This window comes from Rutidosis leptorrhynchoides, chromosome 6, assembly GCF_046630445.1.
Source record: "Rutidosis leptorrhynchoides isolate AG116_Rl617_1_P2 chromosome 6, CSIRO_AGI_Rlap_v1, whole genome shotgun sequence".
Classification (NCBI taxonomy): domain Eukaryota; kingdom Viridiplantae; phylum Streptophyta; class Magnoliopsida; order Asterales; family Asteraceae; genus Rutidosis; species Rutidosis leptorrhynchoides.
In genome coordinates, this window is record NC_092338.1 from 326,946,199 (window position 1) to 327,018,287 (window position 72,089).

A 72,089-nucleotide genomic window follows, 5' to 3' on the forward strand; every position below is an offset into this window, starting at 1 on the left:
CACCATTTCAAACCCACTTAAATTTATATATATATATATATATATATATATATATATATATATATATATATATATATATATATATATATATATATATATATATACTTCTATATCATACCATTATTGGATATATTTCAACTTATGCTTTTTCTGTCTTCATTTTCTAATCAAAGATCAACCAAAGACAACCTTTTCTTCATCATTCTCGATCACCAACCTATAAACCATCGAACCATTTTTTTTTGTTTCGTTTACAGTTTTCAGTCAAGCCAAAAACCACTGCCATCCTATCATGTTTTCCTTTTATTATAACCGCTAATACCGAAACTGCTGCTATGAACGATCATAAACCGCCACCATCTCTCCATCTCTCTCATTTTTTTCATCTCTCATCTCTCTCTCTAACTATTGTGACTTACAACTCGTTTTAACAACCCTTCACAACCATCATGTTTTCCTGTTTCAACCATAGTAAACCACCACAATCATCATACTTTGAAAACCGCCATCACAAAGAATCACCAACCTCCACGACCACCCTTGTAAACATCAAACACCACCACAACAACAATCCTTTTCTGTCTAAAACTATCGAAGGAACTACAAACATCATCTTATCGTTGATGCTATGATGATTAATTGTTAGCTGTTTCTTTAAATCCCACCGCTATCACTGCTCGATTTATTTCCATCTCCCAAAACTAAGGCAAAAACTGCAAACAATTATTATCCTTTTCTGGTTCGTGTTTAGCCACCATAACTCACAACCGGCTACTGTACGCCACCAGCTTTTGCTTTTCTTCTGTTCTGTCAAATAAACAAACCACCATCAATTATCTAGTACCTGCTACTCGTTCTTGCTGTATGAGGAGGATGAAACAGAAAAGAAGTGATAAAGAATCGATATGATGATTACGGCTGTAAAGTGTTGATTAGGTTCCTGATTCTAAATCCATACACCGACACCCCTTTAAACAAATAACCCCACTTGTTAATTAATAAAGAAAAAGAAACCCGATATACCTATCATTAATTTATTAAGCTGTTAGACGGGCCATTTTTAAAAAAATTGTTAAACAGGCCATTTAAATTCGTAATAGGGCTTGAATTATTGCTGTTGGGCCAAGATATAAAGTGATGTTGGGCTGTATAAGTAATTGGGCCGAGATATGTTGCTGGCGGACGTACGAGTGTGAGGTTGTGAAAGAAAATGAAAACGAAACAAATACGGTTTAATTAAATTGGTCGTGACATTTAAAACAGAAATGTTGTTATAGCGTGATGGTTAAGGGTTGATTCTGGTGAGCGAGAGGTCACTGGTTCGAGCCTAGGCAAAGGCATTTTTTTTTAATCTTGGTTCTTTAAAGGTAGCTATTTATAAATTTTATTATTATTATCTTTATTATTATTTATTATTATGATATTATGACTACGATTATGATAATGACTTAAATATTGAAGTATTAATAAATTTATTATTGATCATATGAAGTTAAATATAATATAAGTACGATTAAAATTATTGTATGAAATGAATATAGGTATAATAAAAGATAGTTTTATGAAAATAAATATTAAATTAAAAATGATTAAAAATAATAATTAAGTTATAACTGATAAAGATAGAAGTATAAATATATGTATATAACTCATTTTATTATTATTATTATTATTATTATTATTATTATTATTATTATTATTATTATTATTATTATTATTATTATTATTATTATTATTATTATTATTATTATTATTATTATTATTATTATTACTATTACTATTATTATTATTATTATTATTATTATTATTATTATTATTATTATTGTTATTATTATCATTAACATTAAAATAAATATTTTATTTAAAATTATTACTATCATTATTATTATTTTCACTAACATGATTCTTATATATAATGTTATTTACATTATTTTTACTATCATTATCATTATTATTATTACAGTATTAATATACTACAAACATAATAAAATTATTTACATAAATATTTACATATAACAAATTTTGATTTAATAATATAATACTAATTATATAGATATATATCTATTAGAGTAACTATATGTATAAATATTAATATACAAAATAAATAAATAAATAAATATATATATATATATATATATATATATATATATATATATATATATATATATATATATATATATATATATATAACCTTTGAAATAACAAATATATTACTAAATTAAATAAGTAATATATATATATAACCTAGTTTGATTATTATTACATGTGTTAATATATACTTGATATAGGTTCGTAAATCCGAGGTCAACCCTACACTTGTTCAATATAGTCATATGTATTTTTACTACAAAATACAGTATGGTGAGTTCATTTGATTCCCTTTTACTCTTTACATTTTTGGGACTGAGAATACATGCGCTACTTTTACAACTGTTTTATTAAATGCTTTTGAAATACATTTTGAACTGCGAATACATGAAATGCTTTTATAAATGTTTGACGAGATAGACACAAGCAAAACATTCCTCGAATGAATTATGTGGACGTGATAATTACCACCATTGAATTATGTGGACGTGATAATTGCCACAATTGATATGAATATTTTTCCCTGATTATTATTGCTTGGTAACCTAAGAATTAGGGAACATCACTAATTTTGAGAATTAGTGCACGCCTAATTTACGCGAATCCTAAAGGTAGCTACCGGGTTTAACACCCTCACCCAGAATGTTCACTAGACGGAAGGGCTAGTGGGCATGGTGTTTAGTACTTCAAAGTTTATATGATTATTATACAGACGTGATGTTCTGTTTTGGGGATATTATTATGCGCATTATATGTTAAGGTCAGTTACCAAGCCAAGCTATGAAAGAAATGAAAAGTGAATGTTATGTATCGAGAGAATGATTTTATACACAGGTTATGTGTATGTTATTTTTGTGCACGAGATATGTGTGCGGTTACTAAGATTTATGAAAGATGATTTCGTACACGAGAAAGGTGTACTGTATTTAAAAGATATCGAATGTACATTACAGGTGGGTGTAGGATTCGAGCCCATTTGTACCATGCAGTATTTAAATCTTGTGGTCTATCAAAATGATGAATTTTATTGTTTTATGATAAACCTATGAACTCACCAACCTTTTGGTTGATACTTGAAAGCATGTTTATTCTCAGGTATGAAATAAATCATCCGCTATGCATTTGCTCATTTTAAAAGACATCATTTGGAGCCGATCATCGCAATGGGACCAGATGTTGGTGACTTCGTCCAGATGGATTAGGATGGGGTATGAAATAATAGTTTCCCGTTGGCCATTTCAATAGTATAAGTAGTATCTAGGGGGAGTGGTGGAGCGCGAAAAGCATGAGTCAAAGTCTTGGATACAAAACTCTTATTGGCACCCGAATCGAATAAACATGAAACATAAGTGTTGTTGAGAAGAAACGTACCCGTGACTAGTTCATTGTCATCTCGGGCCTCTGCGGCGTTAATGTTGAAAGCTCAGTCGCGTGCATTGGTGTTGGCTTTCTTCTTTGGGCATGCATTTCTAAAATGACCCGCCAGGCCACATTCAAAACAAACACCCGTCTTTGGTGCATTGGGCCCCTTTTGAGCGACGGGGGCGGCACTTCTACAATCATTGGCCACCTGACCACTTCTTTGATACCGGTGGAAAAATGGCTTGCCACATTCACCATAGTGATGCTTGTGGCATTTTTTGCAAAAAGGTTGAGTTCTGGCATAACTTTTCTTGCCGTCGGAAGTGAAAGGCTTTTTGGTGAAGGTGTTGTTGTTGTAGTTGCTTGATTGAGTGGCTTCCTATTTTCTTTTGTTGCCACCCGACTTATCCTCGGCCTTAGGTGTCGGCACTTCGATTTCATCCACCGTTTCTATCAATTAGCGGTCCATCTTTAAAGCTTCTTGTAGGTTAGCAGGTTTGGATGACATCACCCCGTGTTTAATGCTCTTAGGGAGGCCATCCATGTAAAGTTCAACTCTTAGAGGCTCGAGAGTCATGAGGGCCGGACACATTAGGGCTAGCTCGGTAAACTGTTGATTATAAGTCTTGAGGTCATTTTCGATCGCTTTCAAACTTCTTAGCTCGCTTTCAAGCTTTCGAGTCTCTTCGTGCAGGAAGTATTTGGTGATCATCTTTCCTCTTAAGTCGGCCCATGAGAGTGCGTGTGCTTCATCGGTGCCCACCGATTATACATATGTATTCCACCATGTGAGATCAATACCGGCAAAAGTGTGGGTGGAAAACTTGACCTTATCTTGATCCCGGCAACCGGTTATGCTAAAGACGGCCTCCGTTTGTTCGAACCATCGGGTGAGAGTAACCGGTCCCCCGGTTCCATCGAAAGTATGAGGTTTGCACCCCATGAAAGCTTTATAGGAGCATCCCTCGTTTGAGTTACCGGCTCCATTGTTGTTGTTGTTGTTGTTGTTGTTGTTGTTGTTGTTGTTGTTGTTGTTGTTGTTGTTATTGTTGTTGTTGTTGGATGAGTGACCGGCCATGGCCGCATCTACGGCGGTGGCTATCATTCGTTGAAGAGCTTGTTCGGGAGTTTCATTGCGTGGGACTCGGCAAGGAGGCATTGTTCCTTCAAGACACAAGAATATCGTTGATTAGTATTCTCAATAATACTAATCGTGATATGGAATAAAGATAGATAGAAATTTTTCCTTGACTCGCCCTAAATTCTTCATGTTATAATGTCGGAACATCCATATGAGTCACCGTAATATAATCCCGGCAATTATATTACCCTAATCCATATGTGCATTCGATATTATTTCATAAAGTCAAGATGACGTGTCAATCAAATTAAACAACGTGAGATTAAGATGAAATGCGAGTTAGATATGAATAGAATAGTTTAAGTGTAAATGCACAAGTAGTCAAGAAAGTCCTACTTCAAGTCTATATGCCGGTTGTAGTCTAGACTCACCAATGTACCCTATGAATCGGGGTTGACACCAATGAATTCTAAATCTCTATAATCAATGCTCTGATACCATCTGTAGCGACCCGAAAAAATCGTCATTGACGGCGCCGTCTACTTAGGTCATGTTACGTGGTCATAAGTCTTTAAATAACGTTTGACCAAAAATCATGTCGCATAGGTTTCATATGTACGTTAACAATGTAATGAAACTAGTCGTTGAACTACTTTTGTAAACCTTGAAACATCTTTACTTATGAAATGAATGCGACATACTTTTGGTCAAACGTTATTTAAAGACATATGACCACGTAACGGGACCTAAGTAGACGGCGCCGTCAATGACGATTTTGACGTGTCGCTACAAAAACATAGAATAAAGCTGGTACACGTGAAAACAAACATACTGGGGATGACAGTGCTGAAGAAATTATCATTGAAGATGCTTCTGATGATGAAGAAACTGTTGATAGTGTTGATGAGGAAGACTTACTAGAGTTTGCGGATCTTTTCAGACTAAAAAATGATGAGGTTTTGAATCGTAAAGTTAATGAGAAGCGAACTGCTGAGGAGGACGAGTCTTCCGGTGTGAATAAAGACGGTGAGAATCTTGAGACGGTAAATAAACAGAAGAATCGTGAATGGAGGGAGTATCAGAAATCCAGTACGAAGTCGTGGTTTAAGAAGACACCGTTGGAACCGAAAATGTCGTATCGTATTGATCAAGAAATGGAAGCAGGGTTAGAGTTGTTAAGTACAAGCGTGCGAAGACTATGAGGTATGCACCAGTTCGAAAAATGCCACATGTAGTGACCCGGAAAATTTCAACTAATTTTAAATCAAACTCTTGATATGATTTAATATCTTTGACACAATAAGCAAAGTCTGTTTGGTTGAGTCTCAAAGATTTTGAACTATTTTTATGAATGCAATTACCCTTCGACTGTTCTCGACGATTCACGAACAACTAAATGCAATTAGATATATATATATATATATATATATATATATATATATATATATATATATATATATATATATATATATATATATATATATAATAATTTGAAATATTAATTGAAATAATATATGAGTTAATTGTTGGAAATAAATATGTAAAATAATATGCGATATAATGAAAACTATTATTACAAATGTATATATATGTATATATAAATATGTATATAAATACTACTTGTAAATATATAAAATAATATTAAATCTATTTGTTTAAAATATATAATATATATTTATTTGATAAAACTTGTTATTTAAAACTGACTATATTTAGAGAGAGAGTAAATGGAAAATGAATGATTTCGAGCTTAATTAGTAAACGTCAGTAACACTCGGTTGATGTTTTGTTAGTTTTAATATAGATATTGTAAATATTCATGAAGGATTGAAATAAAAGTTTGACTGTAAATTGATTACGAAGATTTTAGATTTGTCAAAAAATATTTTTACCTTTTTAAGATTAAATATTAGTACTTCGTACATATAAATTGGAACATAAAATAAATAATTATCGAACCTTTTTGATCATGTTTCAAACAGTTAATGAGTGAAATAATTAAATATATTTAATCTAAAAATTTGGGATTTTTAGGAACACTTTTGTATTGTAACTGTTTAGCAATGGACACGATATAATACCTGTGAAAAGTGTCGGCACAATCAAACAATTATATCATTGTGTAATTCTTGAAAACCTTGATTATTACTGTGATGTTATTATTATAATATTTAAATTATTGATGTCAATTGGTTGATCAATACCCGTGAATCCAAATTATCAACCAAGAATACTGCTTACTTTAGGAAAAACGTTTTATATTATTTATTATATTATATTATTTATTATTATATTATATAATTTAAATCTAAATATCTAAATTGTACGTATATACATATATCTTCAGGAAGCTAGTAACCTCAATCCACCCGGCCACTTTGAAATCACCAACACCTTCACTACATGCCCACCATCATAAACCCACTCTTTGTTTTTCTGTTTTATAATTCCTTTCGAACATGGCAACTAGAACCATTACATGCTTCTGTTTTTCCTTCTGTTTTGACCGGGAACCAATGTCTTCATCTTCTATCACCAAACCACCTGCACCACCATAACCATTCCATGTTTATTTCTTTTTCTTTCATGTCATGAAAACACTAATCATCACCCTTTTTCTTGCTTGTTCTTCTTCGTGGAACTTAAACGGCTATCACCATCACTCTTGTGAACCACCACCTGCAACCATCGACAAACAACCACCCATCATGACCTACATCTCCAACTCTATCATCATGAATAAACTCCACCATCACCACTCCATTTCACCTCTTTCCGTCACCCACACCCCAACAACAAACATAAACCATCCACCATCTAAATCCATCACCAACATTACATACAACCATCACCTACACCGATTCATCACCATTAAAACTCATATAAACCGCTACCATCTGTGACCTATATGCTACAGTTAAAATTGCCACCTTTAATTCATTATTTTACTATCGTTCTCGTTTTTGATTGAAGCCACACCACACCCACTTACTGTTTTCGGATCCATTCGATCACCATCACCAAAACAAGTTAAAAACTAATGCGTGGCTTTTCTGTTTCTAATCCGTACGAAGACAACCCAAAAACCATCAACCTATTGCTACTATTTAATCATGATGTAAATACTCACTTCTTTTTCTGTTAAGATGACGTATGGAATATTATAATAAATGTGGGGTGGGTGGCAGTCTAATGAAAGTGATGGATCACCAATTAATTCCACGTACAACTTGACAATTTTGTATATTGCATGTCGGACTCTTTTTGTAATGGGCCGTAGGTTGTTAGTGTTTATGTTGGGCCTGTTTTAAATGGATTTATGGACTCCATCTTGAGCCTGTAACATAATTTCATTACATACATTAAGAAGAACGAAGATAATTAAGGTGATGATAATATAAACACGATGATGATGATTAGATGATAGCAATGGGGCACGATGATGATGATGGTTGTTACAATAATGATAATTGATGAATACGGTTACTCGATGATCTGTTGGGCTGAAATAATAATGGAGATGATTGAGATGTCACGATGATGATGGTGAGTCACGATGATAAAAAGAGAATGATGGAGATGATAGTGAAGCGTTGAAGGTGATGAAGATGGTAATCGATAGATGTTGTTTGATGATGACGAAGATAAAGGTGGATGATGATAATTAGTTACGTACATAATGTTATTCGATGATGGTTGAATAACGATGATGATGGTATAATGACGACTAGTATGATGATGATACACTCGATTAAGTATGATGATGATGTTGTTATGGTGATCGTATGATATAGATGATGAGATATTATGATTTCAATTATAGAGATGATGATATTGTCGTTGTTTAACTGCTGCTATACCCTACCTATTTTTTTTACTCGATTAATTAAAATCCCAAATAAAGTTTCGGTGGTGTACAAAGTATTTGTTCGGCTGAATTACCCTTGTGCATAGTGGTCCGAAATCCTTTTATTTGTTGGGCTGAGGACTAAAGATCCTTTTGGGCTGAGATTTTGTTTCAGTTGGGCCGAAATATGGTTAGGAATTGCTGTTGGGCCAAATCAGATAGTATACGGGTTATATCTTTATGAGATGGGTGTATATCAGAAAAGCTGAAGTGGTGGAATGGTTGAGAGGGTTGTTGGGGTTTTGAGAGGTCGCGGGTTCAAGTCTCGTCTGGGGCATTCCTTTTTAGAAAAGCTTGGAGAGGGTATACACTTTTATTTTGATTCTCTCATTATTATTATTAGTTATTATTATGTTTATTATTATTATTATTATTGTTATTATTATGATAATTATTATTGATAGAATTATTATAAGTATTATTATAATTATTATTAATAGTAAAATTATCAAAAGTATCATTCTAATTTTATTATCATTATTATTATTAGTAAAATCATTACTTTTAGAATTATTGTTATTAGTATACATTATTATTAAAATTAACATTTTTATTAAAAGTATTATTTTTATTAAAGTTATCATTTTATCAGTAATATTAAAAGTATCATTTTTAACTCTATTATCATTATTATTATTTTTATCATTTCTAATATTATTTTAGTATTAATACAATTTTAACAAACAAAAGATATATATATATATATATATATATATATATATATATATATATATATATATATATATATATATATATATATATACAAAAAAAGTATTAAATACATATAACATAACAAAATTTATATTTTTATTTATTTTAAATATATAAAATAAATATATGAAATATATATGTTATTAATATAAAAATGATATAACTAATAAATTATTATATATATAAATTTGTTCGATTACAATGTGTTAATATATATATAAATGATATAGGTTCGTGAATCTGAGGCCAACCCTGCATTGTTAAGTATCGTCGTATGAATATTTTTACTACAAAATATTGTATGGTGAGTTTCATTTGCCTTTTTACCCTTTATATTTTTAGGCTGAGAATACATACGCAATTTTTTATAAATGTTTTACGAAATAGACACAAGTAATTGAAACTACATTATATGGGTGAATGATCGAAGCCGAATATGCCCCTTTTGCTTGGTAACCTAAGAATTAGTAAACCGATCTACTAATTGACGCGAATCCTAAAGATATATCTATTGGGCCTAACGAACACCATCCATTGTTGCGGATGCTTTAGTACTTCGATGTTATTTTTATCATATCCGAAGGATTTCCAGGAATGATAGGGGATATTCTTATATGCATCTTGTTAATGTCGGTTACCAGGTGTTCACCATATGAATGATTTTTGTCTCTATGCATGGGACGTATATTTATGAGAACTGGAAATGAAATTCTTGTGGTCTATTAAAATAATGAAAATGATTGTTTATGATAAACTAATGAACTCACCAACCTTTTGGTTGACACTTGAAAGCATATTTATTCTCAGGTATGAAAGAAATCTTCCGCTGTGCATTTGCTCATATTAGAGATATTACTTGGAGTCATTCATGACATATTTCAAAAGACGTTGCATTCGAGTCGTCGAGTTCATCAAGATTATTATTAAGTCAATTATAGTTGGAGGTATTATGAAATAGTATGCTTGCCGTTAACTTTCGATGTAAAGAAAGTTTGTCTTTTAGAAATGAATGCAATGTTTGTAAAATGTATCATATAGAGGTCAATTACCTCGTGATGTAATCAACTATTGTGAATCGTTTATATTGTATATGAATGGGTCATTTCACCACAGAACTTTGGTAAGCGGTTTAGGTGGTGGTATTATAATGGGCGAACTGAGGAAGCTGTTATTTTGCTGGAATCTGGTGATACTCTGGACCAGATTAGGATTATTGATCCTAGGTGGATCAGAAATCCATGCAAGGAAGATATCAAAGTGTTGAGAAGACATCCGATCTTCCATGAGTTGCAAAACATGGAACAAGCCATTTAGTACAACAGGGTTGTTCGCACGTGATATGCATTTGATATTCATGCTTAAAGTCTATCTTGTGATCATAAACTTTTGAACTTCAGACTTGAACGTTTATTTTCTTTTGATTTCGATTTGGTTGTAATAACGTAATGTGAACGTATTAACTTTTTGTTATGTGAATTGTTTGATTGCGTGTTTGTTTGTCTAAAACAGGTGAAAGTGGATTTATTTTTTAAATTTAATGAACTGGGTCCTAGGGGGAGTTTGTTGGTGCATTATAAGTCTCCGAGTTCATTACGACCAAGTTAATGTACTTTAACGTTTAACTTTCACTGCTGGATTGCAACCGCATGAATGCAGGTATGCATCCGTACGGGTACATTGGGCAACCGCACGGTTGCAAGCTGCAACCGCACAGTTGCACGAACTGTAGGTATATAGAGGCCAATTCGGATTCATTGTTAGGGTTACGTATCCTAATCATTCCTAAGAGTCAATACCGAATCCCTGGTCGTCTAGCATTCGTTTGAGTTGATCTTAACCATCCTAAAGTCATATTACATACTAAGATCAAAGGTTAATTGGTGTTTTTGATAGTAAAACCCTATATCGAGTTATTCCGCACTCGATATAGTAGATTAGCTCGTTTAATCCTGTTTACACGATTCTACATAAATATATGTATATTTATATACATTTTTACGAGATTTTATAAAAAATCCGAGAAATGGGTGAGAAAATCCAAGAAATTATGTGATTGTATGAGAAAAATTCCGAGAAATGTGCAAGAAAATCGGAGAAATCGTGGCTTTGACTAAGTTTGACCCTGTTGACCGGGAAATCTCGGGAGATGGACATCTCGTCTCTGTTGCCTTCTAAAAACGAGATCTCGGAGAGATCTCGAGAAGAAATAAAGAGATTTACAACACTGGTGTTATATAAAATTTAATTATTCATTATGAAAAGTAGTTCGTAGTCAGAGATTACTTGGTTGGGTTGAGGGATTAAATCTGCTCCATGTCTTGGGTTGCACCCAAATATTGATTTATTCTAACTAATTCATTTGTTGACTATTACAAAGTGTTTATTTAGGGGTGTTTGTTTTTGCGATTAAAATTGATTTTCTAATTATCACGTTTACCAAATCACAAAAAATCTAATTTTGATGTTTGGTAAAAATATGTTAAAAATTAATTTTTTGCGATTTCAACTCTCCAAAACGCGATTTCTGTGCAGTAGGTAGGGAGGTACTGCATCAAAAACGCGGCTCCCAAAAATATTTCCGGCCAATTTACATTACCATTATACCCCTTTTTCTACTCTTATAAAATCATCTCTTTTTAACCCTACCTTTATTTCTACTTTATTCCTTCAATCTACTGCGGCTAATTGCTTTCTTCTACGGCTAAAGGTAACTTTTCATAGATTTCTTATATTGACATGACATGACCATTCAATATTATTGATTCTTGTGCATTATACTCCAAAAGTTAGTACTCTTGTTTATTGTTTGTGTGATGACCTCGACCTTATCCTCCCGGACGAAGTCTTCAACATTTGGTTCCATTGCGATGATCGACTCCAAGTAATGTCCTTAGTATGAGCTAATGCACAGCGGAAGACTTAATTCGTACCTGAGAATAACATGCTTTAAAATGTCAACATAAAGTTGGTGAGATATATAGGTTTGATGCTAGCAGTGTTATAACTATGGACCACAAGATTTCATATGTAAACATTTTAATAAAAATATTCTAAGTGGTTGAGCACTTGGTAACCATACTTAACATTTAATCACGTCGCATATTCCCTTTATTATGAAATCTTACTACACTGTACCAAGTATAGTCACGAAACGAAGTACTGTGCAACCGTTGAATACTGGTCGTCCAGTCCGGTTGGGGTTGTCAGGCCCGATAGATCTATCAACAGGATTCGCGTTTACAATACCGCTGTAAATAATAGTTACCAAGCTACAGGGAAGTATGCCAGTGGTACAACTCAACGTAGAATATATTTTTCAGTTACTTGTGTCCATAACGTAAATCATTTATAAAAACAGCGCATGTATTCTCAGCCCAAAAATATTTAGAGTTTAAAAGGGGACTATATACTCACCTAATGTATTTTGTAGTAAAAATACATATAACACCATTGGTCAAGTATAAGGTTGGCCTCGGATTCACGAACCTATTATTCAATCATGTATATTAATACATGTAGTGGTAATTGAACAAAAATATATATATTATTAATGATTTTATTTGTTATTTTATATCATGGGTTTTATTAATAACTTAATTAAATATATTTATCTTTATATAGATAATTAACATTTATTACAAAATTTTAATTTATTTTTATATAGAGAATCTTCATTAAATATGTTAATAGTACTAATAATAATATTGATAAAAATAATATTAATTATGATAAAATTTTATGATAATTTTAATAATAATAATAATGATAACTTTAAAATATATGATAAAGATAGTACTAATAATAACAATTGTTTGTAATAATAATACTAATAATTACAAAAATGATATTAATACTAATATTAGTTAAAATAATAATAACTTGTATTATAGTAACAATAATAATATTAACAATAATACTCATGTTTATAAAAATTTCTATATTTATAAAATAATACTAATACTACTATCAACGAAAATATTAATGAATTTTATTATCTTCATAATAATAATCATAATCATGATAATAATACTTTAATGATAATATTGATAATAATAATAATAATATTAATAATTTTTATAACAAGTTAATGATGATAACCATAATAATAATAATAATTAAGGATAACACTAAAAGGATAATAATAACAATTAATAATAATAGTAATAATAAAAATAATACATGTAATAATAATTAAGGAGGCTACCTTAAATGTTTTTCCAAAAAAAATGGCAACAACCGGACTCGAACCCCCGACCTCTCGCCCACCGCCAACACTCCTAACCATGGAACCAATCTGTTTTTCTATTTAATTAATCAACCCAATTTTATTTAACTCATTTTGTACAGAGTTCATCTTCTTCATCCCTTAAGCTAATCGATAAATCTCAAGTTCAAAACCAAAATCAAATTAACAGATTCATTGATTCATTTTAGTCCTGTAAACGCGTGTGATTTCAGAAAAAGAAAAATTAAAATTTAAAAAAAAAAAACAGAAGTATCTTTTCTGCTGCCGTCGCTAGTTCTTAAAAAAAATTTGATTTCACAATCAAGACAGATTCGAACAGATGTTACAATACAAAGTTAGTTTCAAATCACATCTATAATCTATTGAAATCTTCAATCTAACCGAAAACATAACATACAAACTGAATTTGATCGACTATCAGTAGTTAACCTTTTATTCCACAAAACCCTGACTTTGAATTTAAAATTTGTTGGAAAGGATCGAAGGCTGAAATTTTAGAGGAAGTTTACGTAATCCATTCCTAACACATCTACAATAATGGATTTTGATAATTGGTTCAGTTTTTGATCTTGGCCAAAAAAGATGAGTAAAGGAACCGTCGGTTCCCTTTCATTTATATCTATATATTTTTTTTTAAGTGCCAGCATACAGATCAATATATATAGGGTTATTGAATTGAATGGTTTAGGTAAAAAAAAAATATTCGGTTTGAATTGTTTTCTAGTGAAAAAGTAATCACGGGCAATACAGAAAAAAAAGAATTGATGGAGATATATTCGCATAGTATCTGTTTCTTAAATAATATCAGTTATAAATATTTCAATTTTAATAATACTATCAATTGTTATTAATATTAATAAAACACTATATAATAATAATAATAATAATAATAATAATAATAATAATAATAATAATAAACCTAATACTAGAAATTAAAATGTTTAAAGATAACAATAACTAACAATTTATGTAAATTGTAACCAATTTGTAATTCAATATTTCTCATAAAATATAAAAATAATCTTTGTTATAATCACCCTAAAATTTATTATAATTATAACAATAACAACAAAATTATTACTACATATCCACTTTTATTTATTTTTATATTTATATATATTTATATATTTATTTTCAACAATTGTTCGTGAATCGTCGGACATGGTCAGAGGGTAATTGAATATCTGAATATAGATTTCAAACTTTCTAGACTCAACATCACAGATTTTGCTTATCGTGTCGGAGACATATAAAGATTAAAGTTTAAATTTGGTCGGAAATTTCCGGGTCGTTACAGTACCCACCCGTTAAAGAAATTTCGTCCCCGAAATTTGATAGAGGTCGTCATAGATAACAATAGGAATGTTTTCATGACGAATTATGAGGTAATAACGGAGTTTTATCATTTTTGAGAGTCATAGATAAAATAATTCGATCATATGAAGCGCACGAGTGAAGCTAACATAAAAGAGTGAAATGAATAAATATGAAATCGTTTTATTTGATGACGTGGTTATAATTGATTTCCGGATTTTAAGAGATTTTAAGAAAATCTTACGTAATAAGATTTAGTTATTCGGCGATCAGAATCTTCTTTGATTTAATGCGGAAATCTGTTTTGATTTCTCTGTCGGATATTTCACTATAAATCCACCTCCTTCCCGACTTCGAGTCAAGCGAGTATTGGTCCGAAATTCGTAAGTATGAAATTTGGAATAAACATAGCTAATGCTCTTAGAAAGAAATGGTATTGGCACGATTTTTGATTTTTCAAATTACTAGAATACCCTGGAAAAGATAGAACTATCAAGATGATATGTTCCTAAAACGTTTGGGAATTGGATAGAATGTATGAGCCGTGTAACATGGCACATGATGACGGTACTGTGAATCATCACATTCCATTAGAGACTTAACATGACTTACTGTAATATAATGAAGTTGATCAAGTTTCATTATATTATACTAATTCATGCATCAGTTCTCAACACTACTTCAAAACATTCATATTTTAAACTTGATGGTTTTAGAATTTAGAAACTAACACAGTTTCGTTTATGTTGTAACGCAGATGTTACGAAGAGTTACGCGATCTTAGATAAGAATAGTTGTGAAAATATCTCCAGAGATATGGAGAATATGTATGACGGAAGGCATGAAGATATCTTATAATATCTTATATATGATGATGATGAAGAATATCATCTAGGAAGGTTTAGGGTAAGGTGTAGGGTTCTTACTAACGGTTTCAGCAGGCACTGAATCGTTTGGATTTTTTGAAGTCAAACTTATTCTTTGTGATTTGTCCACAGCCTCCTTCATACTTTGCTCAATTCGTCTTCCAGTTCCCATCCTTCTCTTTTTCTGAGCTTTACCAACATACTGTATTTTATCGTCCAACTTTTGACTGTTAAAGTCATTTACAGTTTTTGCTGCTTCATTAGCATTTCAAGAACTACTTCATAGTTCAGGGTGTTTTTAAGAAATTTCACATTCGAAATATGTAATTTTTAGGGATAGACGTTTTCGGTATATCTGGGAGAATTTCTACGAGATTTTCAAAATACTGATTGCGAATTTTGCCAAAAAGATAACGAGTTGCTGCTGGTGATGTTGTGAAATATAAAAGGTTCTCCGGTAATGAAGGCGAAAGGACAAGGTATAAATATCGAGGTTATAATAGGAGTAGTCTTACTGAGAAGTCGAAGTGGAGCTGTAACAAAATTGACTACTTTGAAAAGGAATCGTATGGTTGTTTTTGCTAATGAATGATAAGGAATTTGACGCGAATATGCTTTAACTATAACTTCGGTTTCGAAAGTTTTCCAGGTACATAACTGTATGTATAAATCTTTCTTCCGTAGACGAGGTGCGACTGGTTCAATTTCTCGATTGAGGTGTTTTCAAGAATCATGAAAAGTTGTGAATGCGAATTGTAATCGTCAAGATACGAATGAGGTTTAAAATAGAATCAAGTGGCAAACTTGAAGAATTGTTTAGTTTCATATATATATAATCAGCATTTTAACTCATTTTAATTGTCCAAAATTAACAGTCCAACAGTCCAATAGTTCAACATATTCATATATAATTTATTATATAATATTAATACGTATCGTGACCCGTGTACCGGTCTCGGTGTCGATCACAACTCAAAGTATATATATATTTTGGAATCAACTCCGACCCTGTATAGCCAACTCCCACCTTCACATATAGAGTGTCTGCGGTTGTTCCGAAATATATATATAGATGGGTCGATATGATAAGTCGAAACCTTGCATACGTGTCCCGACAGTATGTACAGTGCAGAAATTAAAATTGCGAGAATGTAAATTGCGATAAATTAAATGTTAGTCAGTTAGCTGGGAACAGTTAGCCGGAACAGTTAGCGTGTAATCCTAACAATATTTCAATTTAGTTAATTCGTCTGTTTCTAACAAATTTTATTTTGTCCAATGTTTTCTTCATTATGCCACTCGTTGGATTCTGATAGGTCAAAATCCAAATATGAAATTTGAATAGAAATGGTTATTCTGTGGTGAACGGGTACCTATATCGGTAGTTGTAAGTAGGATAGTAAATGATCGTTGAATCAGATTCGAAGAATGTACAGTGTAACTTATTAATGTGAATTCTAAATATTCCTCGGGTACTACCCACCTGTTAAAATATTTTCATCATTAACAGTTTGTACAAAAGAATTTTTAATTACAATCTTTATGAAAATATACATGCATATATATTTTCATCGGATGTAATCATGGATTTAATGAGTCAAAAACTCATCTGATTTATCGTTAATACTAGATTACATAATCTCTAAAACTTTAGAAATTACAAAATCACCATGTCGAACGAGGAAAAATGAGGTAGAATGATACGTAAAGCGAAGATAGTCGATGTAGATCGATATGTAGAACGAAGTTCATACTCGAAGTACAGATGGTGCTATTGAGGCGTGTAATGTTGATATTCGAGGTACAGATTGTGATGTTGAGAGTTACGGCGCGGTTATGGTTTAGGGATGATAAGGGTACTGTCGACGTTGATGATGGTGGTACTGATTATGCTGCTGGTGCTGCTGCCGGTGTTCGTAACCTTCGCACCAGGTTCTCCAAAGTCGTCACACGAGCGTGAAGTTTGTTAATCTATGCTAATACACCGGAATAATTGGCAGTTGGAGCGAGCGGATGAATAAAATTCGAAATATAGGAAAGTATATAATCGTGACGGGATATTCTAGAAATAAGAGAGAAAATGGTTCCTCGAACAGGTTCACCGGTAAGCGCTTCAGGTTCATCGACGAGAGGGCAATTTGGTGGATGGAATGGATCTTTGATGTGAAATGATTTTTGAATATAGATTGATATTCTAACTTCATAGAATATCCATATATAGTACTAAGGATTTTGTAAACTACGGAGGAACCTACGGCATATGCCAGGCAAGTCTACAGATGCGCTAAAATATGAATTTTTGTCTATACACTATCGATGCACTAAATGCAGTAAGACGTGTCTAGACTTAGGGATGATGAGCTGATAATTCCTAAGGATGATAAGCAGATGATTTCCGACTAGAATGATAAGCAAAACTTTTTGACAGGCAGACACGGTCGAAGTCCAGACCCACTAATGCATCTAAACAACTAACAGTTAGACACACTAATGCAAGACCTGGTTCGCTAAGACCAACGCTCTGATACCACCTGTGATGACCTCGACCTTATCCTCCCGGACGAAGTCTTCAACATTTGGTTCCATTGCGATGATCGACTCCAAGTAATGTCCTTAGTATGAGCTAATGCACAGCGGAAGACTTAATTCGTACCTGAGAATAACATGCTTTAAAATGTCAACATAAAGTTGGTGAGATATATAGGTTTGATGCTAGCAGTGTTATAACTATGGACCACAAGATTTCATATGTAAACATTTTAATAAAAATATTCTAAGTGGTTGAGCACTTGGTAACCATACTTAACATTTAATCACGTCGCATATTCCCTTTATTATGAAATCTTACTACACTGTACCAAGTATAGTCACGAAACGAAGTACTGTGCAACCGTTGAATACTGGTCGTCCAGTCCGGTTGGGGTTGTCAGGCCCGATAGATCTATCAACAGGATTCGCGTTTACAATACCGCTGTAAATAATAGTTACCAAGCTACAGGGAAGTATGCCAGTGGTACAACTCAACGTAGAATATATTTTTCAGTTACTTGTGTCCATAACGTAAATCATTTATAAAAACAGCGCATGTATTCTCAGCCCAAAAATATTTAGAGTTTAAAAGGGGACTATATACTCACCTAATGTATTTTGTAGTAAAAATACATATAACACCATTGGTCAAGTATAAGGTTGGCCTCGGATTCACGAACCTATTATTCAATCATGTATATTAATACATGTAGTGGTAATTGAACAAAAATATATATATTATTAATGATTTTATTTGTTATTTTATATCATGGGTTTTATTAATAACTTAATTAAATATATTTATCTTTATATAGATAATTAACATTTATTACAAAATTTTAATTTATTTTTATATAGAGAATCTTCATTAAATATGTTAATAGTACTAATAATAATATTGATAAAAATAATATTAATTATGATAAAATTTTATGATAATTTTAATAATAATAATAATGATAACTTTAAAATATATGATAAAGATAGTACTAATAATAACAATTGTTTGTAATAATAATACTAATAATTACAAAAATGATATTAATACTAATATTAGTTAAAATAATAATAACTTGTATTATAGTAACAATAATAATATTAACAATAATACTCATGTTTATAAAAATTTCTATATTTATAAAATAATACTAATACTACTATCAACGAAAATATTAATGAATTTTATTATCTTCATAATAATAATCATAATCATGATAATAATACTTTAATGATAATATTGATAATAATAATAATATTAATAATTTTTATAACAAGTTAATGATGATAACCATAATAATAATAATAATTAAGGATAACACTAAAAGGATAATAATAACAATTAATAATAATAGTAATAATAAAAATAATACATGTAATAATAATTAAGGAGGCTACCTTAAATGTTTTTCCAAAAAAAATGGCAACAACCGGACTCGAACCCCCGACCTCTCGCCCACCGCCAACACTCCTAACCATGGAACCAATCTGTTTTTCTATTTAATTAATCAACCCAATTTTATTTAACTCATTTTGTACAGAGTTCATCTTCTTCATCCCTTAAGCTAATCGATAAATCTCAAGTTCAAAACCAAAATCAAATTAACAGATTCATTGATTCATTTTAGTCCTGTAAACGCGTGTGATTTCAGAAAAAGAAAAATTAAAATTTAAAAAAAAAAACAGAAGTATCTTTTCTGCTGCCGTCGCTAGTTCTTAAAAAAAATTTGATTTCACAATCAAGACAGATTCGAACAGATGTTACAATACAAAGTTAGTTTCAAATCACATCTATAATCTATTGAAATCTTTAATCTAACCGAAAACATAACATACAAACTGAATTTGATCGACTATCAGTAGTTAACCTTTTATTCCACAAAACCCTGACTTCGAATTTAAAATTTGTTGGAAAGGATCGAAGGCTGAAATTTTAGAGGAAGTTTACGTAATCCATTCCTAACACATCTACAATAATGGATTTTGATAATTGGTTCAGTTTTTGATCTTGGCCAAAAAAGATGAGTAAAGGAACCGTCGGTTCCCTTTCATTTATATCTATATATTTTTTTTTAAGTGCCAGCATACAGATCAATATATATAGGGTTATTGAATTGAATGGTTTAGGTAAAAAAAAAAATATTCGGTTTGAATTGTTTTCTAGTGAAAAAGTAATCACGGGCAATACAGAAAAAAAAGAATTGATGGAGATATATTCGCATAGTATCTGTTTCTTAAATAATATCAGTTATAAATATTTCAATTTTAATAATACTATCAATTGTTATTAATATTAATAAAACACTATATAATAATAATAATAATAATGATAATAATAATAATAATAATAATAATAATAATAAACCTAATACTAGAAATTAAAATGTTTAAAGATAACAATAACTAACAATTTATGTAAATTGTAACCAATTTGTAATTCAATATTTCTCATAAAATATAAAAATAATCTTTGTTATAATCACCCTAAAATTTATTATAATTATAACAATAACAACAAAATTATTACTACATATCCACTTTTATTTATTTTTATATTTATATATATTTATATATTTATTTTCAATAATTGTTCGTGAATCGTCGGACATGGTCAGAGGGTAATTGAATATCTGAATATAGATTTCAAACTTTCTAGACTCAACATCACAGATTTTGCTTATCGTGTCGGAGACATATAAAGATTAAAGTTTAAATTTGGTCGGAAATTTCCGGGTCGTTACAGTTTGTTTTAACAATTCAATTTATCTATACTCCGTACATAATATAATACTATGTACTATAATTCTTATACAGTCGCTCAGTTTTTTTTATTGTTTATGATTTATATATAATTTTTGTGAGCTAATATGATTTTATATGTTAAATTAGACCATACGTTGATATTGTTGATTAAAATTATGTAATATGGTTAATATATGAATCATGTAATATTATCATTGATTGATTTTGCTATCATATGATATTATCATCATCTGCCTATATTATATTTTGACTATCATCTAATATTATTGTTATGTTATGTTGATTTTTATATTACAATCTTCATCGATTAGTTGGTTATAAAAATTATACAGTATCGTGATAAATGTGTTGTAGAAAGTATACAAGTATCTCGTGTATTATATTATTTATCAATGCTCTAATTTAGTCTGGTTGTAATACCCGAGATTTAAATAAATGATTTAATAGACTAAAATTTGTTAACTTAATTTAAAGACTTACATAAGTTGTGTATTAGTTAATATAAATGTACGAAATAGATAAATCAATTAAATATGAGTTAAATTATTAAACCTAAAGCAAAGTGATAACTAATGAATAATTAAAAGTTCAAAAGCATATTGCATTAGGTAGAAAACATGTCGGTATTCTATTGACCCAATTATGTATTTCAGGAGTAGGTATACAAACCCATTTTGACAGCCTCTATCTTCAAATTAGCACCAAGTTTTGTCTAGGATACTATATCTAAATTTATCTATAAATACAATATAACTTATAACAAACAACTCCTAATGTAAACTTCATTCACATTCATCTATAATATACGATACAAATCCTAATTTTTTTAAAATAATAAATGATTCCAGACTATCGGTTCGAGAGTTCACATTTCTAACTCTGTCTCAAGAAGAAGTAATTTGATTACCAATTCGTTATTGTTATAAATAATTTAAGGTACGGATTCTAGCTTCATTCTTTTGATTCATATATTAAAATTATTTGATACGTATTATTGTGTATGGTTGATAAATTGTAGGACCTCCAACTTATTTTACTAAATATTGCTTCAATTCATATAGTTTATTTGATTATACAAACTCTTTACTGAAAGTTCATAGACTAATTTGTTTGGATTCATATTAATATTAATACGTATTCAAATCAAGTAATTTTCCTAAACTATTTATTGCTTTGTATAAATCTAGTCTTTATGCTAAAAGTGTTTTGATTAAATGTTTAGTACGGATTTCTTTACTCATGATATTTAAACGGATTATTTTTACTAAAATATATTTGTTAATATATATATTGACTAGTACGAATTCTAATCTTCTTACTAAAATTACTTTGATAAATATTGTTTGATATGGATATCGGTTCATTTAATTAATTTGTACGAACTCTTTGATAAATTTTATTGGACTCCTTGCGTTATTGACCTCCTATTAATATTGACTTCTAAGCATCGTTATTGGCTTCTAATAGTTGGACTCATTGCTTTATTGTTGACCAAATATTTGTTTAGCGTTATTTATTTTACTCTGGGTATGCGAGCATAACTTCCTGTGGAGGTACCATAGGCATGTCATTGTGGCACCGGTGGCGTGACACTTCCGTAATGGTGTGATTTGTTACGGCGTCTCCTCATTGTGGTGTGATGGGATTTTTAGGAGGCGTATTGGTTAACCATAGTTATTGTATTGGATCATATTGTTGTGGATTGGGTGTAGTGCCCAACGCCTCATTCACCATTGTTGGTACACTTGGATCTGCAGTCCATGTACCGATTGTATTGTATTGTATTGAGTTCGGATTGTCGTACCCCATTGATTCTGGATTCGTATGGATCCCATTGACTCTGGATTTGTAAGAATCCCATTGACTATAGATTCGTTTGAATCTCATTGATAGATATTTGTTCTTGTTTAGTTCATCGCCAACTTTCTTTTTTGTTACTTAAAAATTATTTTACAAAACATATATATATTTTTTTATTTGTATCCGCGCACTGAGCCTTTCGCTCAGCCGCATTTTTCTTTGCATGCGGCAGGTTATCAAGAAACATAAGGAATAAAGCTATAAGGAAGTTGAAGCTGTTGGAAAAGTTTTTTCAAAATTTCTTTCATTATTAATATCGTTATTATATAAATTATGTTACGCACTTTCAGTTTGGTTCATTTGAAGACAATTAATGTATCGTTTCTTATTAGATACTTGAAATAAATGAATTTTAATGTTATTGATTATCGATAACGTGACATCCATTTTCGGTTACGAAAGTGGGGTGTTACAGTTATGGTATCAGAGCATTACGTTCTTTCTTGTTGAAACCCGACCGGTGTTGACCCGTGAGACTTGGTTTCACTTCCGCTATTGTTTTCGACAACTTTCTCTTCATTTCCTTTTCGGTATCCTTATTAGGGTTTTGATTCAAGCCTTTTTGTTTCTCATAGATGCCTCATTTTCGCAATGCTTTGAAAAGAAACTCCCGTCGTAAGATTCGAAGAGCAACTCTTCATTGTATGTCGAGATCAAATGAGAATGCAGTGGACCCGAATATCTTGACTGCAATAAATCAAGCGTTATCAAGTATGATACCTACTATAGTCACGCAAACTGTAAATGCCATTCGCGAACAACCCACTCCAGTAAATGTCATTGCGACTACACCCGAGACCCCACCTAACACATCTGAAGGTTCTGGTGGAACAACAATACAACTTGGTGATCTTCATGTATGGCTGGAGAGATTTCAGAAGCAGAAACCCCAAACCTTTAGCTCAGCCCCGACTCCGATTGATGCAAAAAATTGGATTGCTCACATGGAGAAAAATTTTTGAGGTTTTGGGATGTGTTGACAACCACAAGGTGAAATTGGCTACTTATAAGTTGGAGGGTGATGCGGGAAGATGGTGGAAAGCAATCAAGCAAGCTAAAGGAGGAGATGTATTTGTTAATGCACTTTCATGGAATGATTTTCGAGAAGAATTTTATCAACAATATTTTTCTAGAGCTGATAGGGAGGCGTACGTTAGAGAGTATGATAACATTCGCCAGCGTGAGGACGAATTTGCTACTGACTTTATGGCCAGATTTGTTAGACTTGCAAGTTTTATAGGCTCTGCAGCCGGAACAACAGTCGAGCAAGATGAAAAGTTTAAGTGGGCAGTGAAGTACCGTGTTCATTCACAAATTGTAAATGGACAATTTGCTAATGCGGCAGAGGCTGCTAATGCTGCTAAAACTATTGAAATGGAAGAGTTAGACTACAAAGCATCGAAGGCGACAAACTACAAGAATAGAAATGGAAATGACCAATATAGGGACGTAAAGAGAGGTCAAGAAGGGAATTCGCAAAAACGTTATTCGAAACATAATAAGCGCGGTGATGTTGAGATTACTTTATGCAATACTTGTGGCAAACGTCATCCTTCAAACACGTGTTACAAAGAAATTGGAGCTTGCTATAATTGTGGAAAAGTGGGACATGTTGCAAAGGATTGTAAGAACCAGCCGTGATACTACCGGAGGAAACAAAACTCAACCGACAACCAACGACAGGGTGTTTGCGTTGAGGACTGATGGATCATGTTAAGGTATAATTTAATAATTACATATTTGCATTATTTGATACATGCATGTGTGAATATATGAAGTTATTTGTCTGAATTATACTATTGTCGATTTCGAGGACGAAATTTTTTTTGAAGGGTAGAGTTGTAATACCCGATATTTAAATAAATGATTTAATAGACTAAAATTTGTTAACTTAATTTAAAGACTTACATAAGTTGTGTATTAGTTAATATACATGTACGAAATAGATAAATCAAATAAATATGAGTTAAATTATTAAACCTAAATCAAAGTGATAACTAATAAATAATTAAAAGTTCAAAAGCATATTGCATCAGGTAGAAAAATGTCGGTATTCCATTGACCCAATTATGTATTTGAGGAGTATGTATGCAAACCCATTTTGACAGTCTCTATCTTCAAATTAGCACCAAGTTTTGTCTAGGATACTATATCTAAATTTATCTATAAATACAATATAACTTATAACAAACAACTCCCATTGTAAACTCCATTCACATTCATCTATAATATATGATACAAATCCTAAATTTTTTAAAATAAATAAATGATTCCAGACTATCGGTTTTAGAGTTCACATTTCTAACTCTGTCTCAAGAAGAAGTAATTTGATTACCAATTCATTATTGTTATAAACAATTTAAGGTACGGATTCTAGCTTCATTCTTTTGATTCATATATTAAAATTATTTGATACGTATTATTGTGTATGGTTGATAAATTGTAGGACCTCCAACTTATTTTACTAAATATTGCTTCAATTCATATAGTTTAATTGATTATACAAACTCTTTACTGAAAGTTCATAGACTAATTTGTTTGGATTCATATTAATATTAATACGTATTCAAATCAAGTAATTTTCCTAAACTATTTATTGCTTTGTATAAATCTAGTCTTTATGCTAAAAGTGTTTTGATTAAATGTTTAGTACGGATTTCTTTACTCATGATATTTAAACGGATTATTTTTACTAAAATATATTTGTTAATATATATATATCGACTAGTATGAATTCTAATCTTTTTACTAAAATTACTTTGATAAATATTGTTTGATATGGATATGGATATCGGTTCATTTAATTAATTTGTACGAACTCTTTGATAAATTTTATTGGACTCCGTGCGTTATTGACCTCCTATTAATATTGATTTCTGAACATCGTTATTGGCTTCTAATAGTTGGACTCATTGCTTTATTGTTGACCTAATATTTGTTTAGCGTTATTTATTTTACTCTGAGTATGCGAGCATAACTTCCTGTGAAGGTACCATAGGCATGTCATTGTGGCACCGGTGGGGTGACACTTCCGTAATGGTGTGATTTGTTACGGTGTCTCCTCATTGTGGTGTGATGGGATTTTTAGGAGGCGTATTGGTTAACCATAGTTATTGTATTGGATCGTATTGTTGTGGATTCGGTGTAGTGCCCAACGCCTCATTCACCATTGTTGGTACACTTGGATCTGCAGTCCATGTACCTATTGTATTGAGCTCGGATTGTCGTACCCCATTGATTCTGGATTCGTATGGATCCCATTGACTCTGGATTTGTAAGAATCTCATTGACTATAGATTCGCTTGAATCTCATTGATAGATATTTGTTCTTGTTTAGTTCATCGCCAACTTTCTTTTTCGTTACTTAAAAATTATTTTACAAAACATATATATTTTCTTTTATTTGTATCCGCGCACTGAGCCTTTCGCTCAGCCGCATTTTTCTTTCCATGCGGCAGGTTATCAAGGAACATAAGGAATAGAGCTATAAGGAAGTTGAAGCTGTTGGAAAAGTTTGTTCAAGATTTCTTTCATTATTAATATCGTTATTATATAAATTTTGTTACGCACTTTCAGTTTGGTTCATTTGAAGACAATTAATATATATATATATATATATATATATATCGTTTCTTATTAGATACTTGAAATAAATGAATTTTAATGTTATTGATTATCGATAATGTGACATCCATTTTCTGTTACGAAAGTGGGGTGTTATAGTGGTATATCTCCATCTATTTTATATTTGGATGTTGGTATATTATTAAAATTTAGGACATGAATTCGAACAACGAAAATGTGAATGTCAGTGTGGAAACTACGAAGGTTAATCCCCGAAAAACTGTTTGGGATCCCGACACCCATACAGCGTTTGTTCAGTTGTGTATCGCGGAAGTACAAAACGGAAATAAGTCAGGGAGCACTTTTACTAGGGTTGGATGGGCAAATATAGGAGATAAATTAAAGATGCAGACATGAAAAGTTTTCGTTAAACAACAACTTAAAAACCATTTGGATTCAATGAAAAGAGATTGGAAGTTATATGACCGACTAATGAGAATTGAGTCCGGTCTTGGATGGGATCCCGTCAAAAAGACAATCAATGCAACACCTGAGTGGTGGGAAGAGAAAATACAGGTAATATTTGATTTACAAGTGTTTCTATAAAATTTTATTGTTTGGTTTATAATATAAATATATATTTTCTCAATTTTTGTAGGCAAATCCCGAACTTTCAAAATTCAGAGGAAAAAATTTGGAGATGTATCACATGTACTATGAGCATTTGTTTCGGGAGAAACTATTCATCGACATTTTCATATGATTTTGAAAGCGGTGCTTAAGCTCATCGGGGATTATTAAGCCCAATACACGTTACAACGAAGAAGTACCTTCACAACTTTTAAACGATTCACGCTACTATCCTATGTTCAAGGTTACTAATCTATCTTATTTGAATTTTCATTTGAATCTTATATACGAGATTTTTTATAAATAATTTATATTATGTACTTATAGGATTGCATTGGAGCTATTGATGGAACACATGTTAGAGCATCTGTTCGAGAGCATGAACAAGCAAAATATATCGGGAGAAAAGGCTACGCGACCTAAAATATTATGGCAGCATGTGATTTTAACATGTGTTTTACATTTGCGTGGGCCGGTTGGGAAGGAACGGCACACGGTACAAGAATTTTTTTTAGAAGCGTTACGAAGACCGGAAGTGAATTTTCCTCGTCCAACGGGAGGTTAGAAGCGATACTTGAATTTTTATAGGTTTTCTGTTATTTTGCTCCGTTTCATTTCATTTATACGTAATAACTCTTTGTTTCATAATTCGTAACAGATAAGTACTATGTTGTTGATGCTGGGTATCCAAATACTAGAGGGTATCTTGCTCCATACAAAGGAAACAATATTCGGTATCATATACCAGATTTTCGTCGTGGTAAAACTGTTGCCCAGCGTGCTCCTAAAGGAACGAAAGAGACATTTAACTATCATCACTCGTCGTTAAGAAATGTGATTGAACGAACATTTGGAGTATGGAAGGCAAGATGGGCAATATTAAAAGATATGCATGTAAATTACTCCTATGAAACACAAGTCAATATCGAGATAGCATCTATGGCAATTCACAACTATGTTAGGAAGAATGGTCACGATGATCTATATATGAGTGTAGTAAGAGATACAATTGCAAGAGATATTATGAGATTCAGGTGAATGTTTTTTAATGATTGGTCATGGTTACTTCACTTTTAAATAATTTCAAGATCTATGATTATTGTTATTGCACTTTGGACTTCGTAAGTGAAATAAGTGTATGTTTATTTTTGATTAGGTAAAATAATATTGTTACAAACAATATACCGATAACTTTAGAATAATTTTGATAATAGGTTTTACATTTTATGAAAAATTATCATTAAATCTATGTTTATCATTTTATAAAATGAATGTCCATGTTGGTAATTTTACATGTTTAAAAATTAGATAATATGATTTTCCCAAACACTCAGAAAACTGATTATCTGATTATTGCGATATCAAACAGCATAATTAAATCCAAATACCATTAATTAAAATCACGTTCTGATAAAGCCGATTATCTGATTCTGATTATTTAAAACGCATAATCAATTTTCAAAACGCAAATCCAAACACCCCCTTAGTATTCATAATTCATATGAATTTACAAATAATTTGTTACTAATGGTGACAATACAATCAGAATGGGGTGGATCTTTGGGGTGGCAGGGAGGGGCATTGGCCCTCCCAAAATTCTGAACAAATACCGTATGTGATTCATGAAAAAACTGAACTTTATTATTAAAGGACTTACGAAAATGGTGGTTTTTTATGGAAAAGACCAATAGGGACGATGGAGGAGGTTTGCTCCAATATCTTTTATTTAAAAAACCCCCTTTAGTTTTTGTACAAGTACATTTTCAGCCCTACAATTTAACATATATCAATATTAAGACACATATTCAAAGTCATTATGAAATTTAAATTAAGAATAATCAAGACATAATAATTTAACATTAAAAAAGTGTTTAACAAAATAATTTTAACTTCAAAAAGTAATTATTTACACAGTTTAACGATTAAAAAAGTTTTAGGAATGTATTTAGTTAAGTTCAATACACTAATTTTTCGAGCATAAAAACCATTGAAAATATATTAAAAGATTTTTTTGTCAAACTAATATTTAAATTTTAAATTATGTTGGCCCCTCCATAAAATATGTTCAAGATCCGCCACTGATTATCAGATAATGTATTCATTCATTCCTCGACATAATTTTTCGATGAAACTTGGTTAATTGATTATTATGAATCATTTTATTAAATAAGATATCGTACAATATGTATGGGAAATATACATCAGTTTCCTAGCCCATATCAAGATTCATAGAGTAGCCATGCTAGTAAAGGGAACAATACATAAATTTCTATTCCAGTCACTTTTTGTGAAGTGGTAAAAACGAATTCGACCAGATCTTAAACTAACGTCATTGGGTGAAATCATCATTTGCTTTTTACATAACATAATATAGACTATGTTATGAATTAAATAAGATTATGAATTAATGAATCTAATTTAATGAATGGTATATATGATAGATATAAGTGTTTAGAATGAACATATATGATATTAAAGTGGATAAATATGTTATTTGAAAGATTAAAAATAAACATATATGATATTAACTAGTTTAGGTGGGTAAATATGAGTTTTCAAAAGTTATTAAGGGTAAATATGTTATCTTGATTTGTTAACTATTAATAGGGATGACAATGGATCTAAAAAAACTCCGAGATTCGCGGATACCCACGTTCGTGATGGGCGGATAAAATCAAAACTCTTTACTTGCGGGTGGGCGATGGATGTAATCTTGTGATCGCTGATGGGTCGCGGGTGGGTGATGGATGTAATAGATCCATTGCGGGTAAAATCTGATCCGAAAATCCATAATATCCGTTTGAATAATCCACGGATATAGCCGTTCTAAATGAGTGAAAATCTCCACCTTGAATAAATGGCCAATAGGCAATAATTTACTCCGTATATTAGACCATCTTAATAAATTTAATTTTTACCTACCACTTAAGTAATTCGTTACTTCATATATTAGACCATCTTAATAAATTTAATTTTTACCTATCACTTAAGTAATTCGTGAACCTATTGTATGATTAGGTTTAGCAGCTAAATTTTGATTGTTAATTTTAAAAATGTAGTTTTACATATATTAAACAAAAAAAGTAAAATTAATATATGTTTTCTCAATTTATTATATCATAAATATGGGTATATGATTGGATGTTGTTTTTCATGTCACTTTGAATTATGTAATTATATTTATTTTTGATTTTTGAATACTTTAATTTACATATACTTCATAAATAAAATCCGCGGGTAAACCCGCGACCCGCGAATATCTGTAGGTACAGGCATGGAGTTAAAAATAAATCCGTTAAGCAATATCTGTGGGCTAATGGATCTTCTAAAAATCTGCAAGTGGAGGTGATGAATGTAGTAAATCCATGTCCACGACCCGCGGGTGCCATGCCTAACTATTAATGACTAGTTATGTATGTAAATAGATGAAAAGAAAATAGAGAACTTTAGACTACTCTGATTCATGACAACTGTCATACAATCACATTGTGCTATATTAACGTCACTTCAGCAACTTATTTTTTTCGAATGGCGGCAAAAATATATAAAAACAAAAAACTAGCGAGAAACTAGAGGAACAAAAAGAAAATTACAAAGAATTTATAAGGTTTTGCAACCACACTGTCTAGTTTATTCTGGATTTGTGATATCTCGCAAACAACCAATTAAAACTTGAAAAAACAATGCTATCGAAAACATGGGCTTTCTTGAACGAATGGTCTTTAAAGACAATGCGGTTCCGGAGATGCCAAATATTCCAGAAAGTCGAATAAACGATTGATGAAATGATAATCTTCTTGTTCCTTTGAGCCGAGAAAGAAGATGAAATGATAATCTTCTTGTTCCTTTGAGCCGAGAAAGAATCAATCCAGTTCCAAATTTCATCAACCGAATTCCATTTAGGAATTGAAATATCAAGCCAACGACCAATCTTGCACCATATTGGATACGATGTGTCACATCTAACAAAAAGATGACTATGAGACTCTTCAAAAAAGTCACACAAACCACAACACGTGTTATCGAAAACCAAGTCCCTTATATCCAAATTTCGAAGAGTTGCCAAGCGATGAAGTTTAAGACGCCATATACATATGTTGATTTTAATTGGGACAATATTGCACTTATATGTAGGAACGTCGAAGTGAGCTTGAGCCAGCACATCCACCATTTTCCTTGCAATGGAAGCCGAAAAAGAACCATTAGGAGAACTATCCCACCACCACTTGCTCGAAAGAGCAACCGAATTCAAAGAGTACAAAAGCTCATTAAACTGCGATTCTTCTATAACACCTCTGATCTCTATCCTCCAAGACCAGTGCCAACCCGTGTCTGTAAAATGAGAAGAAACGGAGCCATTTTTTCGTTTCCAGGGAGAATAAACGAGGAAATCTAGATAATAAAGGGGTATTATCATGAAAGGACCCGTTCATATACATTATAAACGATTCACAATAGTTGATTACATTGCGAGGTATTTGACCTCTATATGATACATTTTACAAACATTGCATTCGTTTTTAAAAGACAATCTTTCTTTACATCGAAAATTGACAGGCATGCATACCATTTCATAATATCCACTATCCAACTATAAATTGATTTAATAATAATCTTTGATGAACTCAATGACTCGAATGCAACGTTCTTCGAAATATGCTATGAAAGACTCCAAGTAATATCTTTAAAATGAGCAAATGCACAGCGGAAGATTTCTTTAACACCTGAGAATAAACATGCTTTAAAGTGTCAACCAAAAGGTTGGTGAGTTCATTAGTTTATCATAATCATTTATTTCCATCATTTTAATAGACCACAAGAATTTCATTTTCAGTTCTCATAAATATACATCCCATGCATAGAGACAAAAATAATCATTCATATGGTGAACACCTGGTAACCGACATTAACTAGATACATATAAGAATATCCCCTATCATTCCGGGATCCTCCTTCGGACATGATATAAATTTCGAAGTACTAAAGCATCCGGTACTTTGGATGGGGTTTGTTGTAGTGACCCGAACTTTTCCATGTTTATATATATTAATTGAGATTGATGTTTACATGATTAAATGTTTCCAACATGTTAAGCAATCAAACTTGTTAAGACTTGATTAATTGAAATATGTTTCATATAGACAATTGACCACCCAAGTTGATCGGTGATTCACGAACGTTAAAACTTGTAAAAACTATATGATGACATATATATGGATATATATATATAGTTAACATGATACTATTATAAGAAAACATATCATAAAGTATATTAACAATGAACTACATATGTAAAGACAAGACTACTAACTTAATGATTTTTAAACGAGACATATATGTAACGATTATCGTTGTAAAGACATTTAATGTATATATATCATATTAAGAGATATTCATACATGATAATATCATGATAGTATAATAATTTAAAATCTCATTTGATATTATAAACATTGGGTTAACAACATTTAACAAGATCGTTAACCTAAAGGTTTCAAAACAACACTTACATGTAACGACTAACGATGACTTAACGACTCAGTTAAAATGTATATACATGTAGTGTTTTAATATGTATTTATACACTTTTGAAAGACTTCAATACACTTATCAAAATACTTCTACTTAACAAAAATGTTTACAATTACATTCTCGTTCAGTTTCATCAACAATTCTACTCGTATGCACCCGTATTCGTACTCGTACAATACACAGCTTTTAGATGTATGTACTATTGGTATATACACTCCAATGATCAGCTCTTAGCAGCCCATGTGAGTCACCTAACACATGTGGGAACCATCATTTGGCAACTAGCATGAAATATCTCATAAGATTACAAAAATATGAGTAATCATTCATGACTTATTTACATGAAAACAAAATTACATATCCTTTATATCTAATCCATACACCAACGACCAAAAACACCTACAAACACTTTCATTCTTCAATTTTCTTCATCTAATTGAACTCTCTCAAGTTCTATCTTCAAGTTCTAAGTGTTCTTCATAAATTCCAAAAGTTCTAGTTTCATAAAATCAAGAATACTTTCAAGTTTGCTAGCTCACTTCCAATCTTGTAAGGTGATCATCCAACCTCAAGAAATCTTTGTTTCTTACAGTAGGTTATCATTCTAATACAAGGTAATAATCATATTCAAACTTTGGTTCAATTTCTATAACTATAACAATCTTATTTTAAGTGATGATCTTACTTGAACTTGTTTTCGTGTCATGATTTTGCTTCAAGAACTTTGAGCCATCCAAGGATCCATTGAAGCTAGATCCATTTTTCTCTTTTCCAGTAGGTTCATCCAAGGAACTTAAGGTAGTAATGATGTTCATAACATCATTCGATTCATACATATAAAGCTATCTTATTCGAAGGTTTAAACTTGTAATCACTAGAACATAGTTTAGTTAATTCTAAACTTGTTCGCAAACAAAAGTTAATCCTTCTAACTTGACTTTTAAAATCAACTAAACACATGTTCTATATCTATATGATATGCTAACTTAATGATTTAAAACCTGGAAACACGAAAAACACCGTAAAACCGGATTTACGCCGTCGTAGTAACACCGCGGGCTGTTTTGGGTTAGTTAATTAAAAACTATGATAAACTTTGATTTAAAAGTTGTTATTCTGAGAAAATGATTTTTATTATGAACATGAAACTATATCCAAAAATTATGGTTAAACTCAAAGTGGAAGTATGTTTTCTAAAATGGTCATCTAGACGTCGTTCTTTCGACTGAAATGACTACCTTTACAAAAACGACTTGTAACTTATTTTTCCGACTAGAAACCTATACTTTTTTTGTTTAGATTCATAAAATAGAGTTCAATATGAAACCATAGCAATTTGATTCACTCAAAATGGATTTAAAATGAAGAAGTTATGGGTAAAACAAGATTGGATAATTTTTCTCATTTTAGCTACGTGAAAATTGGTAACAAATCTATTCCAACCATAACTTAATCAACTTGTATTATATATTATGTAATCTTGAGATACCATAGACACGTATACAATGTTTCGACCTATCATGTCGACACATCTATATATATTTCGGAACAACCATAGACACTCTATATGTGAATGTTGGAGTTAGCTATACAGGGTTGAGGTTGATTCCAAAATATATATAGTTTGAGTTGTGATCAATACTGAGATACGTATACACTGGGTCGTGGATTGATTCAAGATAATATTTATCGATTTATTTCTGTACATCTAACTGTGGACAACTAGTTGTAGGTTACTAACGAGGACAGCTGACTTAATAAACTTAAAACATCAAAATATATTAAAAGTGTTGTAAATATATTTTGAACATACTTTGATATATATGTATATATTGTTATAGGTTCGTGAATCAACCAGTGGCCAAGTCTTACTTCCCGACGAAGTAAAAATCTGTGAAAGTGAGTTATAGTCCCACTTTTAAAATCTAATATTTTTGGGATGAGAATACATGCAGGTTTTATAAATGATTTACAAAATAGACACAAGTACGTGAAACTACATTCTATGGTTGAATTATCGAAATCGAATATGCCCCTTTTTATTAAGTCTGGTAATCTAAGAATTAGGGAACAGACACCTTAATTGACGCGAATCCTAAAGATAGATCTATTGGGCCTAACAAACCCCATCCAAAGTACCGGATGCTTTAGTACTTCGAAATTTATATCATATCCGAAGGGTGTCCCGGAATGATGGGGATATTCTTATATATGCATCTTGTTATTGTCGGTTACCAGGTGTTCACCATATGAATGATTTTTATCTCTATGTATGGGATGTGTATTGAAATATGAAATCTTGTGGTCTATTGTTACGATTTGATATATATAGGTTAAACCTATAACTCACCAACATTTTTGTTGACGTTTTAAGCATGTTTATTCTCAGGTGATTATTAAGAGCTTCCGCTGTCGCATACTTAAATAAGGACAAGATTTGGAGTCCATGCTTGTATGATATTGTGTAAAAACTGCATTCAAGAAACTTATTTTGTTGTAACATATTTGTGTTGTAAACCATTATGTAATGGTCGTGTGTAAACAGGATATATTAGATTATCATTATTTGATAATCTACGTAAAGCTTTTTAAACCTTTATTGATGAAATAAAGGTTATGGTTTGTTTAAAAATGAATGCAGTCTTTGAAAAACGTCTCATATAGAGGTCAAAACCTCGCAACGAAATCAATTAATATGGAACGTTTTTAATCAATAAGAACGGGACATTTCAGTTGGTATCCGAGCGTTGGTCTTAGAGAACCAGAAAATTTGCATTAGTGTGTCTTATCGAGTTTGTTAGGATGCATTAGTGAGTCTGGACTTCGACCGTGTTTTCTTTAAAAATGATTGCTTAACATTTTTGTTGGAAACTATATATTTTTAACATATGAATATTATGTGATATATTAATCTCTTAACGTGTTTGATATTATGTGATAGATGTCTACCTCTAGAACAAGTCCCATTGACTCACCTAATAATAATGAAGAGTCAAATGTAAATTGGAATAATTTGTGGACTGATTCACAAGTTCCCGAAGAGGAACCGGAAGAAGAGTCGGAACCGGAAGAAGAATCGGAACCGGAAGAAGAATCGGAACCGGATGAAGAAATAGAACCGGTGGGGGAAATAATAAAACGGTTAAGTAAAAGAAAATCCTCAACCAACCGACCAAAGTTAATTATGGTCAATGGTGTTTCCGCCAAGGAAGCAAAATATTGGGAGGATTACCAATTCTCCGATGAATCGGATTCCGACGAGAATTCCGATGATGTTATAGAAATTACCCCAACTGAATTTAAAAAGGCAAAAGAAAATAATAAGGGAAAGGGCATAAAAATAGAGAAATCTAATTCCAACCCCGATGAACTTTATATGTATCGTCAACCCCCGAAGTCCTTAAGTTGTAACAATGACCCGGGAACCTCTAAACCACCAGGTTTTTCTAAACCAATGTGGACAACGACGGTTCGTATTAGGGGAACATCATATATCCCTGGCAAAACGAACCAAAACCGAAGAAGAAGAAACGAGCGAGTCGGAATAAGATAGTTGTATTCGTGTGGTGTAATATATGGAATATAGTGTTCTTATGCTTTATGATATATGTAAAAATTGCTTGTATTAATAAGTATTTTTTTTTATGAATCTAACTCTTGTCTATTTTACAGTTTAAAAATACAAAATGGATAGACAACCCAATATTTTAAGAGACCTACCCGGAGACATGATTGATGAAATCTTGTCTAGAGTCGGCCAGAATTCTTCGGCACAACTATTTAAGGCGAGATCAGTTTGTAAGACATTCGAAGAACGTTCCAAGAATGTCTTGGTTTATAAGAGACTTTCGTTTGAAAGATGGGGGATATCACATTGGGACACCCATAAGTTACGATGTGTTTACTTTGACGCATATATTGCGGGGAACCCAAATGCTATTTTACGCAACGGGTTAAGAAATTATTTTGACTCAATATATCCGAATATTGGACTTCGTGATTTAGAAAAAGCGGCTAACATGCAACATAAAGAAGCATGTTATGCTTACGGATTAGTAATGTTCGCTTCTCACCAAAGTGAGAACAAGAACATCCGGCTACAACTATTAAACAAAACGTTTCCACAAGTGACGGAGTCGGTAATTGGGGTAAGAAATGAGGTTTTTAGATTATTACGGGACTGTTGGACATTACGTAACCCTCGTCCCTTTGATGACGTTACAACACGCTGTCTTATCAACGGCCATAACGGTTATGTTGCACAAGACCAAGGATGGGAAGTAGTCCTAGTAAAACCAGAATGCATGACTTGTTTCTGGACGTATGAATTACGTGTATTTATTGCCTTTGCTGAACGACTTGTGTACTAGCTAGAATTGTCTTCACAACTATCTTGTATCAAAGTTATTGTGTGCTATATTTCATGCTTTATGTAAAATAAGCGGTATTGTAAGTTTGTAAAATATTGTATAAAAGTTTGAACGTGAAATATTATTATAATCAGTTTTTCATATAGAATTGTAGTAGTTGAATTGTATATTAGCTACTAAGTATGAACTTAACGGGTAGGTACTACCCGAATTTAAACTTATAAAACGCTAATATGAAGAAAAAGCTTTTATAAATGAGTTCATATTATGCTACGAAATACTATTAACTACTCTTAATATTCTGTATGATTAACTTGTTCCATTTAACTATTTTGAAGGAAATGGCACCGACTACTCGACACACCGTGAATATGAATGAAGAGGAATTCCGTACTTTTCTAGCTTCAAACATAGCCGCAGTACAGGCTGCGCTACATACCAACAATAACCTTGGATCTAGCAGTACAGGAAATCGTGTAGGATGCACCTACAAAGAATTCACTGCCTGCAAACCTTTGGAATTTGATGGAACCGAAGGACCGATCGGATTGAAACGGTGGACCGAGAAGGTTGAATCGGTGTTTGCCATAAGTAAGTGTACTGAAGAGGACAAAGTGAAGTACGCTACGCATACCTTCACAGGTTCTGCGTTAACATGGTGGAATACCTATCTAGAACAAGTGGGACAAGATGATGCGTACGCACTACCGTGGTCAGCATTCAAGCACTTGATGAACGAGAAGTACCGTCCCAGAACCGAGGTCAATAAGCTCAAGACAGAACTTAGAGGGTTACGAACCCAAGGATTTGATATTACCACGTACGAAAGACGATTCACAGAATTGTGCCTATTCTGTCCGGGAGCATTCGAAGATGAGGAAGAGAAGATCGACGCGTTTGTGAAAGGATTACCGGAAAGAATCCAAGAAGATATAAGTTCACACGAGCCCGCCTCCATACAACAGGCATGTAGAATGGCTCACAAACTAGTGAACCAGATTGAAGAAAGAATTAAAGAACAGACTGCTGAAGAGGCCAATGTGAAGCAAGTCAAAAGAAAGTGGGAGGAAAACGGTGATAAGAATCACCAATACAACAACAACAGCAATTACAACAATAATCGCAACAATTATCCCAACAATCGCAACATCAATCGCAACTACAACAAACGGCCCAACAACAACAACAACAACAACAACAACAGCAACTACAACAATCATCCCAACAACAATAATAACCGCAACAACAACAACAATCAGAAGCAACTATGCCAAAGGTGTGAAAAGAATCACTCGGGGTTCTGCACCAAATTTTGCAACAAGTGTAAAAGAAATGGTCATAGCGCGGCGAAGTGTGAGGTCTACGGACCAGGGGTTAATAGAACGAAAGGAACAAATGGTGTCGGAACGAGTAATGGCGGAGCAAGTAGTGTCGGAGCAAGTTATGCCAATGTAGTTTGTTATAAATGTGGAAAACCAGGCCACATTATTAGAAATTGCCCGAACCAGGAGAACACGAATGGACAAGGCCGTGGAAGAGTTTTCAATATTAATGCGGTAGAGGCACAGGAAGACCCGGAGCTTGTTACGGGTACGTTTCTTATTGACAATAAATCTGCTTACGTTTTATTTGATTCGGGTGCGGATAGAAGCTATATGAGTAGAGATTTTTGTGCTAAATTAAGTTGTCCATTGATGCCTTTGGATAGTAAATTTTTACTCGAATTAGCAAATGGTAAATTAATTTCAGCAGATAATATATGTCGGAATCGAGAAATTAAACTGGTTAGCGAAACATTTAAGATTGATTTGATACCAGTAGAGTTAGGGAGTTTTGATGTGATAATCGGTATGGACTGGTTGAAAGAAGTGAAAGCGGAGATCGTTTGTTACAAAAATGCAATTCGCATTATACGAGAAAAAGGAAAACCCTTAATGGTGTACGGAGAAAAGGGCAACACGAAGCTACATCTTATTAGTAATTTGAAGGCACAAAAACTAATAAGAAAAGGTTGCTATGCTGTTCTAGCACACGTCGAGAAAGTACAAACTGAAGAAAAGAGCATCAATGATGTTCCCATTGCAAAAGAATTTCCCGATGTATTTCCGAAAGAATTACCGGGATTACCCCCACATCGATCCGTTAAATTTCAAATAGATCTTGTACCAGGAGCTGCACCAATAGCTCGTGCTCCTTACAGACTCGCACCCAGCGAGATGAAAGAACTGCAAAGCCAATTACAAGAACTTTTAGAGCGTGGTTTCATTCGACCAAGCACATCACCGTGGGGAGCTCCTGTTTTGTTTGTCAAGAAGAAAGATGGTACATTCAGGTTGTGTATCGACTACCGAGAGTTGAACAAACTTACCATCAAGAACCGCTACCCACTACCGAGAATCGACGACTTATTTGATCAACTACAAGGCTCGTCTGTTTATTCAAAGATTGACTTACGTTCCGGGTATCATCAAATGCGGGTGAAAGAAGATGATATTCCAAAGACTGCTTTCAGAACACGTTACGGTCATTACGAGTTTATGGTCATGCCGTTTGGTTTAACTAATGCACCAGCTGTGTTCATGGACCTTATGAACCGAGTGTGTGGACCATACCTTGACAAGTTTGTCATTGTTTTCATTGATGACATACTTATTTACTCAAAGAATGACCAAGAACACGGTGAACATTTGAGAAAAGTGTTAGAAGTATTGAGGAAGGAAGAATTGTACGCTAAGTTTTCAAAGTGTGCATTTTGGTTGGAAGAAGTTCAATTCCTCGGTCACATAGTGAACAAAGAAGGTATTAAGGTGGATCCGGCAAAGATAGAAACTGTTGAAAAGTGGGAAACCCCGAAAACTCCGAAACACATACGCCAGTTTTTAGGACTAGCTGGTTACTACAGAAGGTTCATCCAAGACTTTTCCAGAATAGCAAAACCCTTGACTGCATTAACGCATAAAGGGAAGAAATTTGAATGGAATGATGAACAAGAGAAAGCGTTTCAGTTATTGAAGAAAAAGCTAACTACGGCACCTATATTGTCATTGCCTGAAGGGAATAATGATTTTGTGATTTATTGTGACGCATCAAAGCAAGGTCTCGGTTGTGTATTAATGCAACGAACGAAGGTGATTGCTTATGCGTCTAGACAATTGAAGATTCACGAACAAAATTATACGACGCATGATTTGGAATTAGGCGCGGTTGTTTTTGCATTAAAGACTTGGAGGCACTACTTATATGGGGTCAAAAGTATTATATATACCGACCACAAAAGTCTTCAACACATATTTAATCAGAAACAACTGAATATGAGGCAGCGTAGGTGGATTGAATTATTGAATGATTACGATTTTGAGATTCGTTACCACCCGGGGAAGGCAAATGTGGTAGCCGATGCCTTGAGCAGGAAGGATAGAGAACTCATTCGAGTAAAATCTATGAATATAATGATTCATAATAACATTACTACTCAAATAAAGGAGGCGCAACAAGGAGTTTTAAAAGAGGGAAATTTAAAGGATGAAATACCCAAAGGATCGGAGAAACATCTTAATATTCGGGAAGACGGAACCCGGTATAGGGCTGAAAGGATTTGGGTACCAAAATTTGGAGATATGAGAGAAATGGTACTTAGAGAAGCTCATAAAACCAGATACTCAATACATCCTGGAACGGGGAAGATGTACAAGGATCTCAAGAAACATTTTTGGTGGCCGGGTATGAAAGCCGATGTTGCTAAATACGTAGGAGAATGTTTGACGTGTTCTAAGGTCAAAGCTGAGCATCAGAAACCATCAGGTCTACTTCAACAACCCGAAATCCCGGAATGGAAATGGGAAAACATTACCATGGATTTCATCACTAAATTGCCAAGGACTGCAAGTGGTTTTGATACTATTTGGGTAATAGTTGATCGTCTCACCAAATCAGCACACTTCCTACCAATAAGAGAAGATGACAAGATGGAGAAGTTAGCACGACTGTATTTGAAGGAAGTCGTCTCCAGACATGGAATACCAATCTCTATTATCTCTGATAGGGATGGCAGATTTATTTCAAGATTCTGGCAGACATTACAGCAAGCATTAGGAACTCGTCTAGACATGAGTACTGCCTATCATCCACAAACTGATGGGCAGAGCGAAAGGACGATACAAACGCTTGAAGACATGCTACGAGCATGTGTTATTGATTTCGAAAACAGTTGGGATCGACATCTACCGTTAGCAGAATTTTCCTACAACAACAGCTACCATTCAAGCATTGAGATGGCGCCGTTTGAAGTACTTTATGGTAGAAAGTGCAGGTCTCCGATTTGTTGGAGTGAAGTGGGGGATAGACAGATTACGGGTCCGGAGATTATACAAGAAACTACCGAGAAGATCATCCAAATTCAACAACGGTTGAAAACCGCCCAAAGTCGACAAAAGAGCTACGCTGACATTAAAAGAAAAGATATAGAATTTGAAATTGGAGAGATGGTCATGCTTAAAGTTTCACCTTGGAAAGGCGTTGTTCGATTTGGTAAACGAGGGAAATTAAATCCAAGGTATATTGGACCATTCAAGATTATTGATCGTGTCGGACCAGTAGCTTACCGACTTGAGTTACCTCAACAACTCGCGGCTGTACATAACACTTTCCACGTCTCGAATTTGAAGAAATGTTTTGCTAAAGAAGATCTCACTATTCCGTTAGATGAAATCCAAATCAACGAAAAACTCCAATTCATCGAAGAACCCGTCGAAATAATGGATCGTGAGGTTAAAAGACTTAAGCAAAACAAGATACCAATTGTTAAGGTTCGATGGAATGCTCGTAGAGGACCCGAGTTCACCTGGGAGCGTGAAGATCAGATGAAGAAGAAATACCCGCATCTATTTCCAGAAGATTCGTCAACACCTTCAACAGCTTAAAATTTCGGGACGAAATTTATTTAACGGGTAGGTACTGTAGTGACCCGAACTTTTCCATGTTTATATATATTAATTGAGATTGATGTTTACATGATTAAATGTTTCCAACATGTTAAGCAATCAAACTTGTTAAGACTTGATTAATTGAAATATGTTTCATATAGACAATTGACCACCCAAGTTGATCGGTGATTCACGAACGTTAAAACTTGTAAAAACTATATGATGACATATATATGGATATATATATATATAGTTAACATGATACTATTATAAGAAAACATATCATAAAGTATATTAACAATGAACTACATATGTAAAAACAAGACTACTAACTTAATGATTTTTAAACGAGACATATATGTAACGATTATCGTTGTAAAGACATTTAATGTATATATATCATATTAAGAGATATTCATACATGATAATATCATGATAATATAATAATTTAAAATCTCATTTGATATTATAAACATTGGGTTAACAACATTTAACAAGATCGTTAACCTAAAGGTTTCAAAACAACACTTACATGTAACGACTAACGATGACTTAACGACTCAGTTAAAATGTATATACATGTAGTGTTTTAATATGTATTTATACACTTTTGAAAGACTTCAATACACTTATCAAAATACTTCTACTTAACAAAAATGCTTACAATACATTCTCGTTTAGTTTCATCAACAATTCTACTCGTATGCACCCGTATTCGTACTCGTACAATACACAGCTTTTAGATGTATGTACTATTGGTATATATACTCCAATGATCAGCTCTTAGCAGCCCATGTGAGTCACCTAACACATGTGGGAACCATCATTTGGCAACTAGCATGAAATATCTCATAAGATTACAAAAATATGAGTAATCATTCATGACTTATTTACATGAAAACAAAATTACATATCCTTTATATCTAATCCATACACCAACGACCAAAAACACCTACAAACACTTTCATTCTTCAATTTTCTTCATCTAATTGAACTCTCTCAAGTTCTATCTTCAAGTTCTAAGTGTTCTTCATAAATTCCAAAAGTTCTAGTTTCATAAAATCAAGAATACTTTCAAGTTTGCTAGCTCACTTCCAATCTTGTAAGGTGATCATCCAACCTCAAGAAATCTTTGTTTCTTACAGTATGTTATCATTCTAATACAAGGTAATAATCATATTCAAACTTTGGTTCAATTTCTATAACTATAACAATCTTATTTCAAGTGATGATCTTACTTGAACTTGTTTTCGTGTCATGATTTTGCTTCAAGAACTTTGAGCCATCCAAGGATCCATTGAAGCTAGATCCATTTTTCTCTTTTCCAGTAGGTTCATCCAAGGAACTTAAGGTAGTAATGATGTTCATAACATCATTCGATTCATACATATAAAGCTATCTTATTCGAAGGTTTAAACTTGTAATCACTAGAACATAGTTTAGTTAATTCTAAACTTGTTCGCAAACAAAAGTTAATCCTTCTAACTTGACTTTTAAAATCAACTAAACACATGTTCTATATCTATATGATATGCTAACTTAATGATTTAAAACCTGGAAACACAAAAAACACCGTAAAACCGGATTTACGCCGTCGTAGTAACACCGCGGGCTGTTTTGGGTTAGTTAATTAAAAACTATGATAAACTTTGATTTAAAAGTTGTTATTCTGAGAAAATGATTTTTATTATGAACATGAAACTATATCCAAAAATTATGGTTAAACTCAAAGTGGAAGTATGTTTTCTAAAATGGTCATCTAGACGTCGTTCTTTCGACTGAAATGACTACCTTTACAAAAACGACTTGTAACTTATTTTTCCGACTAGAAACCTATACTTTTTTTGTTTAGATTCATAAAATAGAGTTCAATATGAAACCATAGCAATTTGATTCACTCAAAATGGATTTAAAATGAAGAAGTTATGGGTAAAACAAGATTGGATAATTTTTCTCATTTTAGCTACGTGAAAATTGGTAACAAATCTATTCCAACCATAACTTAATCAACTTGTATTATATATTATGTAATCTTGAGATACCATAGACACGTATACAATGTTTCGACCTATCATGTCGACACATCTATATATATTTCGGAACAACCATAGACACTCTATATGTGAATGTTGGAGTTAGCTATACAGGGTTGAGGTTGATTCCAAAATATATATAGTTTGAGTTGTGATCAATACTGAGATACGTATACACTGGGTCGTGGATTGATTCAAGATAATATTTATCGATTTATTTCTGTACATCTAACTGTGGACAACTAGTTATAGGTTACTAACGAGGACAGCTGACTTAATAAACTTAAAACATCAAAATATATTAAAAGTGTTGTAAATATATTTTGAACATACTTTGATATATATGTATATATTGTTATAGGTTCGTGAATCAACCAGTGGCCAAGTCTTACTTCCCGACGAAGTAAAAATCTGTGAAAGTGAGTTATAGTCCCACTTTTAAAATCTAATATTTTTGGGATGAGAATACATGCAGGTTTTATAAATGATTTACAAAATAGACACAAGTACGTGAAACTACATTCTATGGTTGAATTATCGAAATCGAATATGCCCCTTTTTATTAAGTCTGGTAATCTAAGAATTAGGGAACAGACACCCTAATTGACGCGAATCCTAAAGATAGATCTATTGGGCCTAACAAACCCCATCCAAAGTACCGGATGCTTTAGTACTTCGAAATTTATATCATATCCGAAGGGTGTCCCGGAATGATGGGGATATTCTTATATATGCATCTTGTTATTGTCGGTTACCAGGTGTTCACCATATGAATGATTTTTATCTCTATGTATGGGATGTGTATTGAAATATGAAATCTTGTGGTCTATTGTTACGATTTGATATATATAGGTTAAACCTATAACTCACCAACATTTTTGTTGACGTTTTAAGCATGTTTATTCTCAGGTGATTATTAAGAGCTTCCGCTGTCGCATACTTAAATAAGGACAAGATTTGGAGTCCATGCTTGTATGATATTGTGTAAAAACTGCATTCAAGAAACTTATTTTGTTGTAATATATTTGTATTGTAAACCATTATGTAATGGTCGTGTGTAAACAGGATATATTAGATTATCATTATTTGATAATCTACGTAAAGCTTTTTAAACCTTTATTGATGAAATAAAGGTTATGGTTTGTTTAAAAATGAATGCAGTCTTTGAAAAACGTCTCATATAGAGGTCAAAACCTCGCAACGAAATCAATTAATATGGAACGTTTTTAATCAATAAGAACGGGACATTTCATTTGTTAGGCCCAATAGATCTATCTTTAGGATTCGCGTCAATTAGGGTGTCTGTTCCCTAATTTTTAGATTACCAGACTTTAATAAAAAGGGGCATATTCGATTTCGATAATTCAACCATAGAATGTAGTTTCAATTACTTGTGTCTATTTCGTCAAACATTTATAAAAGCGCATGTATTCTCAGTCCCAAAAATATAAAGGGTAAAAAGGCAAATGAAACTCACCATACTGTATTTCGTAGTAAAAATACATATAACGTCATTGAACAAGTGCAAGGTTGGCCTCGGATTCACGAACCTATATTAATTATATATATTTATATGTTGGTCAATATTTGTATAGCAATTTAGGTCAGGTCATAGTGTAATCCTATCCTATAGCTCGAGTCTGACTCTACAGTATAGTAACATGTTATATTACTCATGCTCAATTAATATTCTAGTAAAAGGTGACGTGTGAAACAACATAACACAAATGGTTTCATAATCATAAAATAGTATTTTAGGTTTTTTTTTTTTAGAGAAAATCAACACAAAAACTTAACTGAAAAGTTAACAGGAAAAGTCAAAGTTCAAAGTCAAAAGTCAAAGGTTAAAGTCAAAAGTCAAAGGTCAAAGTAAAAATGAGGTCGCATGCAAATATATAATAACTTATACAAAAATGATTTTCGGTCAAACATGACTAAACGGCCCACTTCAGCTATTTTTAGAAAAATTATCGGAACTCCGATTGATAAACGGCCAAAGATAAAAGTTACACATTACCAAAAAGATTAAGCATAAATATTACAGAAGTAAACTAAACCTAGACAACTCATAGTTGTCAACGCGTTTTTGACGTTTCAAAGTTAATTTTTCAGCTTTAATAAATTTACAAAAGTGACCGAGTAGCCTACTTTGGAGATTTTTAGAAAATTCCTCAAAACTCGTATTGACAAACGGTCAAAGCCTGCAAATTCTCGTTACCACAAAGATATAACATGATTTTTGGCAAGAGTAAACACATATCAGGCCGACCATGACAACTGATACAAAACTGACATTTTTAAATAAAAAAGTTTCAGCTCTTTTTAGAATTTTAAAATGTGACCAAACCGTCAACTTTGATGATTTTTAGAAAAATCGTCGAAACTCGAATTGACAAACGTCCAGAGTCGTTTGTTAGACCTTACAGCAAAGAATTCAGTAGTATTTTTTTTTATATATATGAAACAACACAGATCAGCGAGAATTTCAGTTCCCGTTTCGACATTTCATCAAAATTTGCAAAACTTCTTTTGTCCATAACTTGACAACCGTTCAACGAAACGAGACGTGCTTTATATGAAAATTCATCTACTCGACGAGTAGAATCCAAATAACCACTTTTTATAACCCAGAAAATTAGTTCACTAATTATCAACAGCAATTTTAATTACGAAATTAATTATGCAATTTGTTTATTTCATAACTTTCTAACCGTTACTTGGATTCAAGTGATTCTTAAACCAAAATTCAAATATTTTTCGCTAGCTTTCCAACGACATGCATATCTTATACCTTATCTCAATCGTATATGTAACTAATTCAGGAATCAACATAACCTATCTAATGGCAATATCAAAAGTACAAGCATGCATAATCCTATATACTCGAGCACTAGTCAGGGATACACTATTAGTATGTAAAAATTAAATTATGAGTACTCACGTATCAATATTGAGATTCAATATTGCAGGAAAGGTACGTAAACACAACGGAGATGATAAACACTATATTGACCTCACGAGCATACCCATGAACCATACTCAATCACCTCCATAGCTATAACCCATAATTTCCTTAATCATATCCTACTCGAAAAAACAACTTCGAAATCACTCGGACAGCACTCGGTCGTAATATTTTATGTATACTAATAATATCTTGAGATAATACGGAGTAAATATATATATGTAAATCGATTGAGAGAGTTTAGAGAAAACTATTTTCAAGTTTCTATTAAATAATGAAACCTATTGAATTCTATTTATAATAGATTTTTAAATTATTAAAGTGAATTATTAAAGTATGAATTATTAAAGTGAATTATTAAAGTATGAATTATTAAAATGAATTATTAAAGTATGAATTATTAAAGTGAATTATTAAAGTATGAATTATTAAAGTGAATTATTAAAGTTAAAGTAAAGTAAAAATAAAGTAAAGGTAAAGTTTAAGTATAGTAAAAGTATAAAACTATGTACGTATAATACGCGTATAAATATATATAATATTAATTTAAATCGTTATATATATATTTAATAAAATAAAATATAAATATCGTTATCTTTATCATACTAGTTAAGTAATGAGTTGTCAAAAGTAATTCTAGATATTTATAAAAGTTATATACGTTTTAATAATAAAGTTCTTTTTAAACTGAAAACGTTTTTGTACGTTTGAAACTAAATAGATCAATCGAGTCTTTATGAGATTCAATCTTCCACTATCCTTTGTCTAGTTCTCAATGATTGACAATTTGTTCATATTTATAAATCACTTTACCATTTTCCGAATATTGTTAAAATGAAAAGATTTCTCAAATCAACGTGGGCCTTTCAACAGAGACTTGTAATCATAATTCAATATATCTGATAATTCAATCATTTGATCTTATCTTCTAATTCCATTGATAAACATTTTGAAACAGATACAATCATATAAAGTATTTAATCTAATATTTTGTTTACGTTTCAAGTTATAATATATATACACATATACATATATAATCATATTCGTTTAATGGTTCGTGAATCGTTGGAACTTGGTCGAGGTTGAATGAATGTATGAACATAGTTTAAAATTCTTGAAATTTAACTTAACAAATATTGCTTATCGTGTCGGAAATATATAAAGATTAAACTTTAAATTTGGTTGGAAATTTCCGGGTTGTCACAGTACCTACCCGTTAAAGAAATTTCGTCCCGAAATTTGAGTGGAAAGGTCGTGAATGATAATAAGTATGTTTTCATGATGCATACGGGCTGAAAATTAGAGTTTTATCATCATCGAATAATTTGGATAAACAATCCATTTATATGAAGAGTACGAATGAAGCTAACATAGAAGAGTGAAATGAGTAAGTGTAGATTCATCTTATCATTTGACGTAGATATGATTGATTCCCAGATTTTAAGGGATTTGAAGAAAATCTTCTTAATAAGATTTGACTCTCCGGTAATCAAGGGAATTAGGATCCGCTTTAAATGCGATCGTCCATTTTAATTGTTCTGTCGGAGATTTTCTTATAAATTCACCTCCTTCGTTTCCTTACAACTCACACCATCTGTTGATGCATTTTATACAAGTCCCTAGACATCTACCCACGACCATTGCAGGTACAACAGTTTACATGCCACCATGATTGCTCGTTATTATCCTATCCGTGTTTGTATGTGGTTACAGGAACTGCAGGAACGAGATTTAGATGTTTGACTATGTTAGACTTAGTCAGACGTACGAGTGAAGCCTCACTAGTACGGCTGACAGGCTCATACGCATGGTTGATGCTGAGCTAAGTCACAATTATAACCTAAATGATAAGACACGAGTGAGTGATCACCCGTACGGTTGATGAAGCCAACTCGTATGTGTGATGAATGAATCGTATGGGTGTGTCAACAGCAGGGGTATATAAAGTCTTATGTTCTTCATTTTAGGTTAAGCCTCTCATTTGTTACACACACTCAGATCTAGTGAGCTCCTTCGATTCTCTCTCCGTCCAAATCACCCAGGTGGTGAATAATAGCTCTAGGTGTTGATCTAATCACACTTGATTTAGTTGTGGTTTGACTAAATTAATCAAAAAAAAAAACTTAACCTATTCACTAGAGGGTTTGATTCACTTATTCTGCCATTGTGTGAGTTAAATCTGTTGATTTCTAAGTTCCTAGTCATGTTTCGTCACCTTCTATTCTTTCCCCCTCAACTCATATTTTAAAGTATTCATCAATATGCTCCATCCAGCTCTGATTCTCGATATACTTCTAACTTTCATATCGGTCATTCTTCTTTTTTTCATCTACCGCCGGAAGAATCTATTTACTTCTACTATACTTTTGGGTTTATAGTGTTCCTAGTTCTTCCGTGTCTTTATATTGCTATATGCATCGATATATATGGTTTATAATTTCTGGTTTGTCGTTGAGCTTTATATGTTCCCTTATATTTCAAAGTCTCTGCTTCTGTCTTCTATAATCATTATCATTCACAGTTAATGCTCTCTTTTATTTGCTGCAATTTATATCCCAATTTCTATTTCGGAGTTTTGTCCTTTCGTTTCTTCTTCTTGCGATTAAGCACCGCTTGTAATGGTCCAGAATTCACAGATACGAATTTCGAAATGAACATTGTTAATGTTCTAGGAAATAAATTGTGATGGCACGATCTTGACTTGTCAAATTACTAAAATACCTTGGAAAAGGCCGAATCATCAAGAAATATTTTCTTGATATTTTAGAGGTTAAATAGAATACAAGAGTCGTATAACATGGCACATGATGATGTTATGATCTGTGAATCATCACGTTCCATTTAGAAACTCAGCATGACTTACTGTAATATAATCACATTGATCAAGTGTCATTATATTATACTAATTCATGCTTCAGTTCCCAACACTATTTCAAAATATTCCTATTTTAAACTTGAATGTTTCAGAATTTAGAAACTAAAATAGTTTCTTTTATGATGTAATACAGATAGCGCGAAGAGGTAAATGATTTCAAATAAGAAAAATTAAGAAAATATCTTCAGAAATATGGAGGATATTTATAATGAAAGATATGATGATATTTTAGAATTTCTAATATCAGAGGATGATGAAGAATATTGTCCGCAGGGGTTTAGAGTCAGGAGTAAGGCATTCGTTAATGACTTCAGCAGATACTGAATTATTTGGATCCTTTGAAGTCAGGTTCAGTCTTTGTAATTTGTCCACAGCCTCCTTCCTACTTTGCTCAATCCGTTTTCCAGTTCCAAGACTTCTCTTTTTCTGCGCTTTGCCAGCACACCTATTCATTATCATCAAACTTTTATTGTTAAGGTCGTTTATAGTTTTTTTGCTGCTTCATCAGTATTTTTCCATTTTCGGAGAACCAATTCGTAGTTCGAAGTGTTTTTCAGAATCTTCACATTCAAATTAAGTCCAGAAGATAGACATTATATATACACATATAACTGTTGGCGTAGACATGCTGCGAGATTTCAAAATACTGATTGCTAATTCCCAATGATTCGTATGGAAATTCTCATTACAAGATGCGAATGAGTAAATGATGGGGTTTCAATGAATAATTATAATGACTTTTTGGAGAGGCTAAAGTCAAAGGGTAATGAAGTTGTTGATACATCTGTTAATAATGTGGTGGAATATAAAAGGTTCCCTGGTAACGATGGTGTATATCTCAAGGTTATAATAAGGTTAGTCTGACTGAAAAGTCGAAGTTGACTTGCTGGAACTGTGACAAAACAGGCTACTTTGAATAGAAGTCGCAAAGTTATTTTTGCTAATAAATGCTAAAGAATCTGACGCGGATACGTTGTTTAAACTTTTACTTTGGTTTCAAGAGTTTTTCAGGTACATAACTGTGGGTAACATGTGGTTGGATCATCATCTCGATTGCTCATCATTCGAAGTGTCTTCAGAAATTTTCGAAGGGTTTGAACACAGATTGTAATCGTTAACATACATTTGATGTTCTAACACAGTTTTGAAGTCAAAATATAGCTTGTGAAAGATGTAAGGATCTAAGAGTGATGATTTTGGTCATATCTCAAGTTGAATTTTGAGATTTCAAAATCAGAATATGTAATTAAATTTTGAATGAGTATGGTTGTTTTGATTTCTATAAAAGAATGTATATTGTTGTGAAAGTAGGGAGTATAATGGATGATTTGCTGAATCAGATTCGAAGAATGTAATATATTAATTGTGAATTTATATATCTCTCGGGTATTACCTACCCGTAAAAAAAAATCTCAGAATTAATATTTTGTACAAAAGAATTTTATTACAGTCTTTATGAAAATATATATATGTATATTTTCTTCAGATGTAACATAGATTTAATGAGTTAATGTTAAATTAAACTCATTTGATTTACGGTTGAACTAGAATTGAATAATCCCTAAAGGCTTTAAAAAGTACATAACTTTTACGCAGTATTTCTTTAATGACATTGAAATTATGAATCAATACTTCGTTATTTGTTGATGTATGATGTTCGGTTCGTGGAATTCTTGTGAATTTCTGAAAGGACCCGTCCTAATCCACCTGGACGAAGTCATCAACATTTGGTCCCATTGCGATGATCGGCTCCAAGTAATGTCCTTATATTGAGCAAATGCACAGCGGAAGACTTAATTTGTACCTGAGAATAAACATGCTTTAAAGTGTCAACCAAAAGGTTGGTGAGTTCATAGGTTTATCATAACAATCGTTTCAATATATTAATAGACCACAAGATTTCCGTTTATAAATATATGTACACTCGCAAGTGTATAAAACCGTTCTGCTTATGTTGTGGCCTCAGTAACTAACCTTAACAATAATATAATAAGTCATCTTCGCAAAGATGGATATGTACACTCGCAAGTGTATAAATAATCCTCGAAGTACTAAACATCCGCCCACTAGTTCTTATGTCTAGTGCAGCCTACAGGATGGGGGTGTTAAGACCGATAGATCTATCTTTAGGATTCGCGCTTACATGATCTTATAACATGTAACTAAATTACCTAGCACATCAATCCGCAGAATATCATTTTTAATTACTTGTCTCTATTTCGTAAAGCATTTATAAAAACAGCGCATGTATTCTCAGCCCAAAAATATAAATTGCAAAGCAATTAAAAAGGGAGCAAATGAAACTCACTTTTGCCTTGAAGGTATTTAATTCGACTTGGTCTCCGATAGATATCACGAAACTAACCATATATATAATATATCAACATATTTTCTTTTTAAGTAATCGTTACATATATATATACTTTTAATACTTTTAATATTTTCTTAGTCCGTAGTTAGCAGTCCGATGTTAGTGGTCTACAATTAGTTGCTTAAATAAAATAAATAAAGACCCCATCGTATTCGTATTGATCAGAATTAATCTCGACCCATGGTACCATGTTGTCAAATGACGTGTTGCGTACATAAAGTACCGTGTTGTCAAATGACGTGTTGCGTACAATCATGAGGTCTTATGATTAATCTTCTCGTGTTGTTTACGGGTGGTCCTGAAATATATAAAATCAAATCATAAGTAATTATATATAAAATATCATATTAATTAGAAAATATATGATTAATTTACTTTTTCTCCAAATATTTTCGTAGCTAAACTAGCTTCGGATACCCAATCTTGTTTTAGTCGTAGTTTCTTCATTACAACTCCGTTTTTATTGGTTCAACTTGCCACTTCCTTGGATCGAGTAAAATTTTAAGAATATGAACTGAAAATACCTTAGTTTTTATTCAAAATCATAGGTTATAGGTCAAACTTTGGTGAAACTTATGAAAGTGATCATTTTCCATCATAAAAACAACATTTAATGATCATTTTTCTAAAAATACTTACACTTTGAGTTAAACCATGAAATTTTTATGTGTTAACATATTCATAAGAAATATCATTTTTCCAGAACATGAACTTCCAATTCAAAGTTCAAGATGGTTTTTAATTATCCAACCCAAAACAGCCCCCGGTTGCACTCCGACGACGTAGATTCAGTTTTTAAGATGTTCTTTGTAAAATCAAGTTATATATTGTTAGGTTAGCATATCATTATGATATATTACAGGTCTTGAAGTGTTTTAAAAGTCAAGTTAGAAGGATCTATTTAGTTTGCGAACAAGTTTGAAATCATTCAAACTATGTTCTTGTTGTTTAAATTTTATACCACAAAATAAGATAGCTATATAAATATGAATTGAATAAGATTATGAACAATGTTACTACCTCAAGTTACTTGGACAAAGTTACTTCAAAAGATAAGAAATAATCTTGGAATCAAAGAGTGGTGGAGTTAGATCAAAAGGTTGGAAGTAAACTTCTTCAAATGGGTGGTTATTTTGATATGTTCTTGAAAGAGTTTTCTTATGGTGTTTAAGGCTTGTAATTGAAGCTAAATGATGGGGAAAATGCTTGGAGATGATCAAGTATGAAGTTAGGAGTATTTTGAAGGAGAAATGAGGGTGTAGGTATGAGAAAATGGAGTGAAGAAATGGTGTTCATTTATAAAAACGTTTTATGTTTATAAAGAAAGAAAAGGATTCCTAATTTTGTTTTCTTACTAATAATTCATACTAATTGACAAATCCTAGTTACCTCATATCTAGGGCAGTAATAATTTTGATTAGGATGTTGATTTGATATGTATATACCAATAGTAAATATGTATAGAAGCTGGGTATGATACGGGTACATATACCCTAGATATACGTATAGAAATCTTGAGGAAACGGAACGAGAATTCAAATATAGCTATATTTTGTGAATATACTTATATTGTTTTATGTATTTAAGTCCTTAAAAAGTGATTAAATACATTATATATACGATACATGTATACGCATTATAGATTATAAGTATATATATCAAAGAATGTTACGTATAGTTATCGTTTTGAAAACTTAAGTTAGTAGTTTCAAAATATACTTATAACTCATTATCATTAGTACCCAATGAGATGTTAAACCATCCTTAGATCATGTTAAATATATATAAATACATATATATACACAAACGTATAATTATCGTATGTTATATAGTTCGTGATATCATCGGTCATATTGGACGGTCAAACGTTGTGTAAAACTCTTTTTAAAAACACAAGTCTCAACAATTTGGATTGCTTATCATGTTGGTATGGTTTAATTTATGTAAATATTAATCTCATAAGTATAATTTGGTCGGAAAATTCCGGGTCATTACAGTACCTACCCGTTAAAGAAATTTCGTCCTCGAAATTTGATAGAGGTTGTTATGGATAACAATAAGAAGGTTTTCATGACAAATATAAGGTGATAATGGAGTTTTATCATCATTGAGTAATGTAGATAAAACGATTCGATTATGCGAAGAATATAAATGAGACTATCGTAAAAGAGTGAGATGAGTAAAATATATTCGTCTTAACCGATGACGTAGTTATGATTGATTTCCGGGATTTAAGGAATTTAAAGAGAATCTTACGTAATAAGATTTGGTTCTTTGGTGATTAAGGAAATCAGGATCTTTTTTGATTATATGCAATAATCTGATTCGATTGCTCTGTCGGATATTTCACTATAAATTCACCCCTTCGTTTCCTTATTTTCCACGACTCACACCTTCTATTCTTTCTCCCTTGATTCTTACTTTAAAGCATTCATCAATATGCTCCATCCAGTCCCGATTCTTGATATACTCCTAACTTTTATATCTGTCATTCTTCTTTTTCATCTACCACCAGAAGAATCTATTTACTTCTACTATACTCTTGTGTTTATAGTGTTTCTAATTCTCCCGTGTCTCTATATTGCTATCTGCATCGATATACACGGTTTGTAATTTCGGGGTTATTATCGGAGTTTATATTCTTCATTATTTTTCGGAGCTTCATGCTTTCGTTTTCTCTTCCCGACTTCGAGTCAAGCGAGTAATGGTCCGGAATTCGTAGATATGAAATTCAGAATGAACATACCTAATGCTCTAAGAAGAAAATGGTAATAGAACGATTTTGATTTGTTAAATTACCAGAATACCCTGGAGAAGACCGAGTCATCCAGAAAAATATTCTCTTGATATGTTTAGAGATTAGATAGAATGTAAAAGTCGTGTAAATGGCACATAATGACGGTACTGTGAATCATCATGCTTCATTAGAAACTCAACATGACTTACTGTAATATTATGACGTTGATCAAGTGTCATTATATTATACTAATCCATGCTTCAGTTCCCAACACTACTTCAAAACATTCATATTTTAAACTTGAAGGTTTCAGAATTTAGAAACTAAACAGTTTCTTTTATGTTGCAGATATTACGGAGAGATAAATGATCTCTGATAAGAATAGTTGTGAAAATATCGCCAGAAATATGGAGGATATTTATAATAGAACATACGAGAATATCTTAGAATTTCTAATATCAATGGATGATGAAGAAGATTTGTCTGTGAAGGTTTAGAATGAGAAATAAGATGTTTGCTAATGATTTCAGCAGGCACAGAATCATTTGGATTCTTTGAAGGCAAACTTATTCTTTGTGATTTGTCCACGGCTTTCTTCATAGTTTCACATAATCCGCTTTTCGGTACTAAATTTTCTATCGAGCGTTCCTAACACTCCTTTATTTATCATCAAACTTTTGGCCATTAAGATCATCTACAACATGCTGCTTCGTCAACATTTTCAAAGTTAACTGATCTGGGTCATCGGTTATCAAACCGAGGTAGTTTAAGGAGAATTGTGTTTTTATAATGATTAATCGCTGATAGTAATATTGTGGAATATAAAAGGTTCCCCAGTAACAATAAAGAGTACGCATATATATCGCGGTTATAATAAAGTTGTTTCGGATGAAAAGTCGGAGTTGACTTGCTGGAGCTGTGACAAAATTAGCTACTTTGGAAAGGGATTGCAAAACGATCTTCGGTAATAACAATGTCAAAGGAACTAGAACAGATGCATGTCAAACGTTTACTCAGTTTCTGAGGGTTTTTCAGGTGCATAACTATATGCATCAATCTTTTCTTCCGTAGATGAAGTGCGGTTGGTTTATCCTCTCGATTGAGGTGTTTTTAAGAATCATGATAGATTTGAACGCTGATTGTAATCGTCAAGATACAATGAGGTTTAAGATGAAATCAAGTGGCAATCTTGAAGAAATGTTTAGTTTCATATGTTATAATCAATATTTTAATTCATTTTAATTGTCCAATGTTATTAGTCCACAGTCGATAGTCCACAGTAACAGTCCAATAATTCATATATAGTTTAATATATAATATACAAATTTATTAATACGTGTCGTGACCCATATACGTCTCAGACTCGATCACAACTCAAACTATATATATTATTGTAGAATCAACCTCAACCCTGTATAGAGAACTCGATCATTACTGCATATAGAGTGTCTATGGTGATTCCAAATAATATATATAGATGCGTCGATATGATATGTCAAAACATTGTATATGTGTCCCGATATTTAAAGTGCGTAAAATAATTACAGAAATTAAATGATGATGAATAAAAGTGCGATAATTAAATTGCGATAAAAAAACTGCGATAAATAAAATATAATTAGTTAGCTAGGAACAGTTACCTGGAAAAGTTAGCGTGGATTCTTAACAAAATTTTTCATAGTTAATTTGTTTGTTTCTAACAGATTTTATTTTGTCATATGTTTTCTTCATATGCCACTTGTTGGATTCTGGGAAGTCAAAATCCAAATATGAAATTGAATAAAAATGGTTATTCTGCGGTGAACGGATACGTATATCGGTGGTTGTAACTAGAATAGTAAATGACTGTTGAATCAGCTTCGACGAATGTACAATGTAACTTATTAAGATGAAATCTAATTATTCCTCGGGTATTACCTACCCGTTAAAAAAAAAATTTCACCATTAATATTTTGTACAAAAGAACTTTTAATTACAATCTTTATGAAAACATATATACATATATATTTTCTTCAGATGAAATCATGAATTTAATGAGTTAATATGATATTAATCTCATTTGCTTTTCGGTTTGAGCTAGAATAAGAACTCTAAAACTTTTTGAAACCACATATTCTTCGCAGAATATCAATGAAGTTATGGATCAATACTTCATCGTCCATTATTGTTGGTACTCCTTGGTATCTATGGTGCGTATGATGTTGACATTTATGGGACAGATTATGATGTCGAGACGTGTGATGCGGATGTTGTTTGTTAGTGGTGATGATGGTATTGTTGATGTTATTGATGGTGGTAATGATTATGTTGCTGGTGCTGCTGCTGGTGTTTGCAACCTTCGCACCATGTTCTCCAAAGCCGTCACGCGAGCGCGAAGTTCGTTAACTTCTGCTAGTACACCGGGATGATTGGCGGTTGGAGCGAGCGAATGAACAAGATTTGTAATATGGGATAGTATATAATCGTGACGAGATACTCTAGAAATGAGAGAGAAAATGGTGTTTCGAATAGGTTCGCAGGTAAGTGCTTCAGGTTCATCGCCAAGAGGGCAATTTGGTGGATGGAATGGATCACCTTCTTCTTGTCTCCAGTGATTTAGTATATTACGAACCCATCCCCAATTCATCCAGAATAGATGATGGGAAATTGGTTGATCCATTCCGGTGACGCTGCTTTCGGAGCCCGAATGGAAATCCATATCGGCATAACTGTCGGAATCTGAAGAATTCGAACTAGATGCGAAATCCATCTTGTATAATGGGAAAAATAAATTTTTGGTATGGAATAGATTATAGGAGTTAGATTTGGTACTCTTCAATACATAATTTACATATGTATATATAATACCAAAATTCCGTAAATTACGGAGAATCTTTGAAAAGATATCAGTCAAAGTTCGTAATAACAGATATGCTAAGATAAGAATTCGTCTATACACTATCAATGCAGTAAATGCAGTAAAACATGTCTAGACTTATGAATGATAAGCAGGTAATTTCCTAAGGATGATAAGCAGATGATTTTCGACTAGAAATGACAAGCAAAACTTTTGACATGTAGACACGGTCGAAGTCCAGACTCATTAATGCATCCTAACAACTACTAGTTAGACACACTAATGCAAGACCTGGTTCGCTACGACTACCGCTCTGATACCAACTGAAAGGACCCGTCCTAATCCACCTGGACGAAGTCATCAACATTTGGTCCCATTGCGATGATCGGCTCCAAGTAATGTCCTTATATTGAGCAAATGCACAGCGGAAGACTTAATTTGTACCTGAGAATAAACATGCTTTAAAGTGTCAACCAAAAGGTTGGTGAGTTCATAGGTTTATCATAACAATCGTTTCAATATATTAATAGACCACAAGATTTCCGTTTATAAATATATGTACACTCGCAAGTGTATAAAACCGTTCTGCTTATGTTGTGGCCTCAGTAACTAACCTTAACAATAATATAATAAGTCATCTTCGCAAAGATGGATATGTACACTCGCAAGTGTATAAATAATCCTCGAAGTACTAAACATCCTCCCACTAGTTCTTATGTCTAGTGCAGCCTACAGGATGGGGGTGTTAAGACCGATAGATCTATCTTTAGGATTCGCGCTTACATGCTCTTATAACATGTAACTAAATTACCTAGCACATCAATCCGCAGAATATTATTTTTAATTACTTGTCTCTATTTCGTAAAGCATTTATAAAAACAGCGCATGTATTCTCAGCCCAAAAATATAAATTGCAAAGCAATTAAAAAGGGAGCAAATGAAACTCACTTTTGCCTTGAAGGTATTTAATTCGACTTGGTCTCCGATAGATATCACGAACCTAACCATATATATAATATATCAACATATTTTCTTTTTAAGTAATCGTCACATATATATATACTTTTAATACTTTTAATATTTTCGTAGTCCGTAGTTAGCAGTCCGATGTTAGTGGTCTACAATTAGTTGCTTAAATAAAATAAATAAAGACCCCATCGTATTCGTATTGATCAGAATTAATCTCGACCCATGGTACCATGTTGTCAAATGACGTGTTGCGTACATAAAGTACCGTGTTGTCAAATGACGTGTTGCGTACAATCATGAGGTCTTATGATTAATCTTCTCGTGTTGTTTACGGGTGGTCCTGAAATATATAAAATCAAATCATAAGTAATTATATATAAAATATCATATTAATTAGAAAATATATGATTAATTTACTTTTTCTCCAAATATTTTCGTAGCTAAACTAGCTTCGGATACCCAATCTTGTTTTAGTCGTAGTTTCTTCATTACAACTCCGTTTTTATTGGTTCAACTTGCCACTTCCTTGGATCGAGTAAAATTTTCAGAATATGAACTGAAAATACGTTAGTTTTTATTCAAAATCATAGGTTATAGGTCAAACTTTGGTGAAACTTATGAAAGTGATCATTTTCCATCATAAAAACAACATTTAATGATCATTTTTCTAAAAATACTTACACTTTGAGTTAAACCATGAAATTTTTATGTGTTAACATATTCATAAGAAATATCATTTTTCCAGAACATGAACTTCCAATTCAAAGTTCAAGATGGTTTTTAATTATCCAACCCAAAACAGCCCCCGGTTGCACTCCGACGACGTAGATTCAGTTTTTAAGATGTTCTTTGTAAAATCAAGTTATATCTTGTTAGGTTAGCATATCATTATGATATATTACAGGTCTTGAAGTGTTTTAAAAGTCAAGTTAGAAGGATCTATTTAGTTTGCGAACAAGTTTGAAATCATTCAAACTATGTTCTTGTTGTTTAAATTTTATACCACAAAATAAGATAGCTATATAAATATGAATTGAATAAGATTATGAACAATGTTACTACCTCAAGTTACTTGGACAAAGTTACTGCAAAAGATAAGAAATAATCTTGGAATCAAAGAGTGGTGGAGTTAGATCAAAAGGTTGGAAGTAAACTTCTTCAAATGGGTGGTTATTTTGATATGTTCTTGAAAGAGTTTTCTTATGGTGTTTAAGGCTTGTAATTGAAGCTAAATGATGGGGAAAATGCTTGGAGATGATCAAGTATTAAGTTAGGAGTATTTTTAGAGATAAATGAGGGTGTAGGTATGAGAAAATGGAGTGAAGAAATGGTGTTCATTTATAAAAACGTTTTTAGTTTATAAAGAAAGAAAAGGATTCCTAATTTTGTTTTCTTACTAATAATTCATACTACTTGACAAATCCTAGTTACCTCATATCTAGGGCAGTAATAATGTTGATTAGGATGTTGATTTGATGTGTATATACCAATAGTAAATATGTATAGAAGCTGGGTATGATACGGGTACATATACCCTAGATATACGTATAGAAATCTTGAGGAAACGGAACGAGAATTCAAATATAGCTATCTTTTGTGAATATACTTATATTGTTTTATGTATTTAAGTCCTTAAAAAGTGATTAAATACATTATATATACGATACATGTATACGCATTATAGATTATAAGTATATATATCAAAGAATGTTACGTATAGTTATCGTTTTGAAAACTTAAGTTAGTAGTTTCAAAATATACTTATAACTCATTATCATTAGTACCCAATGAGATGTTAAACCATCCTTAGATCATGTTAAATATATATAAATACATATATATACACAAACGTATAATTATCGTATGTTATATAGTTCGTGATATCATCGGTCATATTGGACGGTCAAACGTTGTGTAAAACTCTTTTTAAAAACACAAGTCTCAACAATTTGGATTGCTTATCATGTTGGTATGGTTTAATTTATGTAAATATTAATCTCATAAGTATAATTTGGTCGGAAAATTCCGGGTCATTACAATTTCGCAAAATACGAATGATGTTATCTGAAAAGTTTCGGGTACATCGATGATGAAAGTGTAAAATCAAATATATACTTGATTTATTATGAATTGGAATTTGTTGAATTGCGACAGAGATTGTAGTTAACGCTGGTTAAGTTGCGGCCGAAGGACGTATATTATTGCATATTTGTAATATGAATTAACCGAGTAGTTAAGATTCACACACAATAGCTTAGCACGGAAAGATTTATTTTTATTTCAAAATATATAAAATATACATATAATTTCTTCAAAGGGAATGAGTTAATTCTTCATAACTCGTTGATACAATATACGGGTTATTGATTCGTAATGATGTCCATAGTGATTCTTGAGCTGACGGAGTTTATGATGTTATAGGTGTTGTTGATTCTGATGTTGACTGTACTGATGATGCTGGCGACGCTGACGGTACTGTTGATGCTGTTGGTAAAACAAGTTTAGCTTGTTAATCACACACCATTTTTGTCAGGGTTTCTACTCTTCCTTCTATCATTTTGGTTCGCTTAACTGATTTATGGTTAGGGCTAGATTAGATAATCTCTAAGACTTTAGAGATTACATAATCTGCGCGGAATGTTTCTCCAATGAAGTTATGAATTAATACTTCGTCGGTTATTGTTGTTGGTATTCCTTGGTATCTACAGGGCGTATGACATTGGTGCTCGTGGGACAGAGTGTAAAATTGAGGTTTACGACGTGGTTGTGGTTGGGGTGGTAATGGTACTATTGGCATTGATGATGGTGTTACTGGTTATGCTGCTGATGCTGCTGCTGGTGTTTGTAATCTCTGCACCATATTCTCCAAAGCCATACCCGAGCGCGAAGCTCGTTGACTTCTTCTATTACATCGGGGTGATTGTCGGTTCGAACGAGCGGATAAATAAAATCTAAAATTTGATGTAATATATAATCGTGACGAGATACTCTGGAAATGAGCGAGAAAATGGTGTTTCGGACAGGTTCGCCGGTAAGTGCTTCAGGTTCTTCGTCAAGAGGGCAATGTGGTGGATGGAAGGGATCACCTTCTTCTTGTCTAAAATGATTGAGGAGGCTACGAACCCATCCTCAATTCATCCAGAATAGGTGATGACTGATTGGTTGATCTATTCCAGTCACACTGCTTTCGGAGCTGGAGTGGGATTCCATTTCGAAATCCGAGGAACTTGAATTAATGATGAATTCCATTTCGTACGATTGAATAAGGATTTTTTTTTTTTGATATGAAATGATTTTCGGTTATCGGATGGTATTCTAATTACATAGAATATCCATATATATAGAACAAAAGATTTCATAAATTACGAAGGAATTTACGGGATATATCAGGCAACGTTTACAGTAATAGATACGATAAGATATGATTTAGCAGATACGCTAAGATATGAATTTTTGTCTATACACTATTCATGCAATCAATGCAGCAAGACGTGTCTTAGACTAAAAATGATAAGCAGGTAATTTCCTGAGGATGATAAGTAGTTAATTTTTGACACAAAATGATAAGCAAAACTATTGACATGCAGACACGGTCGAAGTCCAGACTCACTAATGCATCCTATCGACTTATCTGTTAGACACACTAATGCAGACCTGGTTCGCTAAGACCACCGCTCTGATACCAACTGAAAGGACCCGTTCATATACATTATAAACGATTCACAATAGTTGATTACATTGCGAGGTATTTGACCTCTATATGATACATTTTACAAACATTGCATTCGTTTTTAAAAGACAATCTTTCTTTACATCGAAAATTGACAGGCATGCATACCATTTCATAATATCCACTATCCAACTATAAATTGATTTAATAATAATCTTTGATGAACTCAATGACTCGAATGCAACGTTCTTCGAAATATGCTATGAAAGACTCCAAGTAATATCTTTAAAATGAGCAAATGCATAGCGGAAGATTTCTTTAACACCTGAGAATAAACATGCTTTAAAGTGTCAACCAAAAGGTTGGTGAGTTCATTAGTTTATCATAATCATTTATTTCTATCATTTTAATAGACCACAAGAATTTCATTTTCATTTCTCATAAATATACGTCCCATGCATAGAGACAAAAATAATCATTCATATGGTGAACACCTGGTAACCGACATTAACTAGATACATATAAGAATATCCCCTATCATTCCGGGATCCTCCTTCGAACATGATATAAATTTCGAAGTACTAAAGCATCCGGTACTTTGGATGGGGTTTGTTAGGCCCAATAGATCTATCTTTAGGATTCGCGTCAATTAGGGTGTCTGTTCCCTAATTCTTAGATTACCAGACTTTAATAAAAAGGGGCATATTCGATTTCGATAATTCAACCATAGAATGTAGTTTCAATTACTTGTGTCTATTTCGTCAAACATTTATAAAAGCGCATGTATTCTCAGTCCCAAAAATATAAAGGGTAAAAAGGCAAATGAAACTCACCATACTGTATTTCGTAGTAAAAATACATATAACGTCATTGAACAAGTGCAAGGTTGGCCTCGGATTCACGAACCTATATTAATTATATATATTTATATGTTGGTCAATATTTGTATAGCAATTTAGGTCAGGTCATAGTGTAATCCTATCCTATAGCTCGAGTCTGACTCTACAGTATAGTAACATGTTATATTACTCATGCTCAATTAAGATTCTAGTAAAAGGTGACGTGTGAAACAACATAACACAAATGGTTTCATAATCATAAAATAGTATTTTAGGTTTTTTTTTTTTTTTTTTAGAGAAAATCAACACAAAAAGTTAACTGAAAAGTTAACAGGAAAAGTCAAAGTTCAAAGTCAAAAGTCAAAGGTTAAAGTCAAAAGTCAAAGGTCAAAGTAAAAATGAGGTCGCATGAAAATATATAATAACTTATACAAAAATGATTTTCGGTCAAACATGACTAAACGGCCCACTTCAGCTATTTTTAGAAAAATTATCGGAACTCCGATTGATAAACGGCCAAAGATAAAAGTTACACATTACCAAAAAGATTAAGCATAAATATTACAGAAGTAAACTAAACCTAGACAACTCATAGTTGTCAACGCGTTTTCGGCGTTTCAAAGTTAATTTTTCAGCTTTAATAAATTTACAAAAGTGACCGAGTAGCCTACTTTGGAGATTTTTAGAAAATTCCTCAAAACTCGTATTGAAAAACGGTCAAAGCCTGCAAATTCTCATTACCACAAAGATATAACATGATTTTTGGCAAGAGTAAACACATATCAGGCCGACCATGACAACTGATACAAAACTGACATTTTTAAATAAAAAAGTTTCAGCTCTTTTTAGAATTTTAAAATGTGACCAAACCGTCAACTTTGATGATTTTTAGAAAAATCGTCGAGACTCGAATTGACAAACGGCCAGAGTCGTTTGTTAGACCTTACAGCAAAGAATTCAGTAGTATTTTTTTATATATATGAAACAACGCAGATCAGCGAGAATTTCAGTTCCCGTTTCGACATTTCATCAAAATTTGCAAAACTTCTTTTGTCCATAACTTGACAACCGTTCAACGAAACGAGACGTGCTTTATATGAAAATTCATCTACTCGACGAGTAGAATCCAAATAACCACTTTTTATAACCCAGAAAATTAGTTCACTAATTATCATCAACAATTTTAATTACGAAATTAATTATGCAATTTGTTTATTTCATAACTTTCTAACCGTTACTTGGATTCAAGTGATTCTTAAACCAAAATTTAACTATTTTTCGCTAGCTTTCCAACAACATGCATATCTTATACCTTATCTCATTCGTATATGTAACTAATTCAGGAATCAACATAACCTATCTAATGGCAATATCAAAAGTACAAGCATGCATAATCCTATATACTCGAGCACTAGTCAGGGATACACTATTAGTATGTAAAAATTAAATTATGAGTACTCACGTATCAATATTGAGATTCAATATTGCAGGAAAGGTACGTAAACACAACGGAGATGATAAACACTATATTGACCTCACGAGCATACCCATGAACCATACTCAATCACCTCCATAGCTATAACCCATAATTTCCTTAATCCTATCATACTCGAAAAAACAACTTCGAAATCACTCGGACAGCACTCGGTCGTAATATTTTATGTATACTAATAATATCTTGAGATAATACGGAGTAAATATATATATGTAAATCGATTGAGAGAGTTTAGAGAAAACTATTTTCAAGTTTCTATTAAATAATGAAACCTATTGAATTCTATTTATAATAGATTTTTAAATTATTAAAGTGAATTATTAAAGTATGAATTATTAAAGTGAATTATTAAAGTATGAATTATTAAAGTGAATTATTAAAGTATGAATTATTAAAGTGAATTATTAAAGTTAAAGTAAAGTAAAAATAAAGTAAAGGTAAAGTTTAAGTATAGTAAAAGTATAAAACTATGTACGTATAATACGCGTATAAATATATATAATATTAATTTAAATCGTTATATATATATTTAATAAAATAAAATATAAATATCGTTATCTTTATCATACTAGTTAAGTAATGAGTTGTCAAAAGTAATTCTAGATATTTATAAAAGTTATATACATTTTAATAATAAAGTTCTTTTTAAATTGAAAACGTTTTTGTACGTTTGAAACTAAATAGATCAATCGAGTCTTTATGAGATTCAATCTTCCACTATCCTTTGTCTAGTTCTCAATGATTGACAATTTGTTCATATTTATAAATCACTTTACCATTTTCCGAATATTGTTAAAATGAAAAGATTTCTCAAATCAACGTGGGCCTTTCAACAGAGACTTGTAATCATAATTCAATATATCTGATAATTCAATCATTTGATCTTATCTTCTAATTCCATTGATAAACATTTTGAAACAGATACAATCATATAAAGTATTTAATCTAATATTTTGTTTATGTTTCAAGTTATAATATATATACACATATACATATATAATCATATTCGTTTAATGGTTCGTGAATCGTTGGAACTTGGTCGAGGTTGAATGAATGTATGAACATAGTTTAAAATTCTTGAAATTTAACTTAACAAATATTGCTTATCGTGTCGGAAATATATAAAGATTAAACTTTAAATTTGGTTGGAAATTTCCGGGTTGTCACATATCAAGCCATGTATCATGCCAAAATTCACAGTTAAGACCATTTCCTACTCGATATCGCATACTAGAAGCTGAAATAATATTTAATGATACGCATAATGATCCGTCTCAAAACGACACTAACAAAGTGGCGCCCGGCTAGGATCTTAACCGGCACAGTCCATCTCGGAAGAAGGGCTCCTTCCCGACATCATCCGGCATCAGGAGGTTATTTGCGAGCATACCATGAAAGGGACCACACCGGACGAACAGCTAGTCGGGAACATCATATAAAAACCGAGCCCGGACGGCATGCAGGTTACCGGCATCATATGGCCAGTCATGGTGATTTGCACCATGAAGAAACACTTGGAGTAAATAGAAAGCAAAATCTTCCCAGTCAGACAAATGTTCCGTGTTATCTTAGCCGGTACCAACATGATGCCGGTACCGTCGATACTTCCCGATTCAGTATTCCAACCCGGTATAAAGATACCTTCCCGGGATAAGCACGCTGTCAGGGAGAAAGTGCACTGTCCCGGAATAGACACTTCATCCCGGAATGAGTACTCGATCCCGAAACAAACATACAAGCAGGTTACACGCCACGTCAGACCACGAATCTAGGAAAGTTTGTTAGGATCTGCTCGATTATTCCCATGAAAGGGACAGGTGCCACGTCACCCCTAAGGATTGGCAAAGTTTGTTACAACCATGAAAGGGATATGCGCCACGTTACCATTCCCTCACAACATCTATAAATACACGAACAAGATCATTTATTCAACAACACTGGATGCATTAATGTTACTCTGCCCAAATTAATTACGGTAGCATTTCTCTAGTCATTAACACAATTCTGATCAGTACTCCGATCGTTATCGGAGTTAATCCTCACTTCAAGGTATTAACTTATTCGATCCCGATCGAATAAGTTTAATCTAATCGATTGTTTTACTCTCTTGGAATCCAGATTTCAAATCAGGGTTTGTACAATTATTGGAGTTAAAACATTCGATCCACTCTTTTTCCCAAATCAAGCACTCAAACCCGAAATCTATTATCCTGACGATTTTAGTTTGATCAAATGGCGGTATCTAAAGGTACGAAATTAATCACTACTCCCCCTAATGAGCTGGAACACGAAGAAACAAGCACAAACAGCACCGACGACACTGATGTGCACATGATTCACTCATGGGTCGTGGGACAACGACGAAAATCAGGGGTGTTAGATGAATGGAAGCACGAACCAATCCTCTTCCCCTCGTTATTCAATATTAACCCATCTTCAGACCCTGTTATCATACGGGCACACATCTCCAATTGTCAAATTGGACGAATATACACCGACACAGGTGCAGGAGCAGAGGTCATGTTTGAACACTGCTTTTTGCAATTGCCGAAGAGCATTCGAATACATAAAAGGGGTGCGACATCACCATTGGCAGGATTCAACAGTGCTGCAACCTGGCAAGTAGGCTCCATCACGCTGGAAGTCGTACCAGGTAAATTACCTTTTCAAAGCACCGCGGACATAGAATTCTCTATCATCAAAACTGACTCCCGGTACAACGTCATCCTTGGAAGTAATGCCATACAAAAATTTGGAGCAATCATGTCCACAGTACATGGTATGCTAAAATTTCCAACCCCGGCTGGCATAGCAACTATCCGAACACAAGAGATGGAGCCGGTTGAGTGCTTGCAAATATTTACGGGTGCAGATCATATCACAGTGCATGATGACGGCTATGTGTCACCAAATCCTAAATACCCGGAGCAAAGGATCCAGATCGGAACGACTTTGAGCGATAACGCAAAGGATACACTTTGCAAACTCCTAGCGGAAAACATCGATGTCTTCGTTTGAGACCCATCCGACATGACAGGAGTCCCTGAGAGAAAGCATAGCACCGGCTACACGGAACCCAAACATTACGCCAGTTGTCCAAAATAAAAGAGCAATGACGTTAGAACAAAGCAGGTACAATGTCTGGTTGATGCCGATATAATGAAGAAGATACAATATTAGACATGGGTAGCAAATCCAGTGATGGTAAAAAAGGCAGACGGACATCTGGTCGACGCCGGTATAATGAAGAAGATACAATATCAGACATGGGTAGCAAATCCAGTGATGGTAAAAAAGGCAGACGGATCTTGGCGCATGTGTGTCGATTACAAGGACATCAACAAACTGAAATGTCCCGTTCATATTGATTATAAACGTTCCATATTAATTGATTTCGTTGCGAGGTTTTGACCTCTATATGAGACATTTTTCAAAGACTGCATTCATTTTTAAAACAACCATAACCTTTATTTTATCAATAAAGGTTTCAAAAGCATTACGTAGATTATCAAATAATGATAATCTAAAATATACTGTTTACACACGACCATTACATAATGGTTTACAATAGAAATATATTACATCGACATATGTTTCTTGAATGCAGTTTTTACATAATATCATACAAACATGGACTCCAAATCTTGTCCTTATTTTAGTATGCAACAGCGGAAGCTCTTAATATTCACTTGAGAATAAACATGCTTTAAACGTCAACAAAAATTTTGGTGAGTTATAGGTTTAACCTATATATATCAATCGTAATAATAGACCACAAGATTTCATATTTCAATATACATCCCATAAATAGAGATAAAAATCATTCATATGGTGAACACCTGGTAACCAACATTAACAAGATGCATATATAAGAATATCCCCATCATTCCGGGACACCCTTCGGATATGATATATATTTCGAAGTACTAAAGCATCCGGTACTTTGGATGGGGTTTGTTAGGCCCAATAGATCTATCTTTAGGATTCGCGTCAATTAGGGTGTCTGTTCCCTAATTCTTAGATTACCAGACTTAATAAAAAAGGGCATATTCGATTTCGATAATTCAACCATAGAATGTAGTTTCACGTACTTGTGTCTATTTTGTAAATCATTTATAAAACATGCATGTATTCTCATCCCAAAAATATTAGATTTTAAAAGTGGGACTATAACTCACATTCACAGATTTTTACTTCGTCGAGAAGTAAGACTTGGCCACTGGTCGATTCACGAACCTATAACAAATATGTACATATATATCAAAGTATATTCAAAATATATTTACAACACTTTTAATACATTTTGATGTTTTAAGTTTATTAAGTCAGTTGTCCTCGTTAGTAACCTACAACTAGTTGTCCAACGTTAGATGTACAGAAAAAAATTGATATATATTATCTTGAATCAATCCACGACCTAGTGTATTCACGTCTCAGGCTAGATCACAACTCAAAGTATATATATTTTTGGAATCAACCTCAACCATGTATAGCTAACTCCCACATTACTGCATATAGATTGTCTATGGTTGTTCCAAATAATATATACACATGGGTCGATATGATATGTCAAAATATTTGCATACGTGTCTATGGTATCCCAAGATTACATAATATATTAGAATACATGTATAATACAATATAAGTTAGCTAGGATATGATAAATATAGATTTGTTACCAATTTTCACGTTGCTACAACAAGAAAAATTATCCAATCTTGTTTTACCCATAACTTCTTCATTTTAAATCCGTTTGGAGTGAATCAAATTGCTATGGTTTTATATTGAACTCTATTTTATGAATCTAAACAGAAAAAATATAGGTTTATAGTTGAAAATATAAGTTACAAGTAATTTTTGTAAAGGTAGTCATTTCAGTCGAAAGAACGACGTCTAGATGACCATTTTAGAAAACATACTTCCACTTTGAGTTTAACCATGATTTTTGGATATAGTTTCATGTTCATAAGAAAAATAATTTTCCCAGAAGAACAACTTTTAAATCAAAGTTTATCATAGTTTTTAATTAACTAACCCAAAACAGCCCGCGGTGTTACTACGACGGCGTATGTCCGGTTTTACAGTGTTCTTCGTGTTTCCAGGTTTTAAATCATTAAGTTAGCATATCATATAGATATAGAACATGTGTTTATTTGATTTTAAAAGTCAAGTTAGAAGGATTAAATTTTATTTGCGAACAAGTTTAGAATTAACTAAACTATGTTCTAGTGATTACAAGTTTAAACCTTCGAATAAGATAGCTTTATATGTATGAATCGAATGATGTTATGAACATCATTACTACCTCAAGTTTTCTGGATAAAGCTACTGGAAATGAGAAAAATGGATCTAGCTTCAAAGGATCCTTGGATGGCTTGAAAGTTCTTGAAGCAGAATCATGACACGAAAACAAGTTCAAGTAAGATTTTCACGCGAAATAAGATTGTTATAGTTATAGAAATTGAATCAAAGTTTGAATATGAGTATTACCTTGTATTAGAAAGATATCTTACTGTAAATGATAAAGATTTCTTGAGGTTGGATGATTACTCTACAAGATTGGAAGTAATCTAGCAAACTTGGAAGTATTCTTGATTTTATGAAACTAGAACTTGTAGAATTTATGAAGAACACTTAGAACTTGAAGATAGAACTTGAGAGAGATTAATTAGATGAAGAAAATTGAAGAATGAAAGTGTTTTTAGGTATTTTTGGTCGTTGGTATATGGATTAGATATAAAGGATGTGTAATTTTTGTTTACATGTAAATAAGTCATGAATGATTACTCATATTTTTGTAATTTTATGAGATATTTCATGCTAGTTGCCAAATGATGGTTCCCACATATGTTAGGTTACTCACATGAGCTACTAAGAGCTGATCATTGGAGTGTATATACCAATAGTACATACATCTAAAAGCTGTGTATTGTACGAGTACGAATACGAGTGCATATGAGTAGAATTGTTGATGAAACTGAACGAGGATGTAATTGTAATCATTTTTGTTAAGTAGAAGTATTTTGATAAGTGTCTTAAAGTCTTTCAAAAGTGCATGAATACATATTAAAACACTACATGTATATACATTTTAACTGAGTCGTTAAGTCATCGTTAGTCGTTACATGTAAGTGTTGTTTTGAAACCTTTAGGTTAACGATTTTGTTAAATGTTGTTAACCCATTGTTTATTAAATCAAATGAGATGTAAAATTATTACATTATCATGATATCATGTTGTATTAGTATATATTAATATGATATATATACATTAAATGTCGTTACAACGATAATCTTTACATATATGTCTCGTTTCAAAATCATTAAGTTAGTAGTCTTGTTTTTACATATGTAGTTCATTGTTAATATACTTAATGATATGTTTACTTATCATAATATCATGTTAACTATATATATATATATATATATATATATATATATATATATATATATATATATATATATATATATATATATATATATATATATATATATATATATATATATACATACATATATATGTCATCATATAGTTTTTACAAGTTTTAACATTCGTGAATCGCCGGTCAACTTGGGTGGTCAATTGTCTATATGAAACCTATTTCAATTAATCAAGTCTTAACAAGTTTGATTGCTTAACATATTGGAAACACTTAATCATGTAAATAACAATCTCATTTAATATATATATAGACATGGAAAAGTTCGGGTCACTACAGTACCTACCCGTTAAATAAATTTCGTCCCGAAATTTTAAGCAGTTGAAAGTGTTGACGAATCTTCTGGAAATAGATGCGGGTATTTCTTCTTCATCTGATCTTCACGCTCCCAGGTGAACTCGGGTCCTCTACGAGCATTCCATCGAACCTTAACAATTGGTATCTTGTTTTGCTTAAGTGTTTTAAACTCACGATCCATTATTTCGACGGGTTCTTCGATGAATTAAAGTTTTTCGTTGATTTGGATTTCATCTAACGAAATAGTGAGATCTTCTTTAGCAAAATATTTTTTCAAATTTGAGACGTGGAAAGTGTTATGTATAGCCGCGAGTTATTGAGGTAACTCAAGTCGGTAAGCTACTGGTCCGACACGATCAATAATCTTGAATGGTCCAATATACCTTTGATTTAATTTCCCCTGTTTACCAAATCGAACAACACCTTTCCAAGGTGCAACCTTAAGCATGACCATTTCTCCAATTTCAAATTCTATGTCTTTTCTTTTAATGTCGGCTCAGCTCTTTTGTCGACTTTGGGCGGTTTTCAACCGTTGTTGAATTTGGATGATCTTCTCGGTAGTTTCTTGTATTATCTCTGGACCCGTAATCTGTCTATCCCCCACTTCACTCCAATAAATCGGAGACCTGCACTTTCTACCATAAAGTACTTCAAATGGCGCCATCTCAATGCTTGAATGATAGCTGTTGTTGTAGGAAAATTCTACTAACGGTAGATGTCGATCCCAACTGTTTCCGAAATCAATAACACATGCTCGTAGCATGTCTTCAAGCGTTTGTATCGTCCTTTCGCTCTGCCAATCAGTTTGTGGATGATAGACA

General features: G+C 32.4%; 1 protein-coding gene across 1 annotated transcript; it reads right to left on the reverse strand.

The window, feature by feature from the left end:
- Positions 1–30,543: 30,543 nt before the first annotated feature.
- On the reverse strand, positions 30,544–31,335 carry LOC139854694 (uncharacterized). The gene has a single exon (XM_071843984.1). The coding sequence runs from the start codon at positions 31,333–31,335 to the stop codon at positions 30,544–30,546; it is 792 nt and encodes a 263-aa protein (XP_071700085.1).
- Between the last annotated feature and the right edge of the window lie 40,754 nt (positions 31,336–72,089).

Bases quoted from the DNA above. Each gene is read 5' to 3' on its own strand.
- LOC139854694 (XM_071843984.1), bottom strand. From the start codon at position 31,335: ATGATAATACCCCTTTATTATCTAGATTTCCTCGTTTATTCTCCCTGG.